Source organism: Hemiscyllium ocellatum, chromosome 26, assembly GCF_020745735.1.
Source record: "Hemiscyllium ocellatum isolate sHemOce1 chromosome 26, sHemOce1.pat.X.cur, whole genome shotgun sequence".
NCBI classification, from domain to species: Eukaryota; Metazoa; Chordata; class Chondrichthyes; order Orectolobiformes; family Hemiscylliidae; genus Hemiscyllium; species Hemiscyllium ocellatum.
In genome coordinates, this window is record NC_083426.1 from 45,393,472 (window position 1) to 45,454,419 (window position 60,948).

A 60,948-nucleotide genomic window follows, 5' to 3' on the forward strand; every position below is an offset into this window, starting at 1 on the left:
TGGTGAAAATTGTAATCTTTAAATATTCTGAAAACAATTGCAATGTCACAATGTTAAATGGATTCCTGCAATTAAGTTATGAAATTTATGTTGTGATTTCCCTCATTTTAGATCATTTTCCTGATGCACAATTCACAGCATTCAGTGGAATTTGAACTTAGGGAGTGGAAGCTATTATTTGAAGAACACTTAAGGTGCTCACTTAGCATTCTGACCTTTCTGAAGACTGGCGTTTTAATAGGAGGCCATGTTCAGATTGTGTTCGAACTGTGGCTTACTTTAATATTTCCTGCTGGTTCGTCACTGGGAACATGCTGAGTAACCAGGACAGCCTTCAGCCACTCTGAGCACTAATGGTGCTGCTTTCCAAATTAGCTTTTGATCACTGAAGGGAGTTGATTCAGGCAATTTAACGACATGCCACTATTATCAGCAGGACTGTTCAGACACTCTGAATAAGGTTGCTATGGGGAATCTGTGGGTGCCAAAGTCGGCTAGATACAGGCTGCGAAGAGATAGTCAAGTGATGACAAACCGTACACCGGCTCACTTAGTCCAAGATTTTTTCTCCTAGGCCAATTTTTTTTGCCTTCCTCTCCTCAGACACTGGTCATGTTGGGACTCAACAAACAAATGTCAGTCACTTCTAGCTATTTTCCTGTAGTACCCATGTGTGTGTGTGAGAGAGAGAGAGATTATTGACAGGCTATTCACCTACCTGGCCAGTACAGGAGAGCTGCCTCCTTACCCAACAACCCTGCTTCAATCTCTTCCTCTCCAAGTGTTTGCAAACAAGCACATCCAGCAGGGGAGGGTCAGTGGGTGCTGACCAAGAAAGGTGAGTTTGGGACTGATCCATTTATCCCTTCCCTGAGCCCGAGATGCTCTAGCTTTCCAAATCATTGTCCAGTCAGAGATGGGGCAATAACAGAATGAGAAGTAAACCAGCACTCACCTTACCTATCAAGCAGTGAGAGGAGTTTTTAAAAATCCATCATAGGGAACAGGAGGCCTTTTAGTTTTCTGATCTGTTCTGCCATTCCATTTGATCATGGCTGATCTGTCTCTTTACTGCACCTACTAGCCTTGGTCAACACCCTTAATATTGCCAAGCAGGGAATTACTGATCCCAGTTGAATATTTTCAGTTGAACCCTATCTCAAGCTGAGGAGAAAGAATTTCACTAACATTTGTGTAAACCAATGCTACCCGACATCCTCAAACAGTCTACATCAAGATTAAAGTCTACAGGGATCCAAGATGGTGGCGATCTAGGAGGATTGCATTGCAGAGCTCTGCATCGCAGTACAAGTGGGACCGACTTCCAACCCGCCCATCCTGGACCATTGTGATATCCTGGGAATTTGGAATGGCCGTGGAGTCCCAGGAAACCATGAAAAATTAACTTACCTGCATTTTAGCCATCCAGAGATGCCAAAGAAGGGAGGAGGAGTGTCCAAGATGGGACCAATGGCCCAACCTGCAGGATCCTCGGATTTGATTACCTACCAGGCCCTGGTGAAGGAGCCTACGAAATCTCATGAGATGTTGGGGAAGCAGATAGAGGAGAAGCTGGCCTCGATCTCTCTCATGCTGCAGAAGCATGAATAGCAGCTGGGAGAGCTAGAAAAGAGGATGAATGAGGTTGAGCAAGGAGTCACGATGGTGGAAGATGATGCCAGTGCCTCCAAGGATAGGATCCAAGCCTTGGAGACGCAGGTCCTTAGTTTGTGTGACCAAGTGGATGATCTTCAGAACAGGGGCAGGAAAAACAATATCCAGACCGTTGGTTTGCCAGAGGGTAAGGAAGGTGAGCGGCCTGTGGAAGCTATTGAGGACTGGTTGCCAATGGTTCCTTAACTTGGAGGCTGGAATGAAAGGCTTGAAGATTGAGAGGGAACACCGGGTCACGGCGTGGAGATCAGGTCTGGACCAACGTCATCGTCCACTCCTGGTGTGGTTTCATTGCTATAGGGATAAGGAGAGAATTGTGGAAGTTTCCAGAATCCAGGGGAAGGATCCGAAGGCCCTAATTTATGAGGGCTCTAAGATCATGTTCTTCCAGGACTTTTCAGCTGCGATGATCCAGAAAAGAAAATCCTATGACGGCGTCAAGAGAAGACTGAAGGAGCTTGGGATTTTGTATCTCGGAGGTATCCAGCAGTGCTTCAGCTCAACTTAGATGGATTTGGACATCTCTTTGACACATTAGAGAAGACAGGAGACTTTATGGACAAATTGACCTAATCTGAACAATTTACTATGTACAAATAGTAGTATTGTTTGGGTATGTCTTTGCTTTTTTTAAAGAAAAACAGAGCAAGTCCAGTTGGAGCTTTCTTTTCCTTTTTTCATTGGTAATAATTTGGTTTAAACTATGTTTGGCAGCGGTTGAGATGTGTATTTTCAATTTCTAAGTTAAGTTATACCAAACGATGGATGGGGTATTCACCCCCTTTTTTTTCTTTATTCATACTGCTATTCCATGGTGTATTTGGAGTCACAGAGTCATAGAGATGTACAGCATGGAAACAGGCTCTTCAGTCCAAACCATCCATGTTGACCAGATATCCCAATCCAATCTAGTCCCACCTGCCAGCACCAGGCCCATATCCCTCCAAATCTTTCCTATTCATATACCCATCCAAATGTCTTTAAAATATTGCAATTGTACCAGCCTTCACCACTTCCTCTGGCAGCTCATTCCATACACGTACCACCCTCTATGTGAAATCGTTACCTCTTAGATCTCTTTTACATCCCTCCCCTCCCACCCTAAACCTATGCCTTCTAGTTCTGGACTCCTTCACCCCAGGGAAAAGACTTTGTCTATTTATCCTATCCATGCCCCTCATGATTTTGTAAACCTCTATATGGTCACCCCTCAGCCTCCGACACTCCATGGAAAACAGCCCCAGCCTATTCACCCTCTCCCTATAGCTCAAATCTTCCAATAGCCTCCTACATCTGGCAACATCTTTGTAAATCTTTTCTGAAGCCCTTCAAGTTTCAAAACATCTTATGGGTGGCACGGTGGCTCAGTGGTTAGCACTGCTGTTTCGCAATGCCAAGGATCCGGGTTCAATTCCAGCCTAGGGCAGACTATCTGCGTGGAGTTTGCACATTCTCCCCATGTCTGTGTGGGTTACCTCCCACAATCACAAAGATGTGCAGGTTAGGTGGATTGGCCCAAGTAAAATTGCCCATGGTGATAGGGGAATGGGTCTGGGTGGGTAACTCTTTGGAGGGTCATTGTGAACTTGTTAGGTCAAAGGGCCTGTTTCCACACTGTAGGGGAACTAATCTAATCTTTCCGATAGAAAGGAGACCAGAATTGCACACAATATTCCGACAGTGGCCTATCCAATATCCTGTACAGCCGCAGTATGACCTCCCGACTCCTGTACTCAATACTCTGACCAATGAAGGAAATCTGTGCTCACACAGACAGCAAAGAAGGAGCTTGCTTTTGCAAAGCAAAGGTTATTTGAGCATGGTGACAGACCAGGCAAATACTTAGCATATCTCGCCAGGAAAAGGAGTGCCCCTCTAGCCATTATGGCAATTAGGAAAGGGTCTGGGAAATTAACATGTGACTCCGAAAAGGTTAATGGAGCATTCCAGAGATTTTACTCTGAATTATACCAACTGAGGGTTGTGAGGAGGGGCAGGCCAAAATGGATTTTTTTCTTAAGGATCTGGAGCTCTCGGGCGTGACCCCAAACAAGAGTCCTTTCTCAATGCCCCATTAACAGAGCAAGAGGTGCAGGAAGCTGTGAGGCATCTTCAGAATGGAAAGGTGCCTGGTCCTGACAGACTTCCCAGTGAATTCTATAAGGAATTTATAAACATACTGTCAGGACCAATGCTCAACATGTTTAATGACTCATACAGTCATGATTGTCTCCTTCCATCTCTGTGAGAGGCCAATATTTCGCTTATTCTTAAAAAATGGAAAGTCCTGAAGGACTGCACTTTGTACAGACCCATTTCACTCTTAAATTGGACTTTAAAATCCTCCATAACTTTCTCGCGTTAAGGCTAGAGGTTGTGTTACCTTCTATTGCTAAAGAGCACTAGACGGGCTTCATAAACGGTCGCAGATCCTCCAATTATGTTAAGAGGCTGCTTAATGGAATTCATGCATGTCAACAGCAGTTAATACAGGGACTGGTGATTTCTCTAGATGCAGGGAAGGCATTTGACCGAGTTGAGTGGCCGTACCTTTTCTATACTCTGGAGCGGTTTGGCTTGGGCGAAGTCTTTATAAGATGGGTAAAGGTTCTCTACAGTGGCCCTCTCACTGCGGTCATCACCAATGGGGTACGATCAAGCAAGCTTAACATTTTTAGGAGCAGCCGGCAGGGCTATCTCCTTTTGACGTTGGTAGATTGAATCGTTGATGGAGGACATTCATAGGCGGCCCAATATTTCGGCTCCAGAAGTGGGGTCAAAATTACATAAGATTTTGTTGCACGCGGACGATGCCCTAAATTTTTTGTCAAACCCAGCCTCGTCTGACACAATGCATTTGCGCATTTGGCGCCTGTTCAGGATACAAGATTAATCTTGCAAAATCAGAGGCTATGATGGGAGGTCCTACGAAGGTGCTAGGTCTTGAGGGCGAATATTGATTCCCATTTAAGTGGTCACAGGGAGGGTTTTGTGTATTTGGGCATTATCATTACTCCAGTTCTGGATCGGCTATTCAGTCAATTACGTTCAATTATTTGACACGATCAAACAAGACCTTCAAAAGTGAGAGGCGCTTCCGGTCTTGTGGTTAGATCGAATAGTGCTCATTCACGTTTATTATACCCTATATGGATGCTCCCCTTGACTTTCAAAAAGCAAACATTCGGGAGACTGGACGGCTGGTTCAGCTCCTTTACTTGGCATTGTAAGCAACCCTTCATTAAATCAGCCAAACTGCAGCTGCCTCACAGATTGCGGGGAGTGGACCTTCTGGACATTAAAAGCTATCAACTAAGTTTGCTTTTATCTGATGTGAGTGATTGGGCCTGTGGGGACTCTCTTTCAATATGTTTAGATATCGAAGCTTCCCAGGCAAGGTGCCCTCTTACCAGTATCTGTTTCTGGACAAAATGAGGACCGTTAGGAAATATTACCATAACCCAATAGTTATCAATACTGTTAAAGCATGGAGGGCAATTCAACAGAGGGAAGGCAATATTGGCCAAACATCTTCTTTCACGCCTATATGTGGGTATGTCGGGTTTTTAACCGGGAATGATAGATTCAAGATTTAAAAGTGGGGCAGCTAGGGGTGTGCCTTGCAAGGGCGATTTATTTGAGGCAGACACAAAGATGCCCTTTGATCAGTTAGCACGGAAATATGAGCTATCTAACAGGGACCTCTTTCTTTTTTTTTCATTTTTGACTGATCCTGACAAATCTGACATAGAGAGGAGAGTGCTCAGTGCTAAGAGTATACTTTCGGTCAGCATTTTATATCATCAATTGGGGAGTGTCCCCTCAGATGAGTTCAACTGACTGCAGGGTCTGGGGGAGAGAGCTAGGTGTTGAAGTCTCCTCAGAGGCATGGGAAGATATTTGGGAAAATGCAAGAAAGATATCAGTTTGCAATAGGACATGCTTTACAGCTGAAGATTCTCCACAGGGTCCACTTGACTCAGGACCATTTATTAAAATTTAAACCAGGTGTATCTTCAACATGCCCTCAGTGCCAGGTCTGTACGGGCACGCTTACCCATTATCTCTGGTCCTGTGGTAGGCTTCAAACATACTGGAGCGGTGTGGCAGGCGCAATGGGGAGAATTTTAGGTGTAAGGGTGGAGAAGTACCTGATTTCTCTTCTTCTGGGCATGTCCAGTGTTTTCCCTGCAGATGCACATAAGAAATAAATTTTCAATATCCTCACTTTCTGTGCATGAAAGAATATTTTGCTAGGTTGGGTATCTGAAATCCCCTTGGGCCTGTTGGGTGGCTGAAGCTTGTTATGGAGCATACCCCTTAGATTTTCTCACAAGTATGGTACACCACAAAACTGAGAATTTTTATGAGACATTGCAGCCATTTTTGGAATATCTGGATACAGATTTAACTGCCACACTACTAAGGGCTTGTTATATAGCCATAACGATTGTGTTTTATGAGTCCAATATCCCGGGAAGAGGAATTGTGAACATATGAGTGCCTTGTTTGGCTAAAAAGTGAGGTCTGCAGATGCTGGAGATCAGAGCTGAAAATGTGTTGCTGGTTAAAGCACAGCAGGTTAGGCAGCATCCAAGGAATAGGAAATTCGACGTTTCGGGCCAGAGCCCTTCATCAGGAATGAAGAATGAGCCCTTCCTGATGATGGGCTCTGGCCCGAAACGTCGAATTTCCTGTTCCTTGGATGCTGCCTAACCTGCTGTGCTTTAACCAGCAACACATTTTCAACCCTTGTTTGGCTAAGTTGAGTTATTACTATCTATTAGTTTATTGCTGGTTATTATCTATTTAGTTAAATAGTTAGTTGGGTTTTTTATTATAAATATTTCTATCTGTATTTATACTGTGAGAAACAAAGCTCACTCACTTCAATAATTTCAGTCCGAGACAAGATCTGAAGCAATCAGTATGTTTATTATACGCTTGCAAGTGCGGTGCCTAGAATAGACGCACAGAGTTTAGCAAGTAGGATTCACTACTCCAAACCCGATGCCCATTACTATTGTTTATCTCCTGCCTTATCTGGCTTTTGCATCACAAAGTACAAGTTTTACTTGGCCATTTCACCACATCCTGCTGTGGCCCATTGTTAGGTCTATCCTCCTTCACTACTATCTATTTCCCCAGCTTGTCACATTTCCTCCCTTTCCCCAACCATATTGATCCTTATGACCTTTTAATTGGGATTTGTTTTTGTGTTTTTAAAGAAGTGGGAAACAGATGCTTATAACTCCTAATTGTACAACATATCTGGCTTAACCTACACCCCCTCCCCTCACAGCACCTTATCTATTTGTCTGTAACATCTACCATTGTTTGCAGTCATGTTTCATTCTTGTATGCACATTTTAGCTAATACAAAAACAATTATATATTTCCTCCACATAGTTTTCATTCTTGTTGACTCAGCTCTTGGTTGAAACAATTATACACTGGTGTGAGTTCATTTATCTTGCATAAGTAATTATGATTGCAGAAATAACACTACTTTACCTATATCCCACAATACATTTGTACATGAGGACGGGTTGGGTTTTTTAAACTTCTTTTTGTGTTCTTTTCCTGCATTGTTTTGAATTGTATTGTTTTGTATTTGTTGTAATATTTTAAAAATCTATTTTTTCAATAAAAATATATTTTTTAAAAAAAGATTAAAGTCTCCATTATAAGACTTCAAATTTTAGATCCTGCTTCTCTGATCTGATTCCTTAAAGTGACTCAGCTCTTGTTGCTTGCTGATCAATGAAAATAATTTATATCAGAAACTAATAAACTCATTTCGGAACCTCCTCATTAAGTTTCACCCAATCACATACAAAGGATACAGCTAGATGTTGGCCATCTGAATGCAAAGTGAGTGCTAATTTAACATCTTTTGTTAACATTGTGGCTTAGCTCCTGGAGTCTGATTGCTTTTTATATCTTTGTCCCTGTAAAATATCAGAGGGAGCATAGCTACCAAAAACTGTTCTCCAAATCTGACTAAAATTGTTATATATTAAAGGTGACCTTGCACTGAACCTCCTCCCTCACTTAAGTACATCCATTTGTAAATGTCAGTCAGCTTTCTGAACAGAACCACACAAAGGCTTTCATTATCCAAATCCATTGATTCTCTCAATCCTGCTTTTCAAGGACAGTAATTGGTGCACAGATGTTATGGTATGTTCCCAGTAATTGTGCCTGCAATGTTCCTACTTGAACTTAAATAATGGCAGGGATGTGTTAGATGGTGTTATATCTGCTATGCGAAAGTGAAGACTGCAGATGCTCCAGATTAGAGTCAAAAGTGTGGTGCAGGAAAAGCACAGCAGGTCAGGCAACATCCAAGGCCTCGTTCCTGATGAAGGGCTTTTGTCTGAACTGTCAATTTTCCTGTTCCTCTTATATCTGCTATGGGACAGGGCTCCATGTCTCACTATCTGTGCAATTGAGTTGTTATGTGAGGTACCATGCAAATCACTTGGAGTGTTTTTGCCACTGTCAAGACCTTCTGAGTTCAGTGGCTGTAATGCAGTATTTAAAAAAAACAGCTGGATACCAAGTCAAAACCTGCAAGCCAGATGACCCTCAGCTTGCAGTGGTCACCCCTAGCAATGGACCTGAATAAAGATAAACTGGCCTCAATATTTATAGACCTGCCTCCAGGTGCTACAGAGTGGGGTCACTGAGCAGACATTCGTCCTCAGCCCAGATGACCTCATCAGGGGGGCAGCAAAGCCACCAGAAGGTGAATGATCAACTGCATACTGGGACCATTTTCTCTCTGTGACTTCACACTCATAGGACTGTCACTCATCTTAACACTGCCTCTGCAAACATAACTCAGCAAGGAGGCTGGTGTATTATATCCATCTCACATCCTTCACACAGTTATAAGCCAACTTCAAGCTATAAATAAAACTAAATCTACAATGAGTTTTGAGATTTGTAGCTCAGGTTGAGATTTTGGATGTAGGTTTGCTCACTGAGCTCAAAGGTTCATTTCCAGACATTTCATCACCTTACTAGGTAACATCTTCAGTAGGCCTCAGGCAAAGCACTTGCCTAACTGCTCCGCACCCATCGCCTCTACGTTGGAAGGATGTACCTTTTGAGCCTTACCCCAAAACCAAGTGATGAATATACCATTCTTGGCCATCAAGTCCTCTAGTGGGACTCAAAGCCAAAACTTCTGACCTAAGACAAGCACGACCTAATAAACAAATAAACATACAAAATGACACCATATTACATTTTTTTCTTCATAGATTAAAATGCAATGATTTCTTTTTCCAATATGGACTTTAAGAGTCCAAACATATACATAATGACCATACTGGGCAGAAAAAACGTTTAGTCTGACCTTGAAACCTTAAACACTTCAGCTTCCTGGTCCTTCTTGAAACGTAACAACCCCTCCTGATTTTGTTATGTAACTCTTTCAGAAGCTGCAACATTTTAAACTCTAATAAAAGGTAAATATTTTTCCACCTTTACTGATAACCATCCTTGGTCTCTCTTTTCTTTAAACCCCACTCTCATAATAAGCCATTATTATCATCAACATCTCCATGACTGACATTACTTTCCATCGGACCTCCTGATGGAAATTAGGATTCCTACCAAAAACTAACTCATACGGATTACATCTTCCAACCATCTGCAACAAATTCTGAGAATGTACAGCCCACGCGAGTGTAGACAATGACTTACAGTCTTGCTGATCTGCCAAACTTTTATGAATCATTTTATCTATTTACAACATGGTTCTTTTAACATATATCGTTGCTAAAAGGACTTCCTGCTGTTGTATTCATAACAATCACATTTATATTCACATACATCTCTAAACTTGTCATTAACAAGCTATACCCTCTCTGCCCGACTAGCACTGAAATATTTTGTTCATAGTTCAAATACAGTTCCTATCCACTTTTCCATCACCTTATCCATCATTATTTGCTTGTTTTTACTATATTTTATTATTAACTGACACAATCTGGTTGCTAAATCTATAAAATGTATAAAGAAAAAGTTTATTACTTTATCCTATACTTTTAAGTCCATTGCCACTACTTCAGTGACATCTCTCCATATTTCCTACAAAACTCACATCTATCACATCTCTTTTTTGAGCTGAGCATACTTCCCATGTGATTCCTGCATCCTTTACGAAAATATTTCGCCTTTTAGAGGACAGATAAGCAAATTGTCTTTGCAATTTTAATACAATTGACATTTTGTCTTCAAAATTCCTACCTCCTTTTGTCAATAACGCTTCTTAAAATTTCTTTAGCAGAGAGCTGATGTTCTATTACAGGAGTACAGTTGTATCCCAGTTGTGTAAGTTGCAAATTCACAGATTTTCCAAATGCAATAGCATTGTCAATGTCTATATCCTGTTCCCTCTATGTGTTCTTCATTGGTAGTTTACTTAATAACAAGGATATTTCAATGGACACTACATTGTGCTAATAAAATGATTGCTTCTGTCCTCTTTACAAGGAATGACCACTCTTTTTCAAATATTTAAATGCACTAACATTCCCAGATTTGAAGCTGGTGGAACTCTCAAATTTCCTGACTTTGTCCCAATCCTTTTTATGCAGTCTAGTAGCATTTTAGCCAGCCTCCTCTCCCCACTAGACACTCTGTCCAATATTGCACAATTGAAAGACTGTACCACCGATGCTTGCATCACTGGATTGAAACTTCCTGTGAACAATACAGTGCCCTTTCTTTGATTTGTATCTCCATTGTGTTCCTCTGAATCTTCCAGTTCATGTTTAGTTTCAAGTACTTTATGCCATTGTTTGGGGTAGTTGGTGGTGTATTGATAGATTGAATCACAGCTGAAACATTGATTGACTACATCCTGAGCATTTCTGGAGTTCTTTCAGTTATTGTAAATTCCAAATTCTCTTTGCTTCAAAATTATCAATAGCACATGTCTTCATTTCTCTTTTCATGCTGTCACCTGTGATTTCTATCTAGACAGTCTCACCTTTGTTAACATTATATTCTCTGTGTTCTGTCACATGACCGATCATCCACCCTCTTTCTGCTGCAGTGCTGCTGGGAAGGAATGCTTCCTCAGGAATCTTTAGTGCTTTTGACATTTGTTCTGTTTATCTGCAAACTTAACTCCCTAAAATGGAAGTCTGCCTTTACTTGAAATTTAAAGACCAGCACCTAATGGCGAATTTTCAAATTAATTTTTTGTAGTCTTGCCACCAATTTGCAAATTCCATTATGTACTTTTGCATTGTACTATCCTCAGTCTGTCTAAATCTGTCAAAATCTGACCACCTTTTGTGCAGTTACTAAATATTTTAAACAAATTTTATCCACAAAAGTTAACAATTGGTCCAAACTTTCACTTTATTCAAATCATCAGGCTCCAATTCTGAAAAATCTATGCTTCATAACATGCTTTGGTATGGTATCAACAGTGTGAAGGTTCTAGTTTGTGTGCTGTTTGGTAAAGAAATAATTCAGATCCACATTGTAACTTTAATCTTGCATTGGTCATTAAATTTACGTTCAGAAAACAGGAGTTGGTTATGATACCAACTTGTTTATTTATTCACAGGATTTGGGTATTCCTGGCTGGACCATCATTTATTGCCCAAACTTGGCAGTTAAGAGTTAACTACATTACTGTGGGTCTGGAGTCACGTGCAGGCCAGACCAGGTTAGATGGGCAAATTTCTTCCCACAAGGACATAGTGAACCAGATGGATTTTTACGCCAGTCAACAAAAACCCTATTGTGCTTTATTCCAGATTTTTGCTGAATTCAAATGTCACTACCTGTCATGATGAGATTTCACCCCCTATCCCACAACATTCGCCTGGGGTTCTATATTATGAGTCCAGTGACATTACCACTACCTCTTGAGATTCAAGCAAGACTAATGGGTCAGGTGAGATAACGATGAGCCACTGCTTTAGGTTAAGTGGCAACGTAAAGTACTTTACTATCAATATACTAAGAATGCAGAGTGTAATTATATTGTTGACAGCTAAAACAAATATTCAGGAACTTCAAATATAAATCTGAATCCCACCTCTGTCTGAGGTACATAATAACACCCCACTAAGCAGGATGATTAGAAAGTAGGTCAATACACACACACACACATAAATCAACAATCTGAATTCTACTGCTGAGAGAAAATGAGCATCCTATTTCGCATGCCTGTCCAAGCACTGATTAAATTCAAGCACTGGAATTGAGATCCTTTCATTACTGTTTACAGAGAAGATAGAGGGAGTGGCCAGCCAACTACAATTAACGTCAGTATCCTGAAGGCCCGGTCATATACTATTTGAAGACTCCTTGTGGATTGAGACCCTCTGGTCTCTCTCAAAAATGCAGACTCCACAGGCAGCATGTTCAGGGGCATAGTTTAGGTCTCCATATCTAGCCATATGATAATTTGATTCAGGGAAGCAGTAACAATAGAAACCTCTTGTTATAGAAGCTGGATACTCTAGTGAGCTGCTCCAATATTTTAAAACATTGATTAAATAATACTGCAGTGAGATGAGTCTGAACATAAATCAGCAACCCAATTGTTAACTGAATGAGCAATGGTAATAGTTGTAGTGAATTGCAAAATTCTTTCAAAAACTAAAATAGCACAAAGCAGCAGACTACCCCAAGACACTTACTGTATCCTGGTATCTTGAATATCAACCCAAGACTGCTTTTCCTTGCTGGTTCTAGTGTCCTCACTAAGCTGTACAGAGCCATGTGTTGCCCTGTTCTGTACTTGTACAAAGAGGCAGTTGTTTGACCCCTGGCACTGTCCTCGACCAGGGACTTGCCAGTTAAGCAGCTAATTTATCTGAAAGCAGCCCACTGCTGCTCCCACATGCCATCCCAATTCCATTACAGTCCCATCCCAATGAAGACATTGTATCCTGCTGTTTGTAAATAAAGAATATTCCAGTCCCTAACGTATTGTTTTCAAGCCTCCATTGCCTCAAGCAATCCCGAAAGATATCACATTTGAATTCCAGTCTGCATCTCAGAACACGGCTGTCTTATAAATTTATCTTTGAGCATAATCTTGAACATAAGAGTAGCATGTTATTATGGTCCATACCAATAACTCACTAAAAATGTCCAAACAAAATGGTTGGTTTCTGACAGGAACCATACTACTAGTTTGACTTTATAAGCCAAGCGAAGGACTACCCTTTTGTGATGCCAAATCTTAAAAGGCTTCCTTCACTTTATTGCAAATTCTTGTGGTTTATGAGATAAATCAGGCATATGTTTCGATTTCCAAAACGGCCTTATAAAATGCAAATTCTCCATTATCAGTTGTGTTAATTTGAATGATTTTAATGGTATTACTATTAATGACATACTAGCGAAATGCAAATACATATGCAGAAGTTATATTTTGATAAGTAGCCACATTTACTTCCATATACTTTCAGTTTAGAAGCTATTCCTCATGGAAGTTAAGAATTTATCTGTGGTGGTGGTGTAGATAAATCCCCTCAGTAGGATTGCAGACTGCAGACAAGTTGGAACTGAGCCATTTCAGAGCAGCTTCCAATGCTCGAGAGTGTGTTCATCCTTCAAGCTAGTCTTTGCCTTCAATACGATTACATATGTATTATTTAGCCCCTTTGACATAAATGTCTAAAAGTTACTTCACAAGAGCATTATCAGTCAGTGATTCACAAAAGAAGAGGACAGATGACCAAAAGATTTACAAAAAAACTCTGATATATTTTTAAATATTTTTAAACATTTCTGTATACTTTCTAAAACTTTTTTCAGTTTTAAAATACATTTAAACATGTTCAAAACTTGTGTAACCTTTAATAACTAGCAAACTTTGAAGTATGTATATAAACCATTAAAAGCTTTTCCAAACTTTAAAATATACAAGGAAGTATTTTGGGCATTTTAAAAAGACAAGCTAAGCAAATCAGTTTATTTTAAAAACATTTGCACTTTTTTAATAAACTTGCTTACAGCAAAGAAAATAGTTGTGCACACCCAATAACTCACTAAAAATTCCCAGATTGTTTCCATTACCAGACCACTTTTCTGAAGTCCAGCAATTAAGGAGCAGAAATTTCCTCCAATTAAATATTAGAAAGACGGATGCCGTGATTTATGGTCCCCACTCTCACAGTCTGTTCTCTTTCCCTGAAAAGATTCATAGGCTGTTCACAATCTTAGTATCTTATTTGATTCTGTGACGAGTTTCCAAACTCATATCCAATCTGTCACAAAGACTGCATATTTCCATTTCTGTAATGATGATTGACTTCACCCCATCTCAATCCATGCTTCCGAAATCCTCATCCATGCCTCTGTTACCTCCAGACATGGTGGTTTTAGTGAATTCCAGGCTGTCTCCATGTTCTAACCTCCATAAACTTAAGGTCATCCAAACCTCTGCTGCCCATATGTTAACAGAGCAAGTTCTGTTCCCTATCACTCTTGTACTTGCTGATCTAAATTGTCTCCATGTCAAGCAACAACTTGATTTTTAACATTTTTGTTCTCCACAGTTGGTGTCTGATCAGCTGTGATCTCCAGCATTTGTTGTTTTCAGTACAGATTCTAGCATCTGCAGTAATTGTTCCTTCAAGAACATCTTTTTCAATGTTAACAAATGCCATGGCAAGATTTCCACTGGAGAGTGATCTGTTTCCAACTGATAGCAACGAATGCTTGTTAAGGTTCTTGTTGACAGGTCAACTACCTCATTAATTATTCCAAATGAAGAAATTGGGAAAACCACAACATGGAAACCAGAGACAGGTTACTCCAAACTACCAGTAAGCTGGACACAGGGCACTAGTATTTCAGGGCACACACCACAGGCACCAGCCACATTCACCCCACATCCACAGACACTGGAATCTGACGTGCATCAACTTCAAAGGACCCTTATGGAGCAGGTGACATTCACTTGCACTTTTCTGCATTTCAATGCTGTACCAGCAACAACCATTGTGGGGCAACACGTTGGCTCAGTGGTTAGCATTGCTGCCTCACAGCGCCATGGACCCAAGTTCCCACCTCAGCCGACTGTCTGTGTTGAGTCTGTACATTTTCCCAGTGTCTGCGTGGGTTTTGTCTGGGTGCTCCGGTTTCCTCCCACAGTCTTAAGATGGGCAAGTTAGGTGAATTGGTCATGCTTAAATTGTCCATAGTGTTAGTCAAGGGTAAATATAGGTTGGGGAATGGGTCTGGGTGGGTTGCTCTTTGGAGGGTTGGTGTGGACTTGTTGGCCTGTAGGGAATCTAATGCTGCAGAAAAGACAATATGCAGTCAGTGTCACAGATGTAGCTAATGGACTGGACCAGGTTGGATCTCCAGGATCTTTCTGTTCACCTAGTTCTCACTCACTCTTGAGCTTACCTGGATGGTTACAACAATTTCTACTGTGAGTTGCCTTACTTTTTTCCCCACTTCAACCCCCTCAGAGAATCCAGGCTCAGATTACATACAGCAGTCTTGCTTTGCTGATTAGAATCGACACAAAGCCGGGAAGCCGGTCATAGTGGTCAGGAGGCCCCAATCAGGTCAGGGCACATAGCCTCATTGAGGATCCCAGGACAATAAGTCAAGGATGGCTTCCGATACCATCCAGATCTGCTCAGGGCAGTCAAGAGTCAGGATCCTCTCCTCATTCCAGGTGAGCAGCACACCATCTGTCCTGAATCTGTCATCCTATTGTGGGAGATTTCATCCTGGAGTGAGACAGAGGCGGGTGTAACGGAGGGTGAAAATTGGAGGATAGCTATTACTGTTGGTGCAGGTGGGGAGACTTCTCGAGCATGCGAGTGGCAGCACAAAGAACATGTAAAGTTAGTACCAACCTTCTGACACCCTGTAACATTGAGCTCCTCCAAACACGATTCTGTGTCAATCCCCGATTTTAACCACTCCACTACTGATGGCTGTTTGGTCAGCTATGTTAGTCCTAATGACTGGAGATTCACCCCCATTATATCTTCCCGCCTCTCAATCCTCTTTTAAGATGCTCATTAAAACGTACCTTTCTGTCTCATTGGCAACAGATCAGAATACCCCGTCTTTTTTAGTTATCCATGCCTGTAATGAACCTTGATTTGGAGATGCCGGTGTTGGACTGGGGTGTACAAAGTTAAAAATCACTCAATATCAGGTTATAGTCCAACAGGTTTAATTGGAAGCACACTAGCTTTCGGAGCATCGCTCCTTCATCAGGTGATTGTGGAGGGCTCGATCGTAACACAGAATTTATAGCAAAAATTTGCAGTGTGATGTAACTGAAATTATACATTGAAAAACTGATTATCTGTTAAACCTTTCATCTGTTAGAATACAGTGATAGTCTCACTTCTTTCATGGGTAAATCACAAAACACTTTTTTTAAAGTTGCATTCTCGGGTTAGCTGTTAACAATGGTGATAGCTAGACAATATGTTGAAGGTGTTAGCCCCCTGTGTTCTCTGTCTATGACCTGATGTTTAGATTGATTCTAATCTAAAAAGTGAGATAACAGAGTTTTACATAAATTCATGCAGTTTTTGAGCTCAGAGTTCTACATGAATGTATGCATTTTTTGAGCAAAGTGCAATGTAACTCTGCAAGTACAAATTCACCCCACAAAATATATGTGTGCATGTGGATCTTTGTCTGTGTGTGTGTGTGTGTGTGTCTGTCTGGGGTGGGGATTGTGACTGAGAGAAAGTGTGTGTGTGTGTGTTGTGTGCGCAGTGTCTTAAGTCTGTGAGGGGGTGCATGTGTGAGTGTGTGTGTATGTGTCTATAAGGGTGTGTGTGGGTGTCTGTGTGTACCTGTGTCCATGTATATGTGAGTGTGTGTGTGTAGGAATATCTGTGTGTGTGTGTAGTGCAATGGTGATCACCTGTAATGTGATATGAACCCAAGGTCCCAGTTGAGGCCCTCCCTATGGGCACCGAACTTAGCTATCAGCCTCTGCTCGGCCACTTTCCTCTGCTGCCTGTCCCGAAGTCCACCTTGGAGGATTGTCACCCGAAGGTCTGAGGCTGAATGTCCTGGACCACTGAAGTGTTCCCCAACTGGAAGGGAACCCTCCTGTTTGTTGATTGTTGTGCGGTGCCCATTCATCCGTTGTCGTAGCCTTTGCTCGGTTTCCCCAAAGTACCATGCCTCCGGGATGTTTCGCTAGTTGAAGATACTACATAAACGCATGTTGTTGGAACAGTACTTCATTAGTTGTAAAGCTTTTTAGGATACTGGAACCACAAAAAGTTAGCCTGCTGTCCTTTTCAATGTTCGTGCTGCTTTGCATTCCTTAGTGTTTCAGTTTAAAAGTCATTGCCAGATAAACATTTACATGCATTTTAAGTACTGAGCTGCAAAGTTCAACTCAGAAATAAAGAGTTACTAAGGAGAGATAGGAAACATGCTACAAAGAATGGCTGATATCTGACAAACACACTACCCTGAATACACACAATTATCTTAGAGCAAATTTTAAAACTATAAGCTGGTGGAAATAACTCAAGTGATTCAAACAGAGCTTTGACCGTATACACAGCATGCAATAGTGCGAGAACAAACTGTTGTTTTAGCTTAAGTAATAGATCAGCTCACTCCATTGGGTGTTCCCTAACATTAATAATCTGGTAAGGAATTCTCCAAAGCACAGTGGCAGCAAATTACCCTGATCTAATACTTCTACTTCAAGGCAAGAATGCTCAGATGGTCCCAAGAGATCTAACTTGTCAAAAGTCTGTTTACTCACTGCAGGAAGCTTATCTCGGCTCACTACAGGCCAGAATGTTACTGAAAAGACCATGATGCAGTTCCAATTTGGCCAATGTGACAAGCAGCTTCTCAAGATGCTGACAATTACCCGACATTTACTGAGTCAATCCAGCTGTCTGAGTTTGTGCGCTCATCAATATGGAATAGGCCATCTCAAACATAGAGCGCATACTTTTGGTCTGTCAACATGACTGGCTAACCAGATTTATATACAATCCGATATGCAAGGTGACCCCTGAGATCAAGGACTCCAGTTCCTCAGTGAGCATATCTTAGGGTGGGATGACGGTTCTTGATGTACCTGTATGAAAAAGGCAATCCATACTGAGAGTACCGATAGGACGACAGGATTGTGCAGGCTGTCTGAAAAGCACTTTGATCAATGCACACCCAAGGCTTTTCCCAGAGGGATAGGTACCCTCACTAGAACAAAGAATGCTAAAAAACATGTAGCTGTTTAATCTGATAAATAAACAAATAACATGCACATATAACTCTTAATTGTTTATTTGTAAATATGCCACTATAAAAAAGGAATATAAACCTGATTAAGACTTTTCATCAAATAATTAAATTATCCTGAGAACCAGACTGATGTGAACATTTCAATTGATATTCGATCTCTTCTTGCTAAATGCACCTAATATTGGACAGTGTAGGAGAGAAGGGCAGTAGCCCAAATGAAACTAATCTGGGCCACTTGGTATCACAGAATATTGCTCTACTCAATACAAAAAGAATACAATAAATACAACACCACATTTTCTTAAACAGAAAATCCTGCCTGCATGGTCATTGTAACTAGTTTACAAACAGGAGTGTCCACTCTCAAGGCAGCCTGCTCAGAACAAAATGGAAAAGTTGCTTCTCCACTCTCAGAAGTCCTGCCGAATATTTTCTTTGTTTTCATCCCCTTGTGCTTGTTTCATCTTGTTTATTTCACCCTCGAGCTGAACGATTGCTCTCTCGATCTCGTAGTTCTTGCTAACTAATGTGACCCAGCTGAAATGACACAAAATGAAGGGAGTTGTAAATTGTTCAAGTGGCTGAAATGACAACATTCATTGTTATTGCTGAATTATACTGCTCAGAAAGGGACGAGCAATGCACTGAAATAACCTACTACACTAACCTGGTCATGTCTAAATTCGACCCTTTTCTGAATCAATTCTTTTTCATCATATTGAGAGATATTATATTATAGGTATCTTTACTAACTAATTCACCAGCTGACTATATTCACTATTACCTCATTCCTATTCATTCATAACTCCTTACTAAGTAGCTCTGTTTACTAATGCGTTTTCATTCATTCATAAAACCAGGTTTTTGTAGTGCATTTTACTATCATAAAATAGACTGGATTATGGTATATCAAACAGTGGTTTCCTCAACTAGAATATACTTGTTAAATACATATTAAACTTACAATCAAAACAGCACTTCTGTGAAATTGCACAAATGAATGAAACTCATACTGGCAAATAGGAATCAAATATCTCCACCCTGCTGCAGTAACGCATAAATTCAAACTTAGTTACAGCATATATAGGTCTAGTACTTCAACTAACATTCAAAAAAAGACTAACACCTCCTAATTATGCAAGCTCAGACCTGGACAGACATTCTAATGTAACAGCCACCAATGTTCAATTATCACCTATTTCCCCAGGACAGAAGTCACATAACGTTTGTGTACAATAGTTAAAACAATGCAACACCATAGTGATAGAATTTTAATATACATAAGAACGGTGTATAAAGAAAGTACTGTAAGAACAGTGCTTCAAAAGTCCATTGCCACCTCGAACTGTGCTACTGTAGTTGCTGAATAAAGAGGCCAATTTTTATCATTGTTTGAACATGATCCCACATTTTGTAAAACTAAAAATATGAACTTCCAATAATATTCACTAGGATTCACAGCATTTAAAGAACAAAAGAAACAGGTATAGATATAAAATTTATATTGTCATGTGTACTTTGAGAGGAAAAATACAATGAAAAGTACAAGTCATCTTACCATGGTGCCTATGTTAATGACAGAAGTCATAAATAACAATAAAAAGTAAATTTAAAACAAAAGTTCACAGTCCATTTTATGGCTCCTGGTCTAAAAATGGTGTGTTTTTTGAAAAAAAAACAGAATGTATCTGCAAATGCAAATTCACCCCACAGATGTGTGTGTGTATGCCAGTTCTGATGTGCCATAGTGAAAAACCATAATGAACTCCTCAGAAGGCAAAGCTGCAGGATATGACCAATTGAGTACCTTTCACTGTCCAGTACTTCCTGAGAGTGGAGGGACCACGCCATGTTCTTCGCAGCCTGCAACACATCATCGATGATGATGAGCACATCACCAAAGTCTTTCCTATGCCTCTATCTCTTGCCTTTAAACAACCACCATACCTTAAACAGACCATTGTTTGCAGGAAATTACCTAGGCTTCAGGACAACATCAACCACAATACAATACAACCCTGTCAGGGCAGCCTCTGCATGACATGTCAAAGTATAGACATTGATACTACCATTACATGTGGGACATTATGTGCACGACAGATACTCATATGACTCAGCCAATATTGTATATCTCATTCGCTGCTGGCAAGAATGCCCCCAGATATGATTATAATGGCAAAACCATGCAGACACTATAACAATGGATGAATGGACACCGTGCAACAATTGATCGACATGAATGTTCCCTCCCAGCAGGGGGAAACACTTCAGTGGTCAAGGACATTCAGCATCGAGTCTTCGGATAAAGACCCTTCAAGGAGGACTTTGGGAAACATAACAATGCACAGTCGCCGAGCAGAGGCTGATAGCCAGGTTTCAGCACCCAATGAGCATGGCCTCAACTGGGATCTTGAGTGCATGCCATACTAAAGGTGACCCCACTACACTATACACACAAACACAAACACACACACATATTTGCTCAGATCTCAGACTCCCTCACACTCGCGCACACACACTCTCAAACACACACACTGCCTAGTTATCTTAGGGTAGTGACTTGAAAGAAATTCGGAGATTTGAATATGAATCAATTGAAACCTGCACCTCCATTCTAGCTGATTAAAGATTTCAGAACCATCTTAGGTGTGTTCAATTCATTTGCATGAGTTGCATGATCCTTTGACCTTTTCCTTATAAATTCTGTGTCTCAGGTTGTCCTCTCTCACCAGCACCTGATGGAAGGAGCAGTGCTCCAAAAGCTGGTGCTTTCAAATAAGTCCATTGGCCTATAATCTGAAGTTGTGTGATTTTTGACTTTATCCAATCCAACCCGACACAACACTGGCACCCCCACACTTTAACTTAAGGAATTATTATGAATTCCAGAAATACCTCACCTTTGACATACCTTTGAGATCTGAGTGACATGGGTTGAATCTCAAAATAAAAAGAAACCAACTGACATCAAATGACAATTCTAACATCTTGACATATTGACCCTCAGTAAAGGGGCAGCTGCTTTATGAGAAAGAGGGAACTAAAAGTAACTCCTTCCCTGTGGAGAAGAAAAGCAACTATTGTATCAAAGTTAACATCAAACAGGGTGCTAGAGAGGCAGTTTTCTGAATAAACAAGATTCCTAGAAAATGAAGAAGCAAGGATTCACCGAGCTGGACCATGCTGATGCAAGTTCGCTCTGAAAGGTACCAGCTGAGTGAACTGACTTTCAAAGGACAACAGGAGGTTCAGCCTAATATATTGGGGAGGAATGAGCTTGCTGGAAGTTAGGAATAACTGTGGACTTTTGGGATGTTGCATACCTCCTACAAGTCAAATACATTGTAAGGCAAATCTCAATTATCTTAGTGCATGCAAAAGTCATTTTCTTTAATTGGGTATATTACTTGCTTATTAAGTAATATTTGAGGAGTGAATTTTAGTTTACTTATAAATTCTTAAAACATGAATTTTTTTTCCATTGGTCACTAGAAAATTCATATTTTAAAAAGTTAATCAGTCTGTGGAGATTTCTGCACCTTTAGCGTCCGAAGGTTTATTGATCTTAGCTTTGAATATACTCAACAACTGAATGCCTAGATCCCTGTGGGGAGATTATTCGAAAGACTCTCAATCCTTTGAGTGAAGGAATTTCTCTTCGCAATTCTTCATTTCTAAATGATTAGCCCTCAATTCAGAGGTTGTGCACTCATGCTGTAGCTTACCCAGCCAGGGGAAACAACCTCTCACGTCTACGTTTCTATAGATCATCACTCATCCTCCTAAATTAGAATTAGAATGAGCCTTTATTGTCACATATACTCAACAAGTATATGAGATGTTTATACATCGCCATTTTGATACAAAGGTACCTAGGTGCAACTTCGTTACTTACATGATCTTAAAAAAGAGAAATAGAATGTCCAGCATTGCAGAAATAAAAGTTCAGAACAACAGTCTTCCAACTCCGACCACGCTGGCACCTAGCCTCCAGTCCACACATGGCCCTATCTCCAGACTGCTCTGGACTTCACGTTTGAGGATCATGAAGCTGGAATATCACTTCAGACCGCCATGCCAGGGCGAGGACATCATGTCGGACTGAGAGGATGCTGCGCTGTCCTGGGATGTCGCTACAATAGGTGGGTAGGCCACTCCATCAGGCCGCTAGGTCGCCATACTGGGAGGCTGCTGCACCAGGTTCACAGGTCACCATGGGAGACCACTGCACCGGGCCCTGGGATCACCACACCATGCTAGGAGGCCACTCTGCAAGTTGCCGGAGGCCAGGGGGGAAAAGAAAAGGAGGACAGGTGGAGCCAACAAGTCCAGCTGGAACATCCTACTCTGCCACCATCTTGGACCAATCAGAAAATTTGGAACGAATTTACTCAGCCTCTAACCATTAAGTAACCTATATTAGATTCTTTCCTTCTTGTGATATTGCTGGTAAATGGTAGTAGAGTGGTAATGTCACTACACTAGCAATCCAGAGGCCCAGACTGATACTCGGGGATCATGGGTTCAAATTCTATCATGGCTGCTGGAGGAATTTAAACGTATTTAATCTGGAATTATAAGCTAGTCTCAGTAATGATGACCATAAAACTATAACAGATTGCTGCAAAAAGAAAACACATGGTTCACTAATGCCCTTCAGGGAGGGAAATATGTGATCCTCACCAAATCTGCCTCCATGTAACTTCAGACCCTCAGCAACAACTGCCTTCTGAAATGGCATATCACACCACCCCATTCAAGGGCAATTAACGATGGACAACAAATTCTGGCTTTGTCAGCAACACCCACGTTCCATGGCAAAAACAAAGTATTAGTCGGTGGCCAATGATTGAACATATTTAAAATTCAGATAAAAAGATTCATGTCTCAGGGAATCAATGAACCTGGGCAGCAGGACAGGAAATGTCATTTAAGCCAAAGATCAGCCACAATCATATTGAATGTGCAGCAGGCTGAATAGATTGAATGGTCTACGCATTCTCCCAAGTATATAAAAATGTAACATAACTGCTCTCAAAAGGCCCACCTCCATGGAGTTGTCAGGATTAACACTCATTAGGAACACACACAGTCACTAGTAAGATCACAGCAGAGCCCTCCCTGTCCCCTCACGAGGACCTTCACGGATCATTAATGACTCTCCATCACTATGAAGTGCTATTGTTCACCAACTTCTTGCACAATGGCTTGGAATTAGGAACCTGTTAGCCTGCTGACCTGACACCCTAAATCCACAAAAAAAGCTGGAAATGCTAGGAATCCTTAGCAGGTCAGATAGTATGTGGAGGTAGAAACAGAATTCAAGTTTCAGATCTGTGACCTTTCATCAGAATCTTAATGTACAAGTTGATTCTCTGCCCCCACAAACCAGGGAAGGTGCCAGTGTATCGCTTGGTGCAAAGAGAACTCTGTTTCTTTGGTGCAGTCGCATTTCATTATTTTCCCAGCAGTTCAAGGTGCATTTCTATACACAAACGAGAATAATTTCATAAAGGTCATTGGACCAGTTTAAAGTGATAAAACTGGAAATTATAAAGTTGAAGGTTATCAGACATCTGGATCCAGTATACAATCAAACCGTTAGCATCACTTTGTAGTGTCTTGAATTAGAAATGATTTATACTCCTAGAACTAAAATATTGATGGTCACAGATGGGGCACCTGTAAATTTCTGGAAAACTATCGATATTCAGCACAGCACAGAGATGGTGAAAGTAATGTTCATATGGGCAGCAAATCCAGAAGATTCTGGAGAGAAATTAAAGCTGCTACTATGTTTTGTGAAAATTATACAGCTTCTGATGTTCAGTTCTTGTATAGTTTTAATGTAAACTAAACTTGACATTAAGGAAGATTCAGTTTCAAGCTGTAGTCACATGTACAATGTTCACACATTGGAATAACCTCATCATCAATCTTTTCTAAATACAGCATTAAGGCAACCAGAAACATTATCTATTCTGTAGCCTGAAAAGTGTTTTTCTTCCTTCCCTCCAATTCCTCCCCACTCCTCCAGTTTTCATTTTGATCCACAGCCACACGCTTGCCCCCACCACAACTGCCTTGTCTACCTGGTCTGCTTGCATTTAATTTCCCATGGCTTTGAACTCAGTCATCATGTACTGGAGTCTATCAATTTACAGGAACTGTACAAGTCAATCCCATCCAAGTTTAGAATACAGATGGGCCTGAAGGCATACATTAACAGACAGTACAAGTACAGAGTTACTATCCCACACTGGTGAGTGAGCCATCTAATTAATGTATGCCTCTAAGTGCCTCATCCTTAAGAATTCAAACTTTTCCCCTGAATGCCATTGACTGTAATTATGCCTTAATACACTTCCATCGTTCACAGAATCAGATGCAGTGCTTAAACAATTTTCTTGCCAAGCTTTGTTACTTTAACAATAGTAACAAGATATTTTCACTTCATGGTAAAACTCATCACTTATAATGCTCCTTACAAATTTTTCTGTTTTCAAACTGTTAAAGCCACAGTATTACTTTGATCAATACTTCCTGGAATAAATCATTTTTAATTTTGTCAGACACTCCAGATGATGGAGGCCACTAATCATTCGTATTGATAAGCAATAGGACCTGCACTTGCCCCATCCCGGGTTCTCGCCTGTTGGAGGTTGCGTCATTTGGGCCTGCAGAGGTGCACAGCACATACCCCTCGACAGCTTCAAGTAAAACCAATGGCTCCATTATTCAGTATTTACCTCTCTTTTAGCTTTCACTAATAGCTTATAGGATAATACAGCATAGTATGAGGTCACCATGCTGCGCCATTTCTTTGAAAGAGCGATCCAGTTAAGCCTACTTCATTAATGTCGTGTAATTTCATTTACAGTTTTCAGTACATAACTCTTGGAGTGTTACTATAAATTTGTTGTCACCATTTTTCCAGACAATCCATGCAAGATCAAAATATTCACTGCATTAAAAAAAAATCTTCCTCAGGCCAGAAGACCTAGCAGAAGTAGGCAATTCAGTCCAGTGAGTCTGACTTGTAATTCAAGGAAATCATGGCTCATCGGATACTCCTTAACTCCACTTTCCTGCTTTATCCCATATCCCTCGAATCCCTTACTGATTAAGAATGTGACTCAGGCATGAATACACTTAACAAATCAGCCTCAACAGTTCGCTGCAGTGAAATATTCCACAAATTCACTACCCGCAGTGCAAACCCCTTATCTGTCTTAAATGGGCAACCCCTTATTTGAAGATTATGCCCTCTGATCCGAGACACTCCCAGAATGGGAAACAAACTTTCCACATATACCCTGTCAAATCCCCTAAAACTTATATATTTCAATAAGGCCGCCTATCATTTATCATGTGGGAACCCTCACCCACTAGGTGCACAGCAGGTACTCATACGACTCGGCCAATGTTGACTCTCTCCTACGCTGCAGGCAAGGATGCCCCAAGGCATGGTATATTGGCAAGACCATGCAGACGTTATGACAACAGATGAATGGACACCCACAACAATCAGCAGGCAGGGAACACTTCAGCAGTCAATGACAGTCAGCCTCTGATCTTCAGGGAAGCACCCTCCAAGGCTTCCTTAGAAATACACAACAATGCAGAATCACCGAGCAGAAATGGACAGCCAAGTTCCGTAGCCATGAAGACGGCCTCAAATGTGATGGTGGATTCACGTTGCATCACATGTAATCCCTCCATACTGTTTTGTACCTGTAAAATCTTCCTTAGTGTCCTGTTTTGACACCATCACCTTGATTATTTATTATGATCACTCCACCTTGATTAGTTTCTACAGTTTTGGATTAGCTGTTACTTTGGTTAGAGTCTTGGCATAGGATTCTTATCTTTCATGTTATTCTACTCATTTGGTTTGTTTCCAGCACCACCTTATTTTTTAGGAATTCTCTCTGCCTCAAATAATCAGATTATAGGTCATCCCCTCATTTACTATTCAGCCGTTGACTTTACTCATACCATCTGACACTTTTGACCACCTGCAGAAACTTATTACTCAGCCTGTCAACACTCCACTCATCCCATGTGTGTGATCGTTTGATCTCTCTGCCGATAAACTGCTCTTCACTTCACCTGACAAAGGAGCAGCACTTCGAAAGCTCGTGATTTCAAATAAACTATAACATGGTGTCGTGTTACTTCTGATCTAAGTAGTACAGATCCAAATTACCCAATCTCTCCTCATAACACAGGCCCTCCACACCTAGTAAGCATTCTCTGGACTGCCTTCAATGCCAGTATATCTTTTGTTAGACAGGGGACCCAAAGTGTTCACCATTAGACCATAAGAGTCAGAAACAGGTGCAAGCCCCTCAAGCCTGCTACGCCATTCAGTAGGATTATGCTGAGCCATACTGAGATTTCCTCATAATCTTTGATTTCCCTACTGATCAAGAATCTATTTATCGCAGTCTTAAATAGACACAAAATCTCACAACTCTTTGTGGCGAGGAGTTAAGGATGACAGTTACTTTCCCTAAAGGACATTAGTGAACCAGATGTCTTTTTTCCAACAATTTATAATGGTTATCATTACTGATCTTTACTGAATTCAAATTTTATGAGCACCATCACCCATAGTGAGATTTAAATCTGGGTCCCCAGAACATTATCTGGGTCACTGGATTAACAGTCAAGTGATAATAGCACAAGGCCTTTAGAAAAAGTTAATGTTCATTTCTCAACACCTAAATGTACCAGCAGCCATTCCAACACACTCCCACACAGATTAAAAAGGGGATTACAAAAGATTGCATGCATTTAGTTTTTAAGAGTTTAAAATTTCACAGTCCTCTCTTGTCCTGAAACATATTACCCTGTAGTTTCTTTCTGCTTCACGGGAGTTTGGATATTGGAAGTTCTGGTTTCACTCCAGTTGAGTAACAATCAAACGGCTGTGGTAAAAACCTGGTCTTGCTCTTCAAACTGATAGATAAAGGCGGACCCTAATTTTCAACCGACTGATGAATCTAAAGTAGGGTCCTTCCTATGCTGGCCTGGATTAGTTCACTTTTATTTCTTGCTCGTTTCAAAACATGTTTCAAGTGTGTCTGCTCTCATCCTAGTTTCTATCAAGTGGCCATAGTGTTTATTTTTAATTGTCCACACAAATGACATCCGATGACTTGGGCACTGACAATGTTCAAGTCTCACCCTTTCACATATCCTGGTGATAGGATGGGTTTCTTCTCTCCCCCATTTTTCCAGAATTTCATTCTGCAGCAATCAAGTCTGCAAGTTCAGTGTGGATTACCTCCCACAGTTATTTGGACAATGGCAACTACAAGTCTACAGGAAAGGTTTGCTGCATTTTAATACCTTCTCAATTGAATATTCTGAAATATTGTTTATATTCTACTGTCCTAGTACAAAGAACAAAGAAAATTACAGCATATGAACAGGCCCTTCAGCCCTCCACGCATATGCCTATCCAGATCCCCAATCTAAACCTGTCGCCTATTTTTCATGTAAGTGTTTCCCTCTGCTCCCTGCCCATTCATGGCTCTATCAAGATACATCTCAAACGATGCTATCATGCTCAGCTTAACACTTGTGTTGTTAACGCATTCTAGGTACCCACCATCCTCTCTGTAAAGAACTTTCCATGCATATCTCCCTTAAACTTTTTCCCGCTCACCTTGAACGAGTGACCCCTAGTAAATGAGTCCCCTATCTGGGAAAAAAGCTTCCTGCTATCCATCCGTATATACCTCTTATGATTTTGTAGACCTCAATAAAGGTCCCTCTTGAACCTCTGTCTTTTTCATGAAAATCTCATGAAAATAATCCCAATCTACAAAACTCTCTTCATATCTAGCTCCATACCAGTCAACATCCTGGTGTACCTCCTCTGCACCCTCTCCAAATCATCCACATCCTTCAGGTATTGTGACGACCAGAACTGTACGCAGTATTCCAAATGTGGCCAAATCAAAGTCCTATACAACTGTAACATGACCTAACAACACTTGTATTCAATATCCCGTCTGATGAAGGAAAGCATGCTGTATGCTTTCCTGATCACGCTATCAATCTGCATTGTCACCATCACGGCACAATGGACCTGAACACCAAGATCTTCGGCACAGCAATTTTTCCCAGGGATTTTCCATTTACTGTATAGTTTGATCTTGAATTAGATCTTCCAAACTGCATTACCTCACCTTTGCCCGGATGGAACTCCATTTGCCATTTCTCTGCCCGACTCTCCAGTAAATCTATCTACATTCTCTGCATTTTCTGATAGTCCCTTCACTATCTGCTACTCCACCAACCTTAGTGATATCTGCAACCTTGCTAATCAGACACCAATTCCTGCCTCCAGATCATTTATGTATATCACATACAACAGTGGTCCCGATTTGGAGATGCCGGTGTTGGACTGGGATGTACAATGTTAAAAATCACACAACACCAGGTTATAGGCCAACAGGTTTAATTGGAAGCACACTAGCTTTCGGAGCGACGCTCCTTCATCAGGTGACTATCACCTGACAAAGCAGCGTCGCTTCGAACGTTAGTGTGTTTCCAATTAAACCTGTTGAACTATAACCTGGTGTTGTGTGATTTTTAAGTGGTCCCAGCATGGATCCTGACCTGACTAGGTGCAAATCATGTGCAGTTCCAGGTATATTGGCAAAACAAGCTCACCAGGCCCCTCAACTCCATTTTATTTCAAAGCAGTGTGTTTTTACCATAAATCCAGTTGTATGCAGTGGCACATCTCATCCAAGAATGCAGTGTTGCCAGATTAGCAGACTTGCAGGAAATTTTATTTTAAAAACTGCGACCTCCTCTAGACAATTTCCATGGGAGAAACATTTGAAGTGATATGTCTGAATATATCAATTTTCAGATTTAATAAAGTAAGTTACTATACAGAAATCCGTCCCTCATCACTGTCAGTGCCTCAACATCCACTAGTGTTTGAAATTTTGTGACTTTTGTTACTAGTTGTCATGTTAGTCATCAACAAATCTGAAGGAGAATGAGAGTTATGCTTTTACTGGCTAGTCTGGAACTTTGTGAACTGAAAAACAAATAAAATCCTGCTCAATTATTAATGGTAGCATTAAGCTAGCAAATTCACCCTCATTGTTCTTTCAACAATTATAGCCATTTTCTAATCCAATGCTATCTACTCACTTGGATTCCATTTCACGTAGTTTATTGCCAGCAGCCAGCTGGTCATTTTTCCTCAGCCAGTTTAGGTCTTGAATCTGTTTCCTGAATCAAATGGAATTATATATGAGATGGATCCATAATCACGAAATAAAATAAATATCATGTTCCTCAGGGAAGGAAGGGAGAATCAAAGAGGGCTTTCATGCCTGATCACCATTCAGCGACTCCTGATGGAAAGTACAAATCAGGGAGAGAACAGGTTGAGTCCAAACTGTGACAGCTCCATGACCAACCTGCTGACCCTCAGCAGTAATGCTCAAATGTAAACAATGGTCACACAGATGAGACACTGAAGACCAGATTAGACACTTCACTTACATATAACCACTACCTTCAGTGCAGGAAGGAGAGAAATCATGTACAAAGGCGAAGTAGTAAAAGTTTAAGTATCAACATTTTAATAGCTCTTTCCCCATAGACATTAAATTAATACATAGCCCCATATCCAAAATTTGTATTAATTAATTACAAAAGAACTGTTCTTTGCAACACAAAAACTTCAAGAAAACCGCCAACATATCTACGGGGTTTGCAGACTGGAAGTGTTTGATAGGGAAAGAAGAAAACAATGAAGCTTTCGGAGAAGGGAATTTCCACTGTGATGTGAGACAGTACAAGAGTTCGATCAATCTTATCTATGACAGTAATGATTTGGAGGTGCCAGTGTTGTACTGGGGTGGACAAAGTTAAAAATCACACAACACCAGTTATAGTCCAACAGATTTATTCAGAAGCACTAGCTTTCAGAGCACTGGTGGTTGGCCCCACAACCACCTGATAAAGGAGCAGCGCTCTGAAAGCTAGTGCTTCCAAATAAACCTGTTGGACTATAGTCTGATGTGTGATTTTTAATCTTATCTACAGGGGAGTACCTGACTGTGCTTGGAATGCATGTTATAAACTGGCAATCATCAAGTTTAGGCATGAGGTTTCAAACTTTTCAATCTAGTTCACGTTAATAGAATCATAGAATGATGTTTAAAATGTGAAGCAACCATAACTCATGCAAGTAACTGATAGCAATATGATATCTAGGACCAATCCTATGATTTGCTATCTTGGTCTCTAAAGGATTAAACATTTCATAAAATGTTTTCGCATTTGAGGGGCAAATTTCTGAACCTTTTCATAACAGCTGCCATTCCTTCAATGCACGAGGGGCAGTAGCAATAATGGCATGCACAACAAACAGTTACAAACACAAATAAAACAGAGCACAACTCAAAATTCTCACCTCAGTCTCTGAAGTTCCTTCTGAGCATTTTCAATCATCTGCACCAGATTGCTATTATTGAAGAAAGGAAGAAAAGGAAAAAGGAAATGTAAATCCGTGGAAAGAGAAAGTTTGATTAACAGCTAATTTGTCTAATGGATGAAAATACATTTTGTTCAACCAAATATTAAAAAGCTAATGCTTTCTGTACCACACCGAAAGTAGTTCCCTAACCACTGCTATTTATCTCACTGGCAACTGTCTGCGGTAATAAACATCCCTGTACTTTTCTTTCCCACACTAAATGCAGAAGTGGCTTCTTTTAACCACGTGATCTTTTTTGCTTCACTGTGCATTTGGGGGGCGTTTGAAAGGACCATTTTTTTGCAGGGACTTTCAATTTGCAGTGCAATTTTGCAACTTAGAAGGGACATGGTTTGAAACCTCCACTTTTGGATTTGATCTTGAATCAGGTTTCTGACCCACACCCTCTCCATCACTAAGAATGCTTACTCCCACCATGGCTTCAGCACATGAAAACTTCATTAATAAGTGGTTATCACAAGAACAGTCTATTTCAATATTTACTGACGAATCCCTATTTGCATCCTCCTTAAACCTGAGGTAACCAAACTCTGACATCTATATCCTAAGTTGCATCATGTACTGTTTACTTGCTGGCTTTCATTAACTCTTTGCCCAACAAAGACTATTTTACATTTTTCAAACGTGTATTTAAATCTCCCCATGGCTTTACCCACTCCTTACCTCACAAATCTTCTTCAGCACTAACAACCCCTCTAAGATCTGTGTTCCTCAAACTCTGATCGATTGCAAATGCCTGATTTTCAATCACTCAATAATACCTTCAGCTGCCCATGACCTAATCGCTAGAATTACCCTCTTAAATCACTCTGCTCCCATCTTCTTTAATATTACATCATTTTTTAACCAAACTCAACATCATCTGTCCTAATATTTCTTCATATGGTTTTGTGAATTTTTCTATTGAGCAGCTTAGAAGCTTTACTATTTTAAAACCATTATGTGAATGCAACTGTTTGCCATACTTCTCAATGCCACATTTGTACACCTTTTAAAATGTTGTTGTTCACATACTTTGAAACTTCAATGAGGCAAAACTAAAATTGGACACAGCTTATGGAATGCTATAGTTATGCATTGAGAATATTTTTGTTGATCTGGAAACAGCAGCAAGCAAAGTGACAGCTGAAATTAATTCATTTCCTATGATTAGAGCAATGAATAGATGAACTCTCTACCCAGGATTACATACTGTATTACCATAGGTAGCCAAAGACCATAAAACACTTCCATGGAAAAGTAGTGTGGCCTACTCTGCCATTCAATGGGATCATGGGTTGATTGAACATTTCAATGCCTTTTATACAGATTAGCCCCATCGATCATCCTTTGCATCACTGCTATTCAAACAATCATCAACCTCTGCTTTAAATGTACTTGAAGACTGAACTTCCGGGTACACTGGGGCAAAGAATTTCAAATATTTACAAACTTCTGGAGGGAAAAAAAAAATTCTCATTTGGGTCCAAAAAGGCAGTCCCTCGTTCAAAACTCTCAAAACCGGGGAAACATCTCACTTTAACAAAGAGAGTAGGTGCAAATATTTTGTAGGGTTCAGTGGAGTGAAATAATCTCTCCTTTGCGATTCTGTTAACTTTTTCCAATCTCTCTTCATAGGAAGAACTCTGGCAAACCTTTGTTGTAATCCCTCTATAGAAACAGTACCTTTCCTGAGATAAGGAGACCAAAACTGCACACACTACTCCCCGTACGTCTAACCAAACTTCTGTAAAATTGAAGCTAAACATCACTATTCCTGGACTCAAAACCACTTGCAATAAAGGCTAACATTCCACTAGTCTTCCTAATGGCTTGCTGCATCTGCATGTGCACCTTCAATGACTGACTGAAAAAGACAACCATTATCCAACAACACTATCTAAACTCCTTCCATTTAATATATACACTGCACATCTCTTCCTCCAAACAAAGTGGACAGCCTCACATTTTTCCACGTTATATTTCATTTACCATGACCTTACCCATTCACTAAGCCTGTTTAATTCTCAAAACCACTTGGTATCTTTCTCACAGCACATTCCTGCTCAGCTCTGTATTGACTAGAATTTTGAAAATATTACATTTAGTCCCTACATCCAAAATCATTGATGCCCTTCGTAAATATCATTGGTAACATACTCAAAAAAACCTCCAAGTTTGTCAAACACAATTTTCCTGTCACAAATCCATGATGTCTTTGCCTTTTTTAAAAATCCAAGTGTCCATTCATTATGACCTTTGTTATAGATTCTAGAATTTTCCTGACTAATGATCTGTTGTTCCCTTTTTAAATAGTGGGGTAACATTTGTTAGTTTCCATTCTGCAGGAATCTATGGAAATTTGAAAGATAATTACCAATGCATCAACTATGTAGTCACTACTTTCAAAGCTCTGGGATGTAGACCATCAGGTCTCGATGACTCATCAACTTGCAGCTCCATTAATTTCTCCAAAACAACCTTCCTTGTAATAGTAATGTCCTTAAACCCCTCATTCTCCATAGTCACTTGGATTTCTAATTCTGGGAGATTCTTGAATCTTTCTCAGCAAAGATACACACAAAGTAATCATTCAGCTCTTATAATAAAACTAGCTGTGAATGCTGGGATCAGAAACAAAAACAGAAATTGCTGGAGAAACTCAGTAGGTCTGGAAGTATCTATAGGCAGAAAGAAGTTCTGAAGAACGGTCACTGAACCCAAGGCAGTAACTCCACAGGTGCTGACAGATCTGCTAAGTTTCTCCATCAATTTCTGTTCTCCATTATAAATGCTCCTAACACTTGTCTGTCATGGACCCAAATTCATCATAGCTAAAAGTTTCCTGTTATATACCTGTAGAAGCTTTTACAAACCATTTTATTTTGTTCTATTACTTACATATTCTATTCTTCTTTTCCTTAAAATTTCTTGGTCCTTTACTAAACTTAAAAGTGTCTTCAATTCTCAGATTTATTATTGCTTCTGGCACTTTATAAACTTTTTATTTCGATCTCATACAATCCTTAACTTTGTCAGCTACAGTAAACTGACTTTTTTTTAAGTTCTTGTACCATGTAGGGACATATAGTTGCGGTAAGCCATATAATAGTTTGCTAAAGACTGTCCACATAGTCATGCTTTTTAATATATTCTCCCAATACAGCTCAGGAGTTTGTGCCTCAAACCTTCCTAATGTTTCTTATTCAAATTTAACATTCTTGCTTCAGAGTGAAGAAGCTCACAACACGCAAAATTCGATCATAAAAGGGTTCACTCATTGTTTAAAATTCTCTTACAAGATTACGAATTAGCACTTTTTCATGACAGAATACTAGACCTAAAACAGCCTGTACTTTAATTAGCTCTTCAACATACTGCTCTAGAAAATCATTCCTAACACATGCCAAAAACTGGTCCTCCACAGTTTGTGTGCAATTGGTTTACCTTGACTATATGCAGATTGAAGTCACCCACAATTACTGGGTTTCCCATCTCCAAATGAATACTATACTGACACTATTATTTGGTGGCCTACAAATAACTCCAAACAATATCTGCTGTCTCTTACTATTTCTGAGTTCTATCCAAATTTCACACATCCTCCTTCATATTTGAGATGTTCCTTTAATAACGTACTGATTCCATCTCTTATAAATAGTATAACTCCACCTCCTTATTCTTCTTGATGGTCTGTCCTAAACATTAGATATCCATTAATATCCAGCTCCCAGTCATATTCACCATGCAGCCATGTTTCTGTCATGGCAATTATATCATAACTATTTACCACTATTTGTGAAGACATGTGCTCCAGAACTTCCTGCTCCCCTGTTACAATACTGGCATCTCTACCCAATGTGAAAAATTGCCCAAGCATGTCCTGTGCATAAAATACAAGACAAATCCAACCCAGCCAATTACTGTCCCACGAGTCTACTCTCGATCAACAATAAACTGATGGAAAGGATCATCAACAGAGCTATTAAGCAGCACTTGCTCAGCATTAACCTGCTCAATGACACCTAGCTTGGGTTCCACACCACTCAGCTCTGACCTCATTACAGCCTTGGCTCGAACAAGGACAAAAGAGCTGAATTCCAGAGGGGAGGGGAGAGTGACTGTCTCTGACTCAAGGCTGCTTTCGACCAAGTGTGGCATCAAAGGTATCAGGGAACAATTGTTTCACTGGTTGGATTCATACATGGCTTTAGGAAGATGGTTGCAATTATTGAAAGTCAGTTATCTCAGATCCAGGAGTTCCTCAGGGTAATGTCCCAGACCCAACCATCTTCAGCTCATTCTTCAATATCTTTCCTTCCTAAGGTCAGAAATGGGGATGTTCGCCTATGATTACAATGTTCAGCATCATTCCTGATTCCTCAGATACTGAAGCTGCCCATATTCAAATGCAACAAAATCTGGACAATACCCGGGCTGACAAGCAGCAAATAACATTTGCGCCACAAGTGGCAGGCTATGACCAGCACCAATAAGAGACAATGTAACCACTGCCCCTTGACATTCAATGGTGGTACCATCACAATCTCCCATTCTCAACACATGGTGAGTTACCATTGGCCAGAAACTCAACCGGACTTGCCATATAAATACTTGGCTACAAGGGCATGTCAGAAGCAAGGAATACAATGGTGAGTAACTCACCTTCTAACTCCCCAAAGCCTGTCCACCATCTACAAGGCACAAGTCGAGATGGAAAAGACTCTGAATGTGATAGGACCACATTAATTAGAAAAGACAGACATGACAGAGTCAGTATGTAGTAAGTCTGAAGAACTAAACTGCATGTGTTTCAGTACAAGGGGTCTTATCGATAAGGCTGATGAACTCTGGGCATGTTTAAGCATGATTGAGATGTCATAGCTGACAGAAACTTGGCTGAAAGATGGACAAGATTGGCAGCTCAATGCTATGGGTTTTAAATGCTATAGGAAGGACAGAAACTGAGGCAAGAAAGGAGGGAGGGTGGTGTTTTTGATGAAGGAACACATTACTGCTGTAACGAGGGAAGGTATTTCTGAAAAAATCATCCAGTAAAAATGTATGGGTAGAAATTACAAATAAGAAAGGAAAGATTACTTTAATGGGATTGTACTATAGGCCTTCCAACAGTAAAGGAAATTGAGAAACAAAAATGTAGAGAGATCTCAAATATACGAAGGCATAACAAGGTGGTAATAATGGGGGATTTTAATTTCCCAAACATCGACTGGGGCTACCACTGTGTTAAAGGTCGGATGATGAAGAATCTGTCAAACGTGTTCAAGAAAATTTTCTTTATCAATATGCGGATTCTGTAAAGAAAGAAATAGAGTCTAGAGATTGCAGAGAAATAAACTTTGATATTGTTAAAACAGCTCATATTACAGAAGAGGAGGTTCTAGAGGCTTTAGAAAATATAAAGCTGAATAAATTTGCAGAACCTGACCTAAAGTTTCCCAGAACATTGTGGCAAATAAGGGAGGAAATTGAGAGACCCCTTGCAGAAATACTTGCATCATCTGTAACTAAGGGTGAGGTGCCTGATGACTGGAGGGTGGCTAATGGTGTATCTTTGTTTAAAGAAGGTTATAAAGAGAAACTAGGGAACTATAGACCTGTGACACTGATTTCAGTTGTGGATAAATTTTTGGAGATGGTTTAAAAGATAGGATTTATGGACATTTGGAAAGGCAAATAATTGATTAGGGATAGTCAGCATGGTTTTGTGCACGGAACATCATGTCTCACAAACTTGGTTGAGTTTTTTGAAGAAGTTACCAAAATTGGAGGTGCAGTGGACAGTGAAGAAAGTTACCTCAGATCTTGATCAGATGGGCCAATGGGCTGAGCAGTGGCAGACGGAGTTTAACTTAGATAAATGTGAGGTGCTGCATTTTGGGAAAGCAAAAACCTTGGAGTGCAGGTTCATAGCTCCTTGAAAGTAGAGTCGCAGCTACATAGGACAGTGAAGAAGGCATTTGGTATGCTTTCCTTTATCGGTCAGAGCATTAAGTATAGGAGTTGGGAGATCATGTTGCGACTGTACAGACGTTGGTTAGGCCACTTTTGGAATAGTGCATGTAATTCTTGTCTCCTTCCTATTGGAAGGATGTTGTGAAACTTGAAAGGGTTAGAAAAGATTTACAAGGATGTTGCCAGGGTTGGTGGATTTGAGCTATAGGGAGAGGCTGAACAGGCTGGGGCTGTTTTCCCTGGAGTGTCAACAGCTATAGGGTGACCTCATAGAGGTTTATACAATCATGGGGGCATGGATAGGATAAATAGATAGGAACAGAAGGCCTCTGAACTCACATCATTTTCCCTGGGGTGGGGGGAGTCCATAATTAGAGGGCAGAGGTTTAGGGTGACAGGGGAAAGATATAAAAGGGACCTAAAGGGCAACACTTCCATGCAGAGGGTGGCGCATGTATGGAATGAGCTGTCAGAGAAAGTGGTTGAGGTTGATACAACTGCAACATTTAAAAGGCGTTTGGATGGGTATATGAATAGGAAGAGTTTAGTGGGATACGAGCCAAATGCTGGCAAATAGGACTACATTCGGTTGGAATATCTGGTCAGCGTGGATGAGTTGGACAGAAGGGCATTTCCATGCTGTACATCTCTATGACTCTGTTACCAAAAAGGCTGATGATAGCAATGCAGTAAACGTTGTTTATTAGGACTTTAGTAAGGCTTTTGACAAGGTTCCACATGGTAGATTAATTAGTAAAGTTAGGTCCACAATAGGACTCAGGGTGACCTTGCCAATTGAATACATACATGGCTTAATGGCAGGAGACGGAGTAAAAGGGGATTAGTTTTGGACTGGAAGCCTGTGACCAATGGTTTTTCACAGGGATCGGTTCTGGGTCGTCTTCCGTTTGTCCTTTATATAAATTATTTCAAGATTTGCATAAAGTTTCGTAGCTCGGGTGCCAGTTGTCGTGGTTGTGGGTGTGTTTGCTGAGCTGGGTGGGGTGGGAGGGAGGAGTTAATTTGCAGATGTTCGTCCCCTGTCAAGGTGACATCTTCAGGGCTTTGGAGCCTCCTGTGAAGCGTTGCTGTACTGTGTATTCTGGAATTTATTTGGTTCATTCCGACTGCTTTCGGTTGCTGGTTCCAGTTGTTCATTGTAATAGCCAGTATATTGGGTCTAGGTCAATGTGTATGTTGATGGAGTCGATGGCTGAGTGCCATACTTCTAGAAATTCTCTGGCTGTCTTGTGTTTAGCTTGCCCTCTGCTCGTTGTGTTGTCAAATTTGTGGTCCTTGTCATCTATGTGTATAGCTAATAGGGACAGCTGGTCATGGTGTTTAGTGGCTAGTTGGTGTTTATGGATGCGGACTGCTAGTTGTCTGCCCGTTTGCCCTATATATATATATAATGCGTTGTGCAGTCTTTGCATGGAATCTTGTAAATTATGTTAGTTTGGTACATGATGGGTATAGGGTCTTTTGTCCCGGTGAGTTGCTGTCTGAGCCTAGCTGTCTATTTATGGGCTGTCATGAACCCAGCGGGCGGAGAAGTCTGGCTGTCAGCTCCAAGGCATTTTCTAAGGTAGAGTGATTAATGTGTTGGGTCATGGCACGTCCTTGTTGCATTGTTTGCCTGTACGGTATCTGCAGATGAAGTTGCAGGGCTATCCATTCTTGGTGAAGACTCTGTGGAGGTGTGTCTTCTCTTCACAGGTCGGGAGTGCTGCAGTATGTTGGAACCCTTTTGAACAGGGTCCTAATGCAGCTTCTCTTGCATGTGCTCAGGTTGTTGCTGTTTTAGTTCGGGATCTGGTCCCCGTGTGTGGCTTTTCTGCACACTTTTGTGGTGCATTCACCTTTCCGTGCTCTTTGTACCATCACATCCAGGAATGGGAGTGGTTGTTGGTTTCCTCTCCTCTGGTAAATCTGATACCTGTGAGCACAGCGTTGACAATCCGGTGTGTGTTCTCAATTTCTGTTCTCTTAATAATTATAGAAAGTCATTCAGGTATCAGATCCAGAGTTTGGGTTGGATTTGTGAGAGGGCTGTTTGCTTCAGTCTTTGCATCACTGCTTCTGCTTTGAACCCAGAGATGAGTGCACCCATGGGTGTTCCACATAAATCATTTGGATGCGAATATAGAAAGCACGGTTCGTACGTTTGCAGATGACACCAAAATTGGTGGCATAGTAGATAGTGGAGAAGATTTTCTATCTTACAAGGTGATTTTGATCAAATTGGTCAATAGGCTGAAAAATGGCAGATGGGAGTTCAATCTGGATAAATGTGAGGATATTTCATTTTGCTACAAGAGTGAGGCTTGTACAATTAATGGTAGGGCCCTCGACAGTGTTGTCGAATACAGGGACCTAGGGGCACAGATACACAATTCTTTGAAATTTGCATCATGTATAGACAGGGTAATTAAAAAGGCATTGGGCACGCTCGCTTTTATTGTTCAGTCCTGAGTATAGGAGTTCGGACGTCATGTTGAGGTTGCACAGGACATTGGAGAGGCCTTTTCTGGAATGCTATATCAGTTCTGGTTGCCCAGTTATAGGAAGAATGTTATCAAGCCGAAGAGAGTTCATAGGAGATTTACCAGAATGTTGCCAGGTATTGAAGGCTCGAGTAATAAAGAAAAGCTGATGGGCTGGGACTTTTTTCACTGGAGTATAGGAGGTTGAGATGTTGACCTGATAGAAGTTTACAAAATAACAAGAGATATGATAGAGTTAATGGTAGTTGTCCTTTCCCTAAGATGGGGGATTTCAAAATGGAGGGGCACATTTTTAAGGTGAGAAAAAGAGATTTAAAAAAATACAAGAGGCAATTTTTTTTTTACACAGACAGTGGGTCACGTGTGGAATGAACTTCCGGAGGAAGTGGCAGATGTGGGTACAATTGCAACATTTAAAAGACATTTGGATAGACCCATGAATAGGAGAAGTTTGCAGGGATATGGGCCAGGAGCAGGTGGGCAGGATTAGTTTAGTTTGAGATTATGTTTGGCATGGAATAGTTGGACTGAAGAGCCTGTTTCCATGCTATGTAAAAAATGAGGTCTGCAGATGCTGGAGATCACAGCTGCAAATGTGTTGCTGGTCAAAGCACAGCAGGTTAGGCAGCATCTCAGGAATAGAGAATTCGAAGTTTCGAGCATAAGCCCTTCATCAGGAATAAGATGCTATGTAACTTTATAAGTCAGTTAAAAATCACACAACACCAGGTTATAGTCCAACAGGTTTAATTGGAAGCACCAGCTTTTCGGAGCGCCGCACACTCATCAGGTGGTTGTGGAGTCCAATTAAACCTGGTGTTGTGTGATTTTTAAATTTGAACACCCTAGTCCAACATCGGCATCTCCAAGTCATGATTCATAAGTCAGAAGTGTGATGGAATATTCCTCACTTGTCTGGATGAATGCAGCTCCAACAACATTCGAGAAGTTTGGCATCATCCAGGACAAAACAGGTGATATCACATTCACAAGCATCCACTTTCTCCACCACCAACATTCAGTGTACACTGCTGTTACAATCTACACGATGCACCGCAGAAATTCAACAAAGATCTTCAGACTTCACCTTCTAAACTCACAACCACTTCCAACTGGAAGGACAAGGATAGCAGATACATAGGGACACTACTACCTACAAATTCCCCTCCAAGCCACTCATCATCCTGACTTGGAAACATATCAGTGTTCCTTGACTGCCACTGGCTCAAAATCCTGGAATTACCTTCTTAAAAGCATGGAGAGTCAACCAACAGCAGGTGAACTGCAACGGTTCAAGAAGAGCTCACTACCACCTGCTCAAGGACAACAATGGACGGGCAATAAATGCCAGCCCAGCCAGCAACACCAACATCCTTTGAATGAATAATTTTTAAAAACTTCCAAATTCCCCTTCAAGTCGCACCTCATTCTTGTTTGGAAATATACTGTTCGTCCTTCAAAGTCACTGTGCTATAATTTACACAACAGCACAGTCAGAACTTTCATCATGTGGAATGACATGGCTCAAGATAGTTCACTATAATCTTTAAGGGCAACCAGTTGTTCACAGTAAAAACCAAGCTTAGTATCACAATGTCTAAATCCTCATTTAAATAAAAACCCTGTTCTGTTATAAGCTATGTAATATGATGCTTAGACAGTGACAATTGTTTGGGTAAATATATCACCCTGTAAACTCTGTAGCTGTACAGACTATAAAGTGTCAGGTTGGAAGCCTGATCTATCCTGAGTTAAGCTGAGCTAGCCAGGTTTCTGGACTACAACAGTATCATTTCTGAAACTCAGTAAGGGTTGAGAGAGAAAAGTATAACCAGCTTATGTTTCTGATAACAGTTACACTGTGCCTGTAAAACTATTAGTAAGGAGAGTATATGGTGTTCTGAGTGACATTCAATCTCACAAATGGTCATTTCGGTATATTAGGAGGGAACCAATGGAACTAAACCAGAATAAAATTAGTATCCTAGGAAATACAGTAGAAAGGATGAAGCAAATAATCCACAAGCAATGTGGATAGATACCAAAGAAAATACATGTGCACGGTTGTGGAGCCAAATAAGGGAGTGGGCAATATTAGGCAGTTGCTTCAGAGGTCAAATAATTTTATACAATTTTACAATATATATGTCTGTACAAAACAAATGTGCAACAAAAGCTACTTGTAAAGAACAAATCAACATACTCATTATAGACTTTCCATGCATTTGATCCATGCTGTGACATTAGTTCCAAGTTTTCAATTCTCACTGCCTGATGTTCTAGCTGAGCCATGGAGTTGTTCACAGACTCTTGCCATGCAGTGATGTCATTCTTCTGTCCTGAGGATGGGGCAGGCAGCTCATATCTGAAAAACGATAAAACACAGGTTCTTCACTTACCCGTTCATCACCTGAAGATGCACACACAAGCCCCCAAACACTTCCATTTGCTGCTACCAACAATCTGCTCACTCACACAAGTAGCTCTTCTTTCTGGAATTCTTGAAATCATAGTTGGATGTTCGTCTAAAGCAATCTATGAGGTGTAAGAAACTAACTTTGTGCAAAATTGGCTGTCATGGTCTAACCTAGCTCTAAAGTGAGGTGCTCTCATTCAGAAAGACTAACTCTGTTTCAATCCACCAGCTCCTGATTCAAACTGCAGTTATATTACAACCACAGCAGGAAAGCACCAACTCTTATACATCTGTTCTCTTCAAAAGAAAACTCTAATCTAGGGTGTTTAACAGAAGGTGGCACCAAAGCTGAAATGATGCTATTCTCTTCCGACTACCCCACGTACATACAAGCTTCAGCAGAGGTCAACAGTTCCCTATTATCTTGCGATTTTCAGCATAGAATTCAGCAATAGCAGGCATCATTGAAAAATATTACAGTTAATGAGAGTTTAGATAGGGTGCAGTGGAGGTTTAGGAAAATGTTAACAGTGATGAAGCACTACAGTTATTGGGAAACAGCACGAAAAGGTAGGATCATCTCCTAAGAAGAAAGGAAGGACAGGGGAGATTAAGCGTATAAAATCACAAAAAGGTTTGATAAACTAAACAGAACTGTTTCAATTGGAAGAAAGGCAAATAACGAGAGGATAAAGGTTCAAACTAAGTAACCAAAATGTTCAAACTAAGTAACCAAAGAGTTAGGAGGTAATATATGACTTAAGATACAGTGAACAGGATCATGGCGATGACATGCAGGGCACTACCTAAAGGGTGTCTGAAGCTTAATTAGACCTGCCATATAAACATCCTGGCTCTAAGAAAAGGTCAAAGACTGGAAATTCTGCAACAAGTAATTTGTCTCCTAATTCACCAAAGCACGTCCATTATTCACAAAACAAAAGTCAGGATTGAGATGGAATACTCTCCAATTCCCTGGATGAATGCAGTCGCAACAACATTTAAGATGACCAATACCATTTTTTAAAAAATGAGTTCACTTGATCAGCACCACATCCACTATCATAAACATTTGTTTGCCTCCACTGAGCCTCAGTGGTGGAGGAATGTGCACATATACAAATGCACCGCAGGAAGTGTCCTCTGAAAGCAGCGTCCAAAGCTGTGACCTCTACCACCAAGAAGGTTAAGAACAACAGTTGCATGAAAACACCACCTCCTACAAGTTTCCTTCAAAGATACACAACTCTAACTTGAAAATATGTCATTATTTCTTTGCTATCAATAGCTCAAAAAACTTGAAGCTCTTTTCCTAAGAGAACTGTAGTCATGCCTAAACCATACAGACTGCAGCAGTTCAAGAAGATGGTACACCATTAACCTAAGTGCAATTAGCGATTGCCAGTGACAATGACACTGCGTGGAAAAAAAATTAAAAGCTGATTCAAAAATACCTTTCACAAAAAGAATCTGGAAATATACATTCAGCATAGGAAGTATTATGGAGAAAAAAACAGAAGAATGGAACCACTGAATAGCTTTTTGAACAAGCTGGTGTGGGTTCAGCAATGTCCTACTTCTGTTTGAAGTTTCCACCAGCCTTTTCACCAATTCTTAGTGTGACTGATTCAGGCAAAGTACACGTTCCACAGCTTCTTCCAATTAGCTACCAATCTTAAGAGAATGAATTACAGCAACTAATTTTTAAAGGCTAAGTCACTGATATTATATTTCACACATTCCAGGAAGACTGTTGCTACCCCCTTTATTTACATTTTCGTGGCAAACCTGCAGACTCACCTTTTCATACTGAGTAGCTCCATTGGTTGGCGAGCTGCCAATCGCTCAAATTCATTCCTCATGATCTCAGTCTGTAAGAAGTTAAACAAAAATCCATTAGCCTTTAAGACACGCATAATCATCGCACTGAGAGCGCAGCATTTTCCTGTGGTGCAGAATCAATGAATCATACATGATTGAAAAAGATAAATGAACCCTTTACATACTTCCTGTAGAGCAGTTGTTGTACTGCACTACACTGCTAGTTATTTTGTAAAGACTGAACTTAGCAAAATAGCAAGACAACTGTTAACAGGGTTCTGGCTTGGTTCATTGTTGTGAATATGGTTGCTGCAGGATCTAAAACAATTTACAAGAACACCTAGGGGAAGGTCTGGAGAACTTTCTGTTCCTGACAGGGAGTTACAGGTCTGGAACACAAAGCCTGAAATGATGGTGGAAGCTGCTTCATTAGTATTTGCAAAAGAAAACTGAGATATGTACCAAAACTGAAAAAGAAATGACAAGTCTATGGGCAAAGAGGGAGCATAGGACTAATAGAATAGCTCTTTCAAAAAGGTGGCAAGGCACAATGGATCAATTGACTTCCAAGTGGGCGGCAAGATGCCATGATCACAGTTTGATATGGTTATACTATACTTCAAATCTGAAAAATGACTAAATCACACAATCACTATTCTCTCAATGCAACTACAAACCAACAATAGATCCCACTTGCTAGCATCACCCACTCAGAATAAAATAAAATTCTTTTCACTGAGTCACTTCATATGAAGGGATTTGCGGCAAGTTTTACCCTGCCAATATGAAGCAGCAACATTCACTGGCTCCAGCTCTGTAAGTCAAAATGCAGCAAGTAAAGACATGATACTGTAAAATATAAAGTGAATACATGAGCTTACTGGAAATCATATTTCCAAAAATGACAAAACTGCAAAGCGAAAGAAAATCAAAGAAGTGTCTTCAAAAGCAAAAAGTTCAACATTGTGTGTAGAATTATATTTTCTACATCTGCATGAATGGGAGAATAACATCCTCGTGCATCTTCAACATGGAAAGTAAATGGATCAGTCAAATGTCTCAAACGTTAACAACTTTTATATAGTGTGTTGACTAGCTCAAATTGCCCAATCATCAAAAGATTAATCACCAGAAACCAACTTCTTAACCTATATATAAAAAAACTCTTCAACAACCAGTAACTCTGCCATCCACCTCACTATGAATTCTCACCTCCAACTAGCTGAGCATGTCTGCTGGTGCTTAGACCATAGTTTTTTGGCAGCACAGTTAGGCAGACCACTCTGGTTATTCAGTGCATCTCAGTCTTCAGCAGCAAACTATTTAATTGTGGCCTCAATTCTCTACGACTGGAACAAACCCTCAAGGAAAAAGTTATCCTCCTCAGCTGGAACTGCATTTTCACTTGAGCAATGAAAACAACAGGTGGCAAGTTCTATTGCAATGATGTGTGCTTCAATATTGGTATTAAGGGACAGTATTGTTTCAATTCATCAGATCACACCATACTGCACTGTGATAGTTAAGCACAGTATTACTGCAGGACCATCTGCAGTCATCTTATGATATACATGTTAAGTTAAATAAATGTACTTCTTAAAGTCTTTGGGGGAGGGGGAGAAAGAAAATCTGCACATTAATAAAATGGCTATACTCTGTTGCTAATGATCATTCTTTGAAGACGTCAACACCAGTGTGCTTATGTCTGGTGATGTTTGGCCCACCATATTTCTCATGGATCTTACATTTGTTATTTTGAGAGTAGAATTGCCCTGCCATTTACAGAAGAAGAAGAAGAAGAAGATCCTAACTGTTCTATCACCATTTAAAAGAAAGAAAATCCGATTTAGGTGAAAAACTGCTCCTGTACCTGGTGGCACAACAAGAGAATACATTCTAGGCCCTACTTTAATGTTGGACGAGGGGGAAAAAGATACAAATTCTGCTGCCATACTTCAGAAACCGGGCCACAAAAAAATTAAAACTCACATTCCAGGACAGAAATGAAGGAATGCTGCACCATTGGAGGTGCTACCTTTCAGATATCACAGTAAATTGGAGCCTACCAGCCTGTCAGGTGAATATAAATGATTCCATGGCCTTTGTGTGAAGAGGAGCAGCGTGTTACCTATTGTGCCCTAGTCAACACTACTTACATATCAAGATCACATACAGATTACTTGATCTCTAAGATAGGAGTGATTGCTTGTAAGGAGTTTTCAGTCTTTCTGTATCTATGCACCTTTACAGGAGATATTGAAGATTGTTCTTGCATTGTTACACCAGTGAGCCAGAGCACCTTCCATTGTCAAGCCTTAGGCCTTAAATTGCTGTGTTCTGCTGGGCTCTGAAACTTCTAACTATTAGTACCCACAACAACTTGGGGCCTCATGACCTGTAAGTTTCAAACAAGCAGCAGAGTCAGGCTCCAGGCAAGCTGAGTCGAGGTTATGCTGCTGGAAAAGTACAGGTCAGGCAGCATCCGAGGAGTTGGAGAATCGACTTTGAGCATAAGCCCTTCATCAGGAATTGATCTGATCTCTAGCATCTGCAGTTCTCCTGCTCATCAGATGCTGCCTGATCTGCTGTGCTTTTCCAGTACCACACTCTCGACTCTGATCTCCAGCACCTCCAGTCCTCACTTTCTACATCCAGGCAAGCTGAAAGGCAAGCAGTCTCAGGATCCAATATGCTTCAGGCTACGAAACAAATCAAAGCACTTTTCAATAGAAAACATTTCGTGAGGAAAACATCAGAGGTTCAAATCAGTAGTTAACCCTCTAATTAGAGTCCAGGCCTTTTGTTTTACCAGTCAAGGACAACAACAGTCAGAACTGGTGGATCTCAGATTTCAGTGGATCTTTAAACTAAATGAATGTGGATCACCTTCCCATTGTCATTGTAACATCCTCAGCCATACTGTAATATCTGCTATGATGAAAGTATACGAAACATGGGTTCTAAAGTAGGTGATGGCTTTTTGCTCTTCAGTTCTGGGAAGGTGACTTTTCAAGGGTCAGAAGATAGCTTTTTTTAAGCAGTGAGTCATAGCATTTCAAAGAAATCATGTGACTTAAGACAAGACAAACTACATGGTTAAATAGTTGATGAAATTTTTTTAAGTTGAATTCTCATGACGTGGAGTAACTAATCCAAATGCCAGATTAGCAGCTGGCAAATGCAGACTTGGCTGGTAATGCTTACTGGTCATAACAGGCCTGAGGAATATTTTTCATAGGTGACATCACTGTACCCAATGATGCCACTGCCAGCATCATTGTACATAGGCTGCCTCACCTTTCTTTCATGATAACTGGCTTTTAAAAGTGACAATCAATGCTCTGGCTGTTTCACCTCATACTCCAGCCTGGTTCCTCGTGTTCAGACAATCTAGCATGGGAAAGAAATTGGCCATTCAGCAGGTAATCACAGGGGGTGTGCATTTAAGGTGAGCGGGGCAAGTTCAAAAGAGGTATGAAATATGTTCTTTTTACTCAGAGTGGTAAGAGTGTGGAACACATTGCCAGGGGAGTGATGGAGGCAGATACATTAGAGGCATTTAAGGCACTTCTAGATAAACATATGGATTTGCAAGAAGTGGAGAGATATGGACCATGGGCATTCAGAAGAGATTAGTTTAATTTGGTGTCATGTTCGGCAGAATATCGTGGGCCAAAGGGCCCATTCCTGTGTTGTCAGGATCGTGCTATGTGATTATATTGGTACTGCCATTTTTGTGACAGACAATTGCTGCTGCCACCCCATTGCTGGACAGTCACGTTTCACCGTAGCACTGTGTTCCTGCCAGTGCATGCTTATTGCTCCACCTGGTGGATGTGCTCACAATAAAGGCAATCTTTAAGATCAGGGAAAGAAAGACAGGTCACAGTCCATAAAACCAGGCGTTCAGTTCATACTATAAGATAGAGTCACAGAGATGTACAGTACAGGAATAGACCCTTCAGTCCAACTCATCCATTCCAATCAGATATCCTAATATAATCTAGTCCTATTTGCCAGCACTTGGCCCAGGTCTCTCTAAACCCTTCCCACGATTCATATGCCCATCCAGATGCCTTCTAATATGTTGTAATTGTACTAGTCCCTACCACTTCCTCTGGCAGCTCATCCCATACACTCACTGACCTCTGCATGAAAAACGTTGCCCCTTAGGTCCATTTTTCATCTTTCCCTTCTCACCTTAAACAAATAGGAAGGGAATTCTCCAATTTCAAATAACCTCCATCGCCATCCCCCAACTCTCTTCCCAGCCCCTCCCTCTCCTTTCCACTCTTCCCAGCCACCTACCAGATTCATTCCACCCATTGACCAACCAGATTGTACCCTCTGCCTGTTTTAACCTATTCCCACTTCACCACCCTGTTTATCTGCAGCTCTCCCTACACCCACCCTGAGTCCCGAGGAAGGGCAAAACGTCGACTTTTCCACCTCATGGCTGATCATTGAAAACTCCTACTTGAAAACACAATGTTTTGACTTAAGCCACTTTCTGTGGTAGTGACTGCCACAAGTTCACTAGTTTCTAGAATTTCACATCCGTCTTGAAAGATTTACCCCTTATTTTTAAATTATGACCCCTAGTTCTGGACTCGCCCACCTTCAGGAACATCCTTTCTACATATAAATGGCTGTTCTGTTAGAATTTTATTGGTTTCCAAGAGACTCAAATACACCCCCACTCCCATTGTTCTGAAATTCAGTGAATACAATCTTAACAGATTCAATCTCTCCTCATATGTTAGTCCTACCATCCTAGGAATCAATGTAGTAAACCTTTGCTGGACTGCCTCTACAATAAAACAGTCTTTCTCAGATAAGGAGATCAAAACTGTACACAACATTCAGGTATGACCTCGTGAATGCCTTGTACACTTTCAACAAGACATTCTTGTTCGTATACTTTAACCTTCTCGCTATCAAGGCCAAAATACAGTTTACCTTCATTACTGCCTGCTGCATCTGCACGTTTACTTTCACCAACTGGTGCAGGAGGATATCCTGGTCACACTGAGTATTCCCCTCTCTCAATTCACAGCCACTGAAACAATAATCTGCCTTCCTACTTTTGCTATCAAAGTGGACAATCTCACATCTCTCCACATTGTACTGCATCATTTACGATGCATTTGCTCACTCACTCAATCTGTCCAAATCACACTGCAACATCTCTGTATCATCCTTGACACAAAGAACTCTAGAAGAGTTGGCTTCATCTGAAAATTTTGAGATTATATTTAGATTCCCCCATCTAAAATCAGAAACATACATTGTGGATAGCTGTCTAAGTACTGATTCTCCAAGCTACCCCACTCATCACTGCTTGCTATTCAGAAAAAAACCCCGTTATGCACACTCTGTTTCCTGTCAGCCAACCAATTTTCTATCCATTTCAATGTGTTACCTCAAAACTCATACATTTTATTTCACATATTAATCACTTGTGTGGGACTATGAGATTTATTTGGAGTTGCAGACAACCACTGGCTCCCTGATCACTTCTTCTAGTTACATCTCGAAGAATTTCAATCGATTTGTCAAGCACGATTTCCCTTTTGTACCTCCATGCTGTGCTGATACTCCCACTGCTCTCTAATTGTTCTTGATAATCATCTCTAGCATCTTCTCCATAGAGTCATAGAGATGTCAGGCCCACTTGCCTATAATTTTGTGTTTTCTCTCTACTTCCCTTTTTAAAATAGTGGTGTTACATTTGCTACCCTCCAATCTTTAGGAACTGTTCCAGAGTCTAAAGAATCTTGGAAGATATCCTCCTACGCATCCACTATTTTGAAGGCCACTTCCTTATGTACTCTGGAATATGAATAATCAGGCTCTGGGGATTTATCAGCCCTCAGCCCCATCAATTTCTCCAAAAACATTTTTCAACTAATACAGATGTGCTTCAGTTTCTTTCTCTCACTATACCAACTTCACTATCATAATTTCTGGTACATTATTTATGTCCTCCTATAAGGAGACAGAAGTCAAGTATGAATTGAGCTCATCAGCCATTTCTTTGTTCTTTATGATAAATTCTTCAGTTTCTGACTTTAAGGAACCTGCATTAGCTTTCACCATCTTTTCCATTTTTCATACCGACAAAAACTTATACAGTCAGCTCTTGCGCTCCCCACAAACTTAGTCTCTATTTTCCCCTTCTGAACAATCACTTCTTAATTGAAAGACAAATTAAACATTAGAGGCCTTCTGTTACTGACTACCATAGTAATCAAATCTCAAAAGTGAACACTGCAATCTATCAAGTCAGATTTCCCTCTGGATTCTGGCTTTCTAGCACTACCACCAGCTGGGATTACAACACAACTTTGGGAACTGGGCCAACTGAATCTTTATCCCTTACTTCACTGTGGCAGATTACTTGAAGATGCTGGGAATATGGTTCAGATGGACCAGGGTGTGCACAAAAGCGTATCATGACAATGAGGCAGACATTGGGCTTACGGGAATACTGCTCCCTCTCCACTGCAGGGTAAAAATCTGGTAATCTGGTGGGAGGTACTTGACAGTATTGGCACACGTGGTTCAGGTTTGTTCTATTGCCCAAGCCTATGCCTTTGCAGTCACCCAAGCCATCTTCCACTTAATCTGGAGTTCAAAGATGGACTGAGTCCGCAGGGATACAATGTACAAAACTCTGGATGGATGGGTGGGTGTGTGAGTTTAAGGTACCCAATGCCGCCTTCATCTTGATAGCCACTGTGTAGCTGCAACAAGCTGTGTGTACACCCTTGGCACCCAGACAACAAGTATCACAATGTACTGAGGTTCTACCTGTCCCTAGTGTTGCACGGAATGGATTTGGCCTCGTTACTATGGGATGCTCTGAACACTTAGACTATTCTGTATCATCTGACCCTTGTAGAAAAACTTACAAAGGAAAACACCTTTGAGCACATCCATCAGGCAGTGGTCAGCACGTAATGTGCTGGAGCCCATGCGAGGAAAGGGAGGCTTGATCCCTTTAGGTGGTTCCCTGAGGAGACTGTCAAAGCCATTTGGCCAAATGCCTCAACACCAAACCTTGCCAATGAGAATCAAGGGGTAGTATGGCAGATGGTGAGATCTGTCATCATATCCTTCAGGGAATCCATGCACCATCATGAGCTGCCCTCAAAGCGCTGTACTGGAGAAGAGCCAGTCAAACATCTCTTTCTAGAACATACCTTTGCAAAGGAAGGCTGGAGAAAGAAGCAATAGTTCTTGTTCAGGTTCAGCCCAAGCAGCTCCATAATGCAGGAGTCTGTGCTCGATAGTTCGTTTCCAGGACACATACCAAGATAAACAATTACTGTACCAGGAGGACCATCAATTCAGTGAATGATACTCTTTGGTCTGCCCGAAACTTGTTGGTCTTCCAGCATAAATAGGTGAACCTGACCAAGTGTTGCAGACTGGCACATTCAAAGGTCCAAGACTAATGGCTGAGGGACGCAGGGCAACTGCCACCAAAGTAGTAAGGAAAGGCCACCATCTAAAATCTTCCAAAATATAATGAGGGTCTGTTCAGTTGTCAGACTCCTAAATGCCTCAAAATGAATCTAAATGGTTTCCTGCATGAGAAGAAAATGCCTGTTTTTACAACATACAGGTAGCTCTGAAAATTGTCAAAGTTTAATGTGTAGTTGTTTTTTTTTTCCTTTGTAAAGACTGTACACAACTGTTTTTGGAACTTTGTACATATTTGCAGTATGTTTATGAATAAATACTATTCTTTCAATAAAAACAATTGCAACATCCAATTTGTTGCCTGGCTGCCTGGACCAAACTACAGATTCTGCAGAATTTACTCAACAGCATGGACATGATCAAAGTACATTTCCAAAGGAAACCGTTAGATGTGCCTCGCCCTCTCCAACAGGAGGCATCGCGACCATCTTCATGTGGAGAAATTAGTTAAGGAGAATAAGGGAATGTGTGTGTGAATTATGCAAGCACAGACGAGATTAGATGACAGGTGGTTTTCATTTCATACAAGGCCATTAACATTTGGAAGCAGTTGCCAGCTCAAGCAATGAACTTGTGGCAAATATTCAAAAGGGAGCTAGACAAGTTCTGGAACGAGGTTAATATTACGGCAAATAAAAAAGATAGTTGTGATATTAAAAGGAGAAGAACTTATCAGAAATTTGTGTCTAGATTAGCATTATTATTTGTTTGTTTAAAGCCTGATCTTGCTCCCTTTCAGTTCACGTACATTAGTTGATGGAAGATGGAGGGAAATGATAATGTTGCAATGAGCTGATCTTTTCAAATACTTGTGTAACTGCTTTGGTGCAATCTATTATTTGCATTTTAGTGAGTTTTGTTACAGTCAAAACTAAACAGTTCCCTGTGGCACTCCTGCTCAAGGATGACTTATTTTGCCGTAGACTGCTACCGATTGTACTTCAACTTCTTATATTTCAATCAGAAAGTCCCTTTTGGGAATAGAAATTCCACATCAGTGCAGTCTTTCTTCTTTGAAGGTGCAGGTTTTGAAGTTCCTAGAGTCCGTGGTCAGTTGTTGAGACAAACAGGTTGGAGCAGCTGAATACTTACCAGCCCTTCCAGGCCCTGCATGACATATCTAACTGGGAGACCTGCACTGTTAGGAAGGTATTGGAGTGAGCAACTTGTTTTGAGAAAAGGCTCCAGAGAAAAGGCTAAGCAACAGTGGGTGATTCGCTCCTTCTCCCCATGTGATGCACTGACATCGTGCCAACTCCATGTAGTTTGGAAAAAGGCATGTCCTCCTCAGAGACCTCCAACGCAGAAGGAAAATCAAAACTGTGGCTTCGATGATAATCAATGACACTTAGGACAAATCCACCAGCCCACTCCTGGGCCACTGTGTATGTCCTTTCATTTGGGAAAAATACAAAAGGAAAAACTGACCATAAACATCTTAACTGTTTCATTTCCTTTTGCTCATACCTTCAAAGGATAAATGAATTCAAACAAAGATGGAAACATGTATTATAGATTGCATGGACTTTAATCTCACCATTAGACATTTTCACCCACGTAGTTACTAGAATTGACTCCCACATCTCCAGGTTAGAACAATATTGCAACCCCTATAATAGCCTAACTTCACCCCAGGCAACAATTGAGATTATAAGACTATATTTTAAACTGCTGTGCTTGCAATTATGTTTTACTTCATCGCCTCCCTAGATGATGGAGGAAGGAATCTTAAAATGGGTCAATTGGTAAATGCACTGCACACATTCATACTGCCCAAAAAAAGGTCTCAGGTCAGTTCTGACTTAAGCAGGTTAACACTTGAACAAATGTGTTTGTACAGCAGGACTGACCAGAGAATGTGCATTCCTCATTTTGAATAGAGTATGCAGCATTCACAAACAATAAATGGCCACTTGGATAAAATACCAAACATTGCCAACAGCTTGCAGTTCACATTCTTGCACTCTTATTTTTGTGTACATTAACATCTGCACAACATTCTCTGACAGCTTTTTACCTTATTAGAAAATGCAATGTTGGTATCACAAAGCTCAAATATCAAGTGAATACGTGCAATAAAGACTCACTTCAAATGCTGAATAGTCAGGTGTAGGCAAATAGCTCAGATAGTTTTTTGTAGGTCGATAACGTCTAGTCTCTTCCTCTACCAGCGCAGCTGCCTGAAAAACATGGAATTAATGTGAGAACATAAATATTATATGGCCCTCCACCCATCCTTGCACAAATGCTTTAAAGCATATCAGAATGGAAGTCACAAAATCTACCCAGTGCTAGATGCAAAGAACATACCAAACTTTTGTAGAGCATAAATCTCTGTCACTCGTACCAAACTCAAAGTCTAGAAAGTTGAAAACTAAAGAGAAATGCGGTTCAATTTGGGTTTAGATTATGTAGAATGTTTAGTGCAATTAGTTTTAATCAAACAGTACATTTAGGATTCTTGAGTATATTACATTTGCAAGTTAAATAAATTGTGCTTAACTATTCTATATTGGAATTTTTTATCCTTGGAATTTTACATTGTTTCCTTTGTAGTTGATAATGCATTCCGTTTCTTATAATAGAAGAAAGTGAGGATTGCAGATGCTTGAGATCAGAGCTGAAAATGTGTTGCTGGAAAAACGCAGCATGTCAGGCAGCATCCAAGGAACAGGAGAATCGACGTTTCGGGCATGAGTCCTTCTTCAAGAATGAGGAGGGTGTGCCAGGCAGGCTAAGAAAAAAGGCAGGGAGGAGGAGCGTTGGAAATGCGATAGGTTGAAGGAGGTTAAGGTGAGGGTGATAAGGTGAAGGTGATAGGCCGGAGTGGGGGTGGGGACAGAGAGGTCAGGAAGAGGATTGCAGGTTAGGAAGGTGATGCTGAGTTCGAGGATTGGGACTGAGACAAGGTGGGGGGGGGGGGGGGGGGGGGGAAATGAGGAAACTGGAGAAATCTGTGACCTCCTCTATATTGGGGGGACAGGCTGCCTACTTTGGAACGTTTCAGAGAACACCTCTGGGACACATGGACCAACCAACCCAACCATCCCGTGGCTCAACACTTCAACTCCCCCACGGACATGCAGGTCCTTGGACTCCTCCATTGCCGGACCATAGCAACACGACACCTGGAGGAGGGGCACCTCATCTTCTGCCTAGGAACCCTCCAACCACAAGGGATGAACTCAGATTTCTCCAGTTTCCTCATTTCCCCTCCCCCCACCTTGTCTCAGTCCCAACCCTCAAACTCAGCACCACCCTCCTAACCTGCAATCCTCTTCCTGATCTTTCTGCCCCCGCCCCGTCCTATCACCCTCATCTTAACCTCCTTCAACCTATCGCATTTCCCACGCCCCTCCCCCAAGTCCCTCCTCCCTACATTTTATCTTAGCCTGCTTGGCACACCCTCCTCATTCCTGAAGAAGGGCTCATGCCCGAAACGTCGATTCTCCTGCTCCTTGGATGCTGCCTGACCTGCTGCAATTTTCAAACAACACATTTTCAGCTCATTTCTTATAACAGACCTGAATGCATTGGAGTTAGATTGAATTCATCTTAAAAAGAACTAGCCACAATGAAATCAGAAAGAGATCCCTTCACTGCAAAGCGTTAATATATGAGAGAGATGAGGAATGGATCAACTAAAGCATTTTTTTTTACATGCATAGGTGAAGCTACACTTAAATGGCATCACTTACAATTTTATTGAGGTTTTAATGATTTAGCGTCCACCATCTTGCTTTTTTAATCTGAGCACTTTATACATGAAAACAATGTTGCAAAAACTGACAAGTTAAAGAAATTGTGAATGTTGAGAACACTGCTATAGCTATTACCATCAAAACCGTGTCATCCACAGGTGTTTAAACAGCAAACTTACTGATTTCATCCTTGCAGCGCGGAAAACTTAGTCCTATTTGCACTTAACGTCCTTATTAGCTGGCTTCATATCAATTTTGTAGGCTTTGAGGTTTGGTCATACTTTTTCCTTAAGCTACTGTTTCTTGCTGACTAAATTTTCCATTAACCTACTTACAGCTTTGAGCATTTTCCTGAGTCTTTGCTTTTCATGCCATCTGATTGCTATTGGTACTGAACTTTGATATTGTTTTATACAGATGTGTTGGTTATACAAGTGGAAAACAAACTCCAGCACAAGTCCCAACAAGATACCAATTCCACATCATACAAACCTAAAAAACAGTTTTGTACAGTCAGTTCTTCTAGAAGTCGACGGTTGCATTCTTGTGCAACACATTATAGAAAATCACGCTTTGGGCCAACACGTTTTAAAAGTTTGCGCTGTAAAAACAGCGTCACCAATTCGTCAAGTACATTACAGCAAATTCGCTTTGACGAAATGCATGTTACAGAATGACCTGCTTCCTGATAAAAAGACAAAGAAAATTAAGATGTTTTGATCAGTTTATGCAAAGTCTGGGTTTTGGAGAAAGGACAGACCATGACACTGAATAGATTCCAGTTTTCAATACAGCAAAAGACAAATTGGAGTTGAAGATCAAAAGGAACGACACAATTTCTGCATAGCAAGGCTGCAGGGAGAAGGAAGCATGTGCAGGCAGAGCACTTGAAGTTAAAGTGCTACACTTGACATAAACAGATCAACGATGACCAACAGAAGGTGGAAAAAACAGAAATACAATATTAGCATTGGAATGTTGGCAAGTAGAAGTAAAGATATCACTGCTTGCCAAGCTTTGTTTATTGAATAAGGATCACTATGTAAACAAGAACAGCATTCAAGTCTTGGATGTTTTCGAAAGTAATAAAGTTAGCGAACTGAAAACAATTGATAAATAAAGAGGAAGAAAAACAAAGCTTTTAGGAGACAGATTTTAAAAGAGATGAAGTTAAATTTAATAGTCAAGGCAATGCCAAGGCCAGTGATATCATCTGCTGAAAAATGCCAAAAAGCTAGAAATATGAAAGCTAAAAGATAGCACAACAAATGATTTACTTGTGACAAAGAAATTCAATTTACATAAACGAAAGACAAAACTCTTAACACTCCAAAGCAAGAGACAACTATTTATTAGATGACATAAGGCTAGTAGTGAGAAAGTAGCATAGCTCGAAAATCAGGAAGCAGAATCAGTATGTGTAGAGATTGAGAATAGTAAATGTCAGATGTTAGGTAAATCCTCCTGCTTAATTTAAAACCAGCAACACAGAAAAGATTTATCCTGTGCAGTAATCTGCAAAAATTCGAATGGCCAAGAACTATGTGAAGTAAAAATTAACAACTTTATTTCTTAAAATATAACTGAGAATAATAAACTCATAACTATTTACAGCTTCTTTCTCTAACATATCTTTTACCTTCCTTTCAATAATACTATTCTGAAAAAACTCTCAATTAAGAGTTACAGAAAAATCCAAATTTTAAAACCAGCCAGCTGTCAAATCTTCTATTTATTTTCTTTGGTAGACTGGCTCACCAGGTCAGCGTTGAGGTTTTTCTCTGTGCAAATTCCTTTTCTAGACAGGTACCTCACAGACAGCTCTGACTGTCTACAGCTGGTGGCAGTTCTCCTCCCTAACTGTTAAATTGTCCCCGGTCTTATACCCTAAAGCATTGGATTCTGTCATTGGCTTTTAAGATTGTCAATGTACTCAATTCAAACTTGATTGGAATTTTGTATTTTTCAGGGTATAATTTAAACTGATTGGCCTAATTCGAATCAGTTTTGTCGTTTCCAGGTAAACAGCTACCCCACATGTTACATGGTGTCTTATTGAACACTTGGTGCTGTCACTGATACTGTTTAAGACAGTAAAAGCTAATAGTACACCCACATCTTCATAACACACAAAAAAATCTGTAGCAGTAGATTATTGGTTCCCTAACAATAGTTATATATATTTTTTTCAAATCAACCTGTTCAGAGATGTTATTACACACCTCTGGTGCAGATGAGACCGAACCTGGGCTTCTTGATCCAATGGTATGGACACTACCACTGCACCACAGGAGGACTCCCCAAAATTAGAGTCCATCGTTGTGCCATTGCTTATCTGCAATGCTGTCACTTGGGTACAAAGTAGGACAAAGAATTAAACAATGAATTATTGGAACCTGCAGCAAAAGCACCATAATAATTGTGGGGTATAGACCAGACTAATCAAATGGGCAAAAGTGGTTGGGAAGATGATTTTGTTTCAGGAAGCGAACATGAAAACATTCTACAATGTCTCTAGTATTATTCCACGGTGTAAAGATAGTTAGAAATAGTATTGTGCAACAGAATATCTATTGGCACTCCCAAAATGTGCATGTATAGCACCCCTGCTAGTACCGTCAACATCATTCATGTTTGCAATGCACTTTATAAAGTATGTGCAGAACCTTCCACAGTACACATGGAATGTGAACCTTTCTGGGTGTCAGGAGACACAGTTTCATAGAATAAAATCCCTACAGTGTGGAAACAGGCTATTTAGCCGAACAGGTCCACACCAACCCTCTGAAGAGTATCCCACCCAGACCCATCCCCCTACCCTATTACTTTATATTTCCCTGACTTCTACACCTAACCTGCACATCACGGAATACTTTCAGCAATTTAGTATGGCCAATTCATCTAGCTTGTACATCTTTAAACTGCGAGAGGAAACCAGAGCACCCGGAGGAAACCCACACAGGCATGGGGAGAACGTGCAAACTCCACACAGACAGTTGCCCAAGGCTGGAATCGAATCCAAGTCCCTGGCGCTGTGAGACAGCAGTGCTAACCACTGGACCACCATGCCACCCATGAATGAGGTAAGGTCAATTCATAAATTCATAGCAAAAGACAGCAAAGGTTACCTTAGAGTACAATGGGACCTTGATCAGGTGGACCAATGGGCAGAGGAGTGGCAAATAGAGTAGAATTTAGATAAATGCGAGGTCCTGCATTTTCTAAAGGCAAATTAGGGCAGGACTTATAAAGACCTAGGAGTGCAGGTTCATAGTTTCTTGAAGGTGGAGTTCCAGGTAGACAGGATAGTGAAAGCAGCATTTGGTATGCCTGCCTTTATTGGTCAGTGCATTGAGTATAGCAGTTGGGAGGTCATTGACCACAACACCTCTCAACTCTGCCACGGCAACCTCTGCAAGGCATGTCGGATCATTGACATGGATGCTACCATCACACTTGGGAATACCAAGCACCATGTACACGGGAAATATTTATGTGATTCAGCCAATGTTGTCTACCTCATACACTGCAGGCAAGGATGCCCCAGAATCTAGATTAATGCCCATATTGGTGAGATCATGCAGACAATATGGCAACGGATGAATGGACACCGCACAACAATTGCCAGACGAGAATGTTGCATTCCAGTCAGGGTACACTTCAGTGGTCGTTGGACATTCAGGGAAGCAGCCCTTGATGTATACAACAATGCAGAATTGCCAAGCAGAAATTGATAGCCAAGTTCCTTAACCATGATGATGGCCTCAACCGTGATCTTGGTTTCATGCTTGTTATAAGGTCTCTTAGTTTATACAGTTTTGGATTATTCATTATCTTGATTAGACCCTCAGCATGCAGCTCTTTCTTCTACCTATTATATTATTCAAGTTGCTTGGTTTGTCTCCAGCAACACATTTTTTATAGTTATCTATCTGCTTCAATTAAATGGATTATAGGTCATTCCTTTTTGGGAGGGACATGGCAGGTGGCAGAGGACGTGGTGCGGGGGGGGGGCAGCGGAGAGAGATGTGTGATGTGGAGGGGGGTGGGGGAGATGTGGATGGGAGGATGTGGCGCGGGGTGCGGATGTGGCGGGGGGGGCATGGCGGGGGGGTGGATGTGGTGGGGGGATGTGGTGGGAAGGGATGTGGTGTGGGGGGGGAGATGTGATGTGGGGAGTGGGATGTGGTGTTGGAGGGGGGAGATGTGGTGTTGGAGGGGGATGTGGTGTGGAGGGGGATGTGGTGTGGAGGGGGATGTGGTGTGGAGGGGGATGTGGTGTGGAGGGGGATGTGGTGTGGAGGGGGATGTGGTGTGGAGGGGGATGTGGTGTGGAGGGGGATGTGGTGTGGAGGGGGATGTGGTGTGGAGGGGGATGTGGTGTGGAGGGGGATGTGGTGTGGAGGGGGATGTGGTGTGGAGGGGGATGTGGTGTGGAGGGGGATGTGGTGTGGAGGGGGATGTGGCAGGGGTGATGTGGTGTTGGGGGGGGAGATGTGGTGTGGGGGGGGTGAGTTGTGGGGGGGAGATGAGTTGTGGGGGGGAGATGAGTTGTGGGGGGGGATGTGGTGTGGGGGGGGAATGTGGTGTGGGGGGGAGGATGTGATGGGGGGAGGATGTGATGGGGAGGATGCAGTGTGTGGGGGGGGAAGTGGTGTGGGGGGGGAAGTGGTGTGGGGGAGGATGTGGCGGGGAGGATGTGGTGTGGGGGAGGATGTGGTGTGGGCGGGGAGATGTGTGTGGGGGATGAGATGTGGTGTGGGGGGGGGAGATGTGGTGTGGGGGGGGGAGATGTGGTGTGGGGGGGGGAGATGTGGTGTGGGGGGGGGAGATGTGGTGTGGGGGGGGGAGATGTGGTGTGGGGGGGGGAGATGTGGTGTGGGGGGGGAGATGTGGTGTGGGGGGGGGGAGATGTGGTTTGGGGGGGATGTGGTGTGGGTGAGGGGGATGTGGTGTGGGGGGGAGATGTGGTGTGGGTGGGAATGTGGTGTGGGTGAGGGGGATGTGGTGTGGGGGGGATGTGGTGTGGGTGAGGGGGATGTGGTGTGTGGGGGGGGAGATGTGGTGTGGGGGGGGGATGTGGTGTGTGGGGGGGGAGATGTGGTGTGGGGGGGGATGTGGTGTGGGTGAGGGGGATGTGGTGTGGGGGGGAGATGTGGTGTGGGTGGGAATGTGGTGTGGGTGAGGGGGATGTGGTGTGGGGGGGATGTGGTGTGGGTGAGGGGGATGTGGTGTGCGGGAGGGGAGATGTGGTGTGGGGGGGAATGTGGTGTGGGGGGGAATGTGGTGTGGGTGGGAATGTGGTGTGGGTGAGGGGGATGTGGTGTGGGGGGGATGTGGTGTGGGTGAGGGGGATGTGGTGTGCGGGGGGGGGAGATGTGGTGTGGGGGGGAATGTGGTGTGGGGGGAATGTGGTGTGGGGGGGAATGTGGTGTGGGGGGGAATGTGGTGTGGGGGGAATGTGGTGTGGGGGGAATGTGGTGTGGGGGGGATGTGGTGTGGGTGAGGGGGATGTGGTGTGGGGGGGAATGTGGTGTGGGGGGGAATGTGGTGTGGGGGGGAATGTGGTGTGGGGGGGAGATGTGGTGTGGGGGGGAGATGTGGTGTGGGGGGGAATGTGGTGTGGGGGGGAATGTGGTGTGGGGGGGAATGTGGTGTGGGGGGGAGATGTGGTGTGGGGGGGAATGTGGTGTGGGTGAGGGGGATGTGGTGTGGGGGGGATGTGGTGTGGGTGAGGGGGATGTGGTGTGGGGGGGAATGTGGTGTGGGGGGGAATGTGGTGTGGGGGGGAATGTGGTGTGGGTGAGGGGGATGTGGTGTGGGGGGGATGTGGTGTGGGTGAGGGGGATGTGGTGTGGGGGGGAATGTGGTGTGGGTGAGGGGGATGTGGTGTGGGGGGGAATGTGGTGTGGGGGGGAATGTGGTGTGGGGGGGGAGATGTGGTGTGGGGGGGGGACTTGGCGGGGGTGGGTGATGTGGTTGTGGGGGGGGGGCTTGGTTGTGGGGGGGGGGGGGGGGTGATGGAAGGATCCGGTGCTCATTAACAGCTGATGGTGGAGAACACAGCCCTGAGGGCCACAAAGGACAACACTTCATCTTCGCTGTCGATCGGAGCTACCACCACAATTCCTCGCTGATCACCGGTATACCCCCGACCCAGGCACTCACCGCCTCTCGGACACCCGGCGCATCGTAACCCTGATCGAAATAAGGCAACGCATCCACCACCACGTCCCCGGCCACCGCCAGCGGGCCCGCCATCTTGAGCGACCTCGGCTCAACGCGCCTGCGCGCCCAGTGCTGTCATCCAACCGCCGCCTGCCTGACTGCGCCTGCGCTCCGCAACCTGCCGCCCTATCGGAGCATGCGCGCGCTCTACGAACTGTTGGTGCCACCTCCAGCAGTGAGCCACGTGCTCATGGGGTGTTGTTGGGAGTTTGTCCTCAGGTCAATCTTCCATGGCCAGCCTTTGCAGCAGCTCCCTCAGTATAAACGTGAAAACAAAAATCAAAAGTCAAACCTACCTATTTGTAAGGTACATTGCAGAAATTCATGAAGGCTCCTTAGACAGATTTGCCCAACCCACCACCAAAGACA

The 60,948-nt window shown here is 41.7% G+C and overlaps 1 protein-coding gene across 1 annotated transcript; it reads right to left on the reverse strand.

Annotated features, from left to right (window-relative positions):
- Positions 1-17,951: 17,951 nt before the first annotated feature.
- On the reverse strand, positions 17,952-60,655 carry bcas2 (BCAS2 pre-mRNA processing factor). The gene is made up of 7 exons (XM_060845190.1): positions 60,520-60,655; positions 52,738-52,830; positions 43,142-43,212; positions 41,129-41,290; positions 30,383-30,433; positions 29,110-29,190; positions 17,952-18,462 (listed from the first exon to the last, which is right to left on the reverse strand). Exons 1-7 carry the CDS (start codon positions 60,610-60,612, stop codon positions 18,336-18,338), a joined length of 678 nt encoding a protein of 225 aa, XP_060701173.1. The 5' UTR covers positions 60,613-60,655; the 3' UTR covers positions 17,952-18,335.
- Between the last annotated feature and the right edge of the window lie 293 nt (positions 60,656-60,948).

Coding starts and splice junctions, on each gene's coding strand:
- bcas2 (XM_060845190.1), bottom strand. CDS start 60,612: ATGGCGGGCCCGCTGGCGGTGGCCGGGGACGTGGTGGTGGATGCGTTG. Junction 43,213..52,737: donor CTGACTATTCAGCATTTGAA/GTGAGTCTTTAT, acceptor AACTTCTTACAG/ACTGAGATCATGAGGAATGA. Junction 18,463..29,109: donor CTACGTGAAATGGAATCCAA/GTGAGTAGATAG, acceptor GTGTCATTTCAG/CTGGGTCACATTAGTTAGCA.